The sequence below is a fragment of the Triturus cristatus genome, chromosome 8 (assembly GCF_964204655.1).
Source record: "Triturus cristatus chromosome 8, aTriCri1.1, whole genome shotgun sequence".
Taxonomy (NCBI): Eukaryota; Metazoa; Chordata; class Amphibia; order Caudata; family Salamandridae; genus Triturus; species Triturus cristatus.
Window position 1 is genome coordinate 352,238,232 of NC_140591.1, and position 72,089 is coordinate 352,310,320.

Consider the following 72,089-nt stretch of genomic DNA (forward strand, 5'->3'; position numbering starts at 1 on the left):
AGCCATCGGGTAAGGAGGAATACAACAAATCTCTTACCATTCCCAGGGTAAGAATAAGTCAGATCATAGTTTGCGAATGTTGACTGACTGCCATGTGGTGGAGATCTCTGACTCATAAATGGGTTTTTGCCTGCCAGGAACCCCTATGTCAATTTGTGGCATGTACAAAAAGGTGCATTTGGTCATAAAGTTAACGTCATAAATTACAATCAAACTTATAGGGGCATATTATCAACAAACGGCGTTAAAATTATCGCCAGTTTAGCGGCAGTTAAAGCAGCGATAATGGGCTTGATAATATGTCCTTGAGAATTCCCATAGAAGCCCATGTTCTGGTGTCAACATGGGCTTCTATGGGAATTCTCTGTGGCATATTATCAAGCCCATTATCGCCGCTTTAGCAGCAGTTTTCTGCCGCTAAAGCGGCGATAATTTTAATGCAGTGCTTGATAATATGCCCCATAATTCTTTATCGGGGCAACAGTCGCTGGAGACCTTATCCCGGAGTCTGAATCACAAAGGAATCTTAGAAGTATTCATGGAAATCTGTGAATCTAGCAGATTCCCAGGCATAACCCTGGAAACTTTTGAGAATTCCAAAAACCCTGATACTAACTGCAAACATGGAAAGATTCTTATGGGATTAAGTCTACAAATTTTCTTGTGAATCGGATTGTGAAGAGATTTTTGTGGATCTATTTATACATGACCTCCAATATTTAGTGGATTCCCTTCCCTTTGCGTCAATATTTTCATAATATAAATAACTCGCAGTACCTCAATTCAGGATTAGAAAATCTTCGTATTTGGCTGCAGGAAGGTGCACAGTATTAGAAACATCATCGGTTACCATTAATTTATTCTGTACTTTCGTGATGGCTGGTGGTTTTCCTTCCTGCTTTACTCTCCTTAAATTAAATTTAATTCTGTTCACTTAAATGACAAGTAACACAGTTTATGAGAAACATGTTAATACATCTATTTCTTCCTTAGCAAAAATTGCCAGGAACACGGACTTATACACAAAATAGGAAATACACCGTAATCGTTTCGAGAAAATGTATAAGAATTTAAACTCAAATGTGACTCCACTTGACTGACAGCATCTTTTGTATCGCCTACTGAGAGCGGCAGAACACCACAATGAATTAATGATAGCACAATCGTGGATGTACGTTGAATAATTCACATCTCGGTATGATTGGAATAGCACCCCCCACAATGTGTAATTAGTTAATCTTTTTAAAGCTATCTGTCTTATCAACCTTTGAATTCGAAATACAATTAAAGTGACTTTTTGTCAGTTAGTGATGGGCTTTACTGGATAATTAATGTTACTAATATTACACTGTTATCGAAATAGGGAAGGTTTATTCAGTGGAAGTGTTGTGGGAGAGGTTCTCTCCATAAGCAAGAGTGTGAGTTGCACAAATTACTCTTGGAAGTCCAAGCTTTTGTTTGACTAAATATGAAACTATGGGGCATCTTTTATAGACTGGTTATGATAGGGGAGGGGCAAAAAACTACTTATGAAAAAACATCTGGGTCTCCACCATGTTAATGTTCCTGCCTTAATCCCCCTTGCTAAATATTATGGTAAAGGTGTGGAAGGGAAAAGGTGTGCAGTAATTGGGTTAACTCTGCATTTACATACTTTGACTGTGTATATAGTTACATGCATTGTCTGTGTGTGTATGTATATATATATTTATATATATAACTGACGCCCACAAAAGATTCTTAGCACGTGGGTATTCTGAACAGATTATCACCAAAGCTATAACCCGAGTAAATGGTATACCTAGAGAACAACTTTTGACAGGCAAGATGTGTAAAGAACAGAGCCACACCACTGTCACCCCTGATGCCAGTGAGAGTGGGATAGTTGACATTCGCTTAGTCATCACATACAGCAAAGAAGAAAGAGCCATTAGATCTATCATCAATAGACAATGGCGCATTATTTTGACTGCTCCCATTCTAGGCCCAATAGTCTCTAAGCGGCCTACCATCACATACCATCGTGCATACTCCATGAGGGATACGCTGGTCGAAAGCAGTCCTGAGGTCATTGTGATATCCAATTGGCTTACCAACATAAAAGGTTTTTTTAAGTGGAGCACCTGTAGGGCTTGTCGTTTTGGCATTAATACCACCCAAGTCACCGCCACTTTCCGTTCTGAACCCATCATGATCAATAGTAAATACACACATGCAGAACAGAATTTGCAGTCTATGTATTACAATGCAGTTGTGGCCTCAGGTATGTGGGTAGTACCAAACTTCAAGTCCACATGAGAATCTTGCAACTTCTGCGGGCTATTGTCAATAATGACCATTCATACCCAGTGGCACGGCAGTTTAAGGAGGTTCACAACAACAACCTCAAACACCTTAAATACTTTGTCATTGACAGTGTACCTATACTTAGACGCGGAGGTAACCGTGAGAAAATATTAAGAGAGTTAGAGACACATTACATTGTGGACCTTAGTACCAAGCACCTTCTGGTCTTGATATAAGTGAGGATTTATAATTATTTGTAAGTGTTCATCAGATATACTATTCTGTTAGTATGGATCTATGTGTATATGATTTCAACTTCTTGTCTCAATTTCTTTGTTGAATACTGTATCCACAGTCAATGCATTTAAGCATCAATATATGTATGAATTCCTATATTCTTTCTATTTATATCAGTCTCTGTGCTTTAGTTACATTATGGCCCTATTATTGATATAGGCGTTATTTGTTCCAGCTGAAACATCATGACATCCATTCATGAACTTGATGTTTGCATCACCCTTTCCACTTAGCACTTTATGCTTGTTTTTAGAATGAGTTTGTTTATACATTCTTACAGGAGCACTTTTTTCACTAGATTATGCACTTGCTCACCACTTTTGGCATAGTATAATCATTTTTGCACTGATTTTCAACCCCAGGTAGGCTCTCTATGTTGACACGCATTGTCGTTTTGCGCACAACATAGTTAATATTTTTAACAATGTTCCAGGACTACCGGCATTGATTAAGTATATAATTATGGTGTTGTCATACATTTTCATAATTTTTTTGAGGTTATAGACATACCTCTCACCCACATGATCATGATCATTATGTCATATTACTGTGTGCGCTATGTGGTTCAGAACCCACAATACAGTTACATTGGATACTGTTGCTGTCTTGTCTCTATATCTATGTTAATGCACATCATTGAAGGTATTTTCCTTATGTATTTAGATTTTCTTAGCTTGAAATAAATGGACTATGCAGATATATATGAAATAAATGAAATACCAGCATTTGTAAAGCGCACAGCTACCTCTGGAGAGGTGTCTTGTGCTGGGGGCCGCCGGTAAGGTTAAGCGAGCTATTGCCCAGAGTCACAAGGTGCTGGGCTAACCTTCACTGGCGCCGGGGATCGAACTGTGAGCCCCTTTGTTCTGGAGTCAGCCACCCTGGCCGCTGCACCACACCTCTTCCATATAATATAGATATTCTCTTTACCATACTGGATTTACCCAGAAAATTCACTGCAATAAGCATCATAATGGCTTTTGATGTTATATAGACTCATGCTGCTAGTCTGTCTATAATGTCTATTATTCACCTGTGTGTCAGAAACATGTGACTACCTTGGGCCAGGTCTAAATGCACTCTGTGTTGAAGAAATGTAAAAAATGTAAAAAGAACTAATTTTGATAAAAGACGTGACTTTCACGTAGTGCGTTATGTGATCAAGGCCGCAGGTCGGCAGCCGAAACGCGTCTTATTGACTATACTTGAAATAAGCCACACATCAACTGGAGTCTGTACCCGTGTTGTTTTTCTGAATGTGAGAACTTGGGAATTCTTTGGATGTATGTATATATATATATATATATATATATATATATATATATATATATATATATATATATATATATATATATATATATTATCTACTGGCGGTCGCCAGTAGATAGTTATAGTTAGGACCACGTTTCCATAGGAAATCCGCAACATTCTATTTGGAATAACTTTGGCGCCGGTCTACGAATCCTGGCGAAATTTTCAAAATAGGTGGGGCGCTATGCTCCGCTCCTACCCTGAAAGTCTCGGGGGGATTCCTCAAGCGGGGGCTGAGATAAAAGGGGGGTCCCAAAACGCGTTTTTCCCATGCATTTTTCCATAGGACCTTTAGACACAGCTACAGCCCGAACGGCTGAACAGAGTTCCTTGAAATTTGGCAGAGAGGTAGTCTACAGGTCAAGGAAGTGCCTTTTGTAGGTTTGGTGTAAATCTGTTCAGTAGATTCTGAGAAAATAGCCTTTAAATCAATATATATATCTGAGCCAGCTTACGGTGCGCTTACCGTGCGCTTACCGTACGCGTACGGTGACGTGCGCGAGCGCGATTCTGATTGGCCGTTAGATCTTAGTAAACATTCGAATCGGTCGAAACCAGGAAGCGGCGGCCGCCATTTTCTCTCTCGCACTCTGACAGGGGGTTGAAAAACAAAGGGCAAAAACATGTAAAGGGGCTGTTTAGACAGCTCCCAAGCACCTAGCCATGTTGAGGGAGTCCCCAACGATCCCCCAAGTGAAAAAAGGCAATTTTAATTTTTTAGAAAATTTCGCCGATTACGCTTACCGTACGCGTACGGTAATAAATAATAAAAAAAAAAAAAAATATCCACACTCTCCCCACCCCATGTGCAAATGGTGCCAGAAGGGCATCATTTGGGCATGGCATATTACAGCTAAATCAAAACATATATTTTACCTGTCACAACGATGCTCATCATATGTCCTCCATGTGCGCACGGTGCGCGAAGCGCATCGTGCGTTCATGGCCCATCTAGCGTAACGTGGGCACGCGGTGCGGGAAGCGCACCGCGTGCTCACTGTGCGCTCACTGTGCGCGCACGGTGCGCGAAGCGCACCGTGCACGCATGGAACGAACTGCGTTAAGTGGGCGCGCACGCCACGAATGGCGTAAAGTAACTTAGCATTTAAAAAAACGTACAAATTCACTGAAAAAACCATAGGTTTCACACACGTTATAGTTAGGAATTAGCATTTAAAAAACCTTGCAAATTCACTGAAAAAACCATAGGTTTCACACATGTTATAGTTAGCTGGACATTTTACTGCTAAAAAACCAATGAAATTCCCCCGTTATAGTTACTGTAGGCAACTATAACTCACGCGACCGTAATCCTCTGCTGATGACATATGTGTCTTTATGAAAAAAAAATATTTGTAATATATGTATAGCTAAAATTTAATGGAAGAAGACATGGGCAAATAAGTGTCTAAATACAGTATTAGCATCAGCAGAGGATTGCGGTCGCGTGAGTTATAGTTGCCTACAGTAACTATAACGGGGGAATTTCATTGGTTTTTTATCAGTAAAATGTCCAGCTAACTATAACATGTGTGAAACCTATGGTTTTTTCAGTGAATATATATATATATATATATATATATATATATATATATATATATATGTACACACAGTCAAAGTATGTGATGCAAAGTTAACCCGATTATATTCACTGAAGAAAACAAAGGTTTCAGGGACATTATAGTTAGGCTCAGTTTTCACATGCACAAAACCCGAGAAATTCAGAGGTTATAGTTACCTGAGCTCACTATAACTTGTGGCCCCACAATGCACTGCTTATGACCTCACATATTACATCACTCATGACATGGTCAGTTACATCACTTATGACATCACTGCAGAGTTTTCATCTGTTTCCCAAAACACAAATATGCTTGCAGGTTAACAGATTAAAACATTGCTTTTGCAAGCAGGAAGCTGCTATTTCAAGCAGGAGCCGGGAGCCAACTGGGACGCTGGGGCCCAAAGGCTCCCCGCAGTCCATAATTGGAGACATAAATATAGATTTATCTAATTTTCCACAGAATCCATTGTCTGCCTATAATCAGCAGATTCAAACAAAAAATGTTGTTTCTAGCTCAAACTGTTCAAAAGTTACTAAAAATGCAGCACCATGTGTTGCTGTGCAATGAAACGCCCTTTGCACAGCAGAACTTGTCACCATTTTATAGCTTATTGCTATATTTGGGTATTAAAATGCTACTAATGATGTGCAGTCAATGCCCAAAAGAGTATTACATAGTGTAAAAATGATTAAATTATTAATATTTAAGTAATGCTATTACAAAAGGTGCCACATTATGGTGCATATTTTGCCTTTTCTTGCCACATAATTTACTCTGACCTGCTGAAAATTTGGCCCTCTCCTGCCACATAATTCCAGTGGCCCTGATTCAAAATTTACCCAACGAGGTAGAAATGTTACTAGTGAGCCTATAGGACTTATTGTGTCACCCTCTTCGGTATCCCTTTAGACATATCTCAGGCCCGCCACTGCAGCATGTGAGTGAAGTTTGTTTAAACTAAAATAAACCTTTTGCCAGGCCTAAACCTTCCTTTTTACTGCATATAAGTCACTCCTAGAGGAGGCCCTAAACAGCCAATAGGGCATTGGGCAGTGTATGTAAAAAGTTGGACATGCACTTCTAACTTTTACATGACCTGGTAGTGAAAAACTCTTAAATTTGTTTTTCACTACTGCACATTTAATAAGTGATAGCTTTCAATTGGGATCAGGTAGGAATGTCAAGTTTGGTGTCTAAACAATTGTAATTCAAAGCCCTCTTTAATGGATATGTCGGATTTTAAGCCACAATTCTGAAAATGCCACTTTTAGAAAGATGTGGCATAGATCAGGGTTGGGCCCTTAACAAGAGGAACAGAAGACTAGGTCACAAGAATATGAATATGAATAAGAATACAAGAGATCATTTGACTAAAAGGGTTTGTGTTGTGCTCATGCAGTAGACTGAGGTGTCCTATATATGTTAAAACAGTTGAATATTAAAGCCCTTATCCGTATTCCCTTTTAGAAATTTGGCGTTTTTCTTTTCCTAAGAATTTGGTGCCTGCAGCCAGTATCCTGGATCATATGACTAGGTGTAGCTGGCAGTTGGTCTTTGTGTATTACTTCCAGACAGTGAGAGAAAGGGGAGCAGGTGGCAGCAGGAAGGGCCATCTCTGAATTTATAGGGGGGAGGAGCTGTCACTTACCACACTTGCACTTCACAAAGCCTTTGCCTGAGCACACTCACGAAGGGTTTGACACTAGTCTTTTGTGCCCCCAGGCAAGGAGCAGGAAATTATAAGCACCTCTGGGGTGAAAACCTCCAGAGCCTTCTCCTACTCCAAAGCTGGCACCAGGTATAAATATTGGACCCTAAGACCAAAATCTTCAGTACACCTCTAGACTTGTGAAATACTCCGAAGGACTTCTGTGCTGCTCTGCCAGAAATGCTACTACTTTGTTGCCCTGCTCTCTGAGTGAAAAAGATTAGGCCTGCATTTTAAACTCAGGATCAAAAGAGTGACTCCAAGGGCTAGTTCACTGACCCCCTGATCAGAGCATCAGGGACAAAAAAGGATTCAACTACCTCGAACACAGCACCTGGACACTATCTGCTATGAGCCTTACTCCCCAGGTGGTGCCACCCCAGTCCTGGCCCTTGGAAGTGGGCCTGAATTTGCTCTGACAGCCCAACTGTGGTCCTGTGAGTAGAACCTAGGCAGCGCGATACATCTCCTTGCAGGCACATCAGAACTGCTGCTGCGTGAAGCATCCCCAACGCAGGACCTCCCATTGCAGCCCAGAGTTTCCTCAGAACTGCTGCTGTGTGACACATACTTGGCACAGGCCTATGCATCAAACGTCCCTCATTGACAACATCCTCAACGACAAGGCAGTAGCTCACACTGCAGCCCCGCAGCTTCCTCAGAACCACCAATGAGCAACTCATCCTCACACAAGACTTAGCCTCGCAAGCTCCTCATTGGCGGCATCCTTGATGACCCTCGCAGCTCACAGCTTCCTCTGAACTGCTGCTGTGCGGTGCATCTTCAAAGAGGGATCTCACAATGCTCTGCAAACCAGGATTTAAGGTACTTTGTTCAACTGGCCTAACATGGTCCCTGTATCCAGCTCACGCTCCATCACTGTCTGCCTAAACTTGTAACTGTGTCCTAGTCTGGCACAATCATATAACCACTGTTGGCTGTTTGTGCTTCTAGGCACTATTTTCACCATCTCCTAGGTCCCAGCTCCACTTACTGTGTCCCCGGAAGCCCACTCTTGGCACACAGTTGCCCTGCCCACAGGAGCATGGGCAGAGACTTGTTTGCTACCAACTGGAGCTGCAAAAATGCTCCTGCCGGGTGGGAGCAGACATTTGTTTCCCTGCCCACACTCTTGCTGTCAGGAAAACAGATTTCTCCCTCCCACTGGGACAGAAGACAATGCCTGCTCCCGCTGAGCACATGCAGGGGGCCACATGGGCCTATGGCCTCCCCTGATGTCTCCCAGATACTTAGTAGTGGGTGGCCAAGGTGGGCACCAGGGCACTCACCTCTGTTCCTGAGGAATGGGTTTCCTGGGGATGTTTGGGCACAGGGAGGGGAGCCTTGTGGCCCCTCACATTTTTAAAAGCATTGTCCCCAGGGAATATGGGCTCTGGGCTCTTAAGAGGTTCATGAGGGGGCTGCATGCCACTCCCTTTATTTAAAATATTGGCCCGAGGGATGAGCTCCCTGGGGCCCATAGGGGCGAGGGAAGGGGGGTTGTGTGCCCCTTCCCCTTTATAATAAAAGAAGACCCTGAAGGATGGGGTCCCCAGAGTTGCTATTTGCTCAGGGATGGGCCATGTGCCCCTTTCCACATAAAGGCCTTAGAGGTGGGGTCCCCTGGGCCCCTTGTGGCTCGGGGAGGGTCTGCACACTCCCTCCCCTTAATTTAAAAAATGTCCCCAGAGGATGGAGTCCCCGGGTCCCCTTAGTGGTTCAGGAGGGGGAGGCTGCACGCTGCCTCTCTGTAATAACGAAACAAAGGCCCCCAGAGATGGGGTCCCTTGTAGCCAAATTGGCTTGTGGAGAGGGGGCTGTGCGCCCACCTCTCATTATAAAACAAATGCCCCGGGGGATGGGGTCCCCGGGACCCCTAAGTGGATCTGGGGGAGGTCCGCAGGCTACCCTCCCGAGCTGCTTCTGTTCCTGGCACTGATTTTGCTACTGCTGACTAGGGTTTGCAAAGGCAGTGCCAGGGGGTCACAAGGGGAATGCCATGGGTCGCATCCCTAAATTACGTCCATGCAAAAGCCTGCTAACTAATCCCAATAGATTAATTAAATGGTACGTTAATTGAAGGCCAACAGCCAAAGCCTGCAGCCAATATCAATAGGTCCATCTTTGCCCAGGTGCATTTTACACCAGAAAGTTTTAGCCAGAGGGGGAAGGACTGTGTAATTAGCAGGTAGTCTGCAAATGTGAGCAATGGCAGACTGCTGCACAGCAACGCTGGCCTCTCCAAAGGATAGTAGTGAGAATTAAAAACCGCATTGACGAGCTATGCAAAATGGGTTCGGTAATGGGAAATAATTGTGCCACACAATATAAATGGATTTCATCTTTGCCTACAAGTTTTAAACACTGAGGGGATTGGGGGGTAGCAAAGGGGGATAATAAAAAGGCTGTTCCACAATATAATTCGGGCTGATTGCTTGTCAAGAAAGACCACTTTATATTACCTCGCACTAACGGGTATATTAAGAAGGGCTTTATCTCCGCTTTTTTGGCTTTAAAAGCCAAAGAAGCGGAGATAAAAATATCGCCCTATCAACAACAGGGTGCTAACATGCAAAATCGCATGTTAGCACCCTTTTTCACTACGCTTCCCTTTGCCTCTCTAATGAGATGCAAAAGTGGGTGTTCCAGAGCAAAATAATAGGAGAAATGTCGCTAAGCAACATTTCTCCTATTATCAAGCTTCACGCTAACCCTGTTAGAGACAAAAAAAGCAGCGCTAACCACAGTTAACGCTGTTTTTTTACGTCTGCTAATTTTCAGATTAGCCATGTAATCCAATGGGAGGTGGATTACATGGCTAAGTCCACCATGGACTATCAACAAGGATATCCCTATCCTTGTAGTTTTATCACTGCATTACCAGCGATAACCTCCCAAAATGCACCTATCGCTGGATTTTTTATCGCCTAGGCGGTTAGCGTTGTGTATTATCCAGCGATAGCGGGCGTTAAAAAAATTAACGCTAAGCGCCCTTAGCGTTAATTTTCCCTGTTCCTTGTTAATATGCCCCAGCATGAGCATGCATAAACACATCATTTGTGTTAGAAGGGTTCAAGTTTCCTTTTAGCGCTACGCACCTGAACTCAGTTGTAAGAGTGACAGGAAGCTTCATAACTAAAGTTGAGTTTGCCGTGGGAATATTTTTAATATTGCTTACATTCGGTTATTTTATCGTTTCTGTCTTGCAGACAAAATAGCAAAATGTCACGGTATACTTGTATAATTACTTTGCACCTTTGCTACTACAAAAGAGCTATAGACTACACATTAATACCACAGTCAGAAGTAAAAACAGCTCCCAACATAAAGGAATGAATAGCAAAAGTACTTTCAAGAAGTGAAAAATAAGGAGATGCAACCAAGGAGATCGCTAATTTAGCGTTTGGAATTGGAGAATCATCTAAAACCATTTGCTCAAGTCTTAAAATTTCACATTTAATTTTCCCAGTATGTTTTCGGGCAGTAGCTACACCTAACATAATCCTTTCGCATGAACAGCTGGTGGCTAATCAACTAAAATTATTTCGAAATCTAGTGATGTCAGAGAAATTAGAGTGAACTGTTGATAACTTTAGACATCGGACTATTGTAAATCAACATTCCCCACATAGAAGCCTTTTAAGTAATTAAAAACGTTCTAGTCACATTTGTGATACACTGACTTTTTTGAGGCTTTGACTATCTTAATACTCAATAAGAAGTATTTTATTTTTGAAAAGGATTTTTACTGACAGATCAAGGAACCACTATGGGAGTTTTGTTTGCTTCAAAATCTAGGAATACTTTATGTGGACAGTTTTTCAAACATCAATTCCTCTGTCTCGACAGCAGTCCTCTTCTTTCAACATTACAAGTTGGTTTCATTACATTGATGATGTTTTTATGACCTGATCAAGTACAAATCAAATGCTTGATACTTTCCTTGTTCATCTCAACCAAGCTGACAATCTTTTTTTCACTCACTCAGTCAATAATCTTATGATAAATTACTTTGACCTGACCACTCAGGTCATTGAAAGTAGATCATCTACTTTCTTAAATAGATAAACCTACAGAGTGTAATCCCTATTAATGTACCAAAGCTTTCATATGCAAACTCAAAGAGATAACCTCTCCTAAGGTCAATTCTTCAGGATTCACAGAAATTTTACATGCAAATAAGAGTTTTTTTAGGGGAGCTGAAGTGTTGGGCCTCAAACTTGTAATGAGCTATTCCAAATGGCTTACAAGGCACATGAAATATCAGAATTATCTCACATGCATGAATTTCGCTGATGTACGACTTACTTAAAAATGTTAAGTCTTTTTACGAATTCACTGTAATACTCATGCCTAACTGTGTTGTATCTGTTCATGCACAAAGAAGGGATCTGTATCAATTGCTTAATCGTATAATGAATCATTATATGTGTAGTCTTCCCCTCTCCCCCTCAATGTACCCTGCCTCGCTCACTGTTTATTTATTTATTTTACCACTGTCTATCTCCGGTTACAAAATTTAATAAAAGACATTGAACTTTTAAAAAAAAGGGCATGTTATTGCCCGCGAGATACATTACTCACAACAAAAATAAAAGAGGAGAACAAACTGTTGTGTATGTCCACATTCCATCCAGCTTCCAAAAAGATTGTGAAGTGCATTAAAAAGCATTGGCACGTTCTGTCCACAGAGGCTAAATTAAGTTTCCTGAGCCCACTTAGGTGGTCGAACACAGTGGTATGTCAGAGACTATTTGGTACTGGCTTATAGACCATCCACAACTAATCATCCCATCATTGCCTGAAGAGGATTACCACTAGCATTAGGACAACACACAAGTGGTAATTGTGCATCTTGTGACATTTAACAGCAAATTCATGGTTCTCAGTCATGTTCAGTGAAATTCTATTCAAATTGAACAACCAACAATTGCATATACTGTATTTTGTGTCCTGGCCAACTAGTACATATAGTTAAAAAAACACAAAAAGTACGCCCCACAATTTCACAACACTGAAGCAGGAGTCGCGGCAAGATATTAGCCAGATGTACGACCCTTTTTTGCGGCCGCAAACGGGAGAACCTCCCATTTGCGGCCGCAGAAGGGTAATAGCATGTACAAATGCTATTTTGCGAGTCACTGACACGCAAAACAGCATTTGCGACTCTCGCCATTTGGAAGGGGCGTCCCTTCCTAATAGCGAGTCAACATGCTATGTACCAGTGTTTTGCAACCGCATTTGCGGCCGCAAACCACTCGCAGTGTACCACCTACTTGAAGTAGGTGGTAAACCACTCGCAAAGGGGAAGGGGTCCCCAGAGGACCCCTTCCCCTATGTACACCATTGCCTGCCATTCAAAAATGAAATTGAAAAGTTGCATTTTTCTTTTTTAAATGCATCCCGTTTTCCTTTAAGGATGGGCTCGTAAATTGCAAGAGGCTCATTAATATTAATGAGCCTCGCAATTTGCGACCGCATTGGGAATCGCAAAACAGTGTAATAACACTGTTGTACATTTCATTTAGCACCTCGCAATTTGCGACTCACTATGAGTCACAAATTGCGAGGCGCTAAATGAAAGGGTCATACCTCTGGCCCTAGATACTCTGACGGTTACTGATTAAATCCAAACAGGACAGGGGCAAATGATTTGACCTAGAAAGTGATCGATGTGACCCAGGGACTGTCTAGAATTGGAAAAGTCATCCCAATTCTGAATTAAAAGAATGCCTTTGCATGGACATGTTAGACTCATTATCACACGGATTCAACAAAATAGATTAACTTAACGGCATGACTTTTCTGAGAATTAACTGGAGTATTTCTCCTGCTATGAATGCCATCTATTTGCATTGAATACATCATATTTCAATGTTTTTCTATACATACTTTTTGTTTCAAAATAAGTTTTTTTTTACTTTTACTTTTGTTCATTTGTGCATTATCCGTCATCCGCACATAACCATTACCATAGTCGGACCATTGCCAACAATTTTGTTTTGTTTTTGTCTTTTGCTTTGAAGGCTGCTATGCTCATTGACTACACAGTATATCATACTTTTTTAATAACCTGGATATGGAGTGCATTTACTTCTGAAGAGCTCAACTCCTACGAGAATGCTTTGTGTATTTTAGTGTTATTCAATTTACCTAGTTTGAAGATTCGACTTTTACACTGATTCAAAATTACTATTGGTACGCCTACCTTTCTTTTTTAATTCTAGAGTTATATAGTTTAATGTTGTCAGCCACTCAATCGGCTTCTGTCTCTCTTTGTTTACTAACATGAGGACCCCTATGCTCTGATAAGTAAGTTTCCATGCCCCTGGGACACACTTTGTCATCAATTTTTCACCGTTTTTTGAACTATTACTATTATATAATTAAATACGGTTGTCTGCATCTTTTTTCAGCTTTCTGAGATGCTTAAAAATTTGACTTAGTTGTTGATGATTCGCAGACTGTTCTAAATGAGTTAAAATGCTTACACTATACTAGTGGTTTTCTATACCATGATTGGGCTCATTCACAATGATACATCCCCCCACTCCTCCTCACCCCGCTCAATAAATTTAACCACCACTTTTATAAACATTATTTTGGGCCACATAATGATCTTAAAGTGGTTTTCACTCAGTGTTTGGTTGTTGTTTGACGTGCTTTGTGCACTGTCATCCTCACATTTTTATCATGTTTCTTAATAATTGTTGACATAATATATGTGTTTATGGTTCATTTAATCAAATTGTGTATTGTGGGTCTTTTTTCAAGTTTACCTTAAGTAGGTTATATAAGGATGATCCACTTGCTGTTTCGGTTTAATGATATAGTCAGGTTCTTCTGTTCTAGGGTTTACCTTTACATTATTATGTGATCTGACAACATAGCAATGTTATACATTACTGCAAAAGTACTGTTTTATATTCAGTGCTGTTTGCATGGTTGTGCCTTTGATTCAGTAATACTGAAAGTGTATCAGTGTGGGTGCCATTTGGTTGTGGTAGTTGAACAGCTTACTAAGTATATTTTGTGTCTGGAGCCTCGGTACCAATATAGTGCTCTGTCTAAGAATAGGATTTCAGGAAAGTCCAGGGATCTTCCTGGATTTAAAAGACCCAAACAAACAGCTTAGGCCCATGTGCAGCAATTTGTAGGTGTTGGAGAGTGGATTATTAGTAGTGGTAAATATTTATCGACCACCGGCAATAAGGCCACTAAAACAATATAGGGATCTGAATAGGTCTTATTCCCATGGTTAACTCTTGGTAGCTTGGCAGCGAGCAGACAGGCTTAACTTCAATTACAGGTATGTAAAACATTTAAAAACACCAATTCAGTGAATAATTAAGGCACAACACACAATGAAAATCCAACACCAATGTATAAAAAGAGGAAATATTTTTATCTTTAAACTGACAGCACAACAAAAACAATCCAATGTAGGGAACCGGAGATATGGATTTTCAAAGATTTAGCACTATATAGCACATTGAAACCTATAGCTCCTATTGGGACATCTGGTTGCACTAGACCAGGACAAAGTCAAAGTTTCAGGCCGACCACAATGGAGCCCTGCACGGGTACCCCTCGCGGTAGGTCTCGGTCAAAGTTTTTACCTTCTGGCTTAGAAACTTTTCGGTAGCTTTTCTTCCCGAGGCCCCTTGAAGTTTTCAGCCAGTCCGGGTCCGGTGAGGGTTCACCGGATTGCCTTGCGACGAGCTCCCGGTCAAACCCATAGAAGTCAGACATCCTGAGCCTTCCAGTGGGATGAACCAGAGATCCAGGCCGGCACGTGGTTGAAGCTGGTCAGCGTGACTCTCGCGGTTGGTCCCAGTCACCTTTGCTACGTCCGGACTTAGAAACCTTTGTGGAGATTTTTCTCTCGGGGTCCCTCGATGCTCTTCACCATGCCGGATTTGGTGAGGGTTCGCCGGCTTGGGTTTCCACCAACTACCGGTCAAAGTCTGGAAGTCGAACTACCAGAGTTTCTCAGCGGGACGAACCTGGATGGCAGGCTGGCTCGCGGTCAAGGGTCTCCAGTCCACTTATATAGCTTTTTTTCAAAGTTGCTCCAAACTTCTGGAACTTCTTTCTGAAGTTCCATTGAGGTTCCCAAAGTGTCCAAAACTTACTCCAAGGGTCTGGAAGCTCCAAAATGGTCCTTGAAAGTTTGGGACTTCAATTACCACAATCCACTTGGACAAACCCCTTATAAGTCCACTGGTAGTACTCCTGGCTGGGGATTCTTGGTGGTGATGGTCCAGGTGAGCTCTGTTAACCTGTAGCTTGCAGGGAGTCAACTTGTTAGTCCTTTAGAAGCAGGTTTGGTCCACAGGGCTGTAGTTCGAGATTGTGCAGCAGGCACAGTCAGTCAAAGTGCAGGGCCTGGTTGGTGCAAATCAAACTTCGCAGCATGGACTCTCCTTCTTTCTTTAATTTCAAGCAGCAGATCTGAGAGGCACTGCCCACCTTAGATACTTATTCAGTGTTCTCTGGGATCACACAGGAGAGCACGTCTGTCCAATGAGGTGCAGGCTAACACCCCAGAGCATGACCGTTTGGTCCAAAGTGTGGCACAATAGTCTCCCAGAAAGCACTGTTTCTCCAAAAATTCAATAAGTTCCAGCAGAGAGGCAAGGGCTGACTAAACCAACCTCCAGGATGGCTCATCTCTATAGTCTCCCTCCCCTTGCATCTGCACTTTCCTTCTTTAAGCCTACCATTTGACTGGGTTCAAAGAGTAGGGGTGTAAATGAAACTGGTTTCTCCTGCTTGTCTCCTCCTTTTAGTGAAGATTATTGTTTACGACCCCTTCCCCTCCACCTGTCTCTGGCATTCCTGGTAAGCAGAACCCTCTCCTCCTAGAATGACTCTTTAACTTCAGGGGCTACTTATCACCTTTTCAAAGCAGTTTGGCTAATCCACTTAAATCTGACCAATCAGGGCAGATTGCTGGAAGACTGAATTTTGGTTTATAGACAAGAAATTCTTATAACTTCTTGTCTGTACATTTTAGAATAAGTCCAACAGTACCATATTGTTAGATTCATCAATACCATTCTACTGAGCCCTTGAATGATATTTCTCGGCTATCCCCGACGTTAGTTATTAATTAATATCTTCTTGCTATGCTAAGCTATGTGGCTGGGGATCTGCAATGGGGAAAGGTATTTGGGTACTTTCTCCGACACCAGGGTTTATAATAAATATTTTATAAGGATCCTGCCTAAATCTACAAGACCCCACACCCCTCGAAAACCTTGAGGAGACTTTAGGGGTTGTGAATATGTACAAATATTGCAGATCCCCATTCCACAGTGCTCGTAGCACAAGAGTCTATTTTGGGAAGCACTTTACTACAATGTGGAAAGTGAAATGTGCATCTTCACTAAACCCAAGGTATGTAATAGCTATTTTATAAGGGTTCTCCTTATAACTACTTCACCCCCCACCACTGGGACACCTAGGGGAGACCCTGGGGGCACACAGTATTGTAGTTTATTCTCCTTTTTTAGTGCCCCAAACACCAGAGTCGAGTTTTGGCACAATGTACATGTTAAAAGCAGTCCTGCAGCACAGGGCTGCTTTTAAACTGGCCTCAGGCCTCAGCAGTTCACACTTGCAAGTGCAGAAAGGGCTGCTGGCCTCTAAACTGACATGCCCTATAATATACCAGAGACTTAAATGTGGTTTTGATCCCCCTTCCCATTATGTACTAGGTCCTTATAGGCGAAGTCATGCCAATTGTAGGAGTACTCTAACCCATAGTGTACCCTAGTGTATGTAGGTGTTTTCACTGTATTCTAAGTGTGTTTTCAGCATAGCACTGGCCCTGGGCCTGGTTAGGCGGAGCCAAGGGGCAGTCAGAGGCAGCTACCACCAGTCAGCAAACAATGGGGGGTGCCCAGGGCACAAGGATGACTTTGCAACAGTAGGCTAGACATCCTGTAAGAGGGCTTTATAAATGTGAACGTGCTTGTATCTAAGAGTGACTTAGAGCTTCTTGTGCCCTTATCTTTGATGGATCTTTGCTGGTGTTGCCACAGTCTAGTCTTCTTCTCTTAAGGGTCATTTGTGAAGTTCTCTTATTCCAGTCAGTCAAATCTTTATTTTGGTATGTAGCCATAAAAACAAATATAAACATCACACTGATACATAAAATAGAAATAAATATACAATCATTGTATAAAGATAAAATACATGAAATGAATCTGCAAAAATTTCCAGTTCATTAAAAACAGTTATAAAATCGGACAGGGTTCATGACAGACCTATGAAGAACTTAATGGATATCCCTGCTCATTGATGTGTTCGGATTTGTAGCAATGATAAAATTCTTTGACAGTATTGACTGTACATCACTACCTTATTTTTCTATAGAGAGGTGCTCAGTTTGTGTCTGACCCTCCACATAGGAACCAGAAACCAACAGACTACAAAGACAGTAAATTGTCTTTTATCAGATTTCATAATTCTTAATGCCTCTTTGTACTCCCTAACACCCAATTTATGACACAAAGGTAGTATCTATTTCTTCCTACTGTTGATGTAAGCTGGGCTAAAAAATGACGTGCCACTTCACTACCTCAGGATCACATACCCATTTAAAAGTAAAGAAGCGGAAGGTCAGCGGAGCAGCAGCGTCCCGTAGTGAAATTGCAAGAAAAGTCTCCTAGCCACTACAGGTTCAATCTCATACTGGAACGCTTCTTCCGCAATGTCGTCCTTTAGTGCAAGGAAGGCATCTGTTAGAGTACCTATATTAGACTATCCATGTGTAATTCCCATTTTATGTTGACAATAATTAGACCTAATGGATAACTTTGAGGTCACACTCCACTGGAGTGTCCTATAGACTCTCATTCCCAATCTTTTCTACTGTCATTTTTACATACGTAATCCAGGGTATATTGCATGACCCTGGAGTGTGTAGTCCTTCTTCTAGACCCTGACTCTTGAAGCACAGTTGGGGAGTGGCCAAAATTCTTCTCAATATAGGATAGGCCTCACTCCTATCATATACAAGATTGAATTGAGCCCCAGATCTGACCTGAGAGAGAGCAAAGTTGTACTAACAGGTAGACCGGTCAGTAGGTGCATAAACTGGTTCTTAATTGTCACAAGGGCAGACTCATTCCTATGGCCCCACAGCTCTGCACCATACAGAGCTTTGGATAAATTTGGATTGCCGGGGAGATGGGACAGATTTAAGTGCCTTGATGCATTTTTGCTATTCTCCTGGTTAATTGCTACATTTTGAGCCAATGCTGAGCTATATGAGTATGTCATTTAAGTAGTTCTGTTAGTGTGATCCCGAGATAATCAATAGTGTGCACTCGTTCCAATGGGATCCCTTTTAACATAGGATTGGATCTGGTGGAGTGACAAAGGTTGAGAGCCATATACTTAGTTTTTCCTGTGTTGATCTCCAGGCCCCTCTGCTTGCAGATGCTTTCAAACAAAAGGACAGAATCCTTAACATTTGTCAAGTTCGATGCGTCACTCTCACCTTGTTCCAAATGTGCAACTAAGTCAGTAATATACAATGTGAATATTGTAGGGGCGAGGACACAACCCTGTCTTACCCCTCTGTTGACAGAAAATGGATCAGACAGTTCACCCATTTGCCTGCATCTGACTTGAGCATAGTTATCATGCAATCTAATAATAATATCCAATATATACTTTCGGACCCACAATTCAGCTAGTACCTGCCAAAGAGAGCATCTTGGCACTAAATCAAGTGCAAATCTACAAATCTAAAATTCCACATCAAGGTGACCACCGCCTAAGGAGACTGTTTTCCAGAATAATAGCTGGAGTTGAAACACCTGATCAATAGTACTGGCGCATTTGCTAAAACAAGCTTGTAGACAGGTTAAGACCTCATTTGAGGTTGATCATTCTTGTAACCTATCAAGAATCACTCTACTAAACAACTTTTGAGAGCTATCTATAAGACTTATGGGTATGTCTTTGATCAGAAGTGCTCCAGAACCCTTTTTAATAATAGGGATTATTTCTGCCCTTGGCCAGGTAGAGGGGATGGGTTCCCCTTTCATAATGTCATTAATAATCAATGTGAAGTAAATACTCCAGATATCTAGTTCATTTACAAATAAGTCCCCAGGATCTTGTGTAGCCCTGGTGCTTTATTGGGAATTATTCTTAATGACATTGCTTGTTTCCAGAGATGATATACGGGAGCTATCTGGATGATCAATCCGTTCACTGGATCCCTGACAATTCACCCCTATGATGCTGCCTTAGTACAAGTGGCCCTACCTGATCGCTTTGGGAGTCCTGTTGTTCTTGCGGCTGGGAGTACAGGCCAGAAATTGGGCAATCCAGTCTGTGGCTGATATGTTATTTTTGATAAGTCAAAAGCCATCTCTACCTCGAGTGGACACAATGTTCCAGTAGAAACAATGGTCCTTATTCCCAGCAGCAACCAGCAGGCCTTCCCATCTCCCAAACTCCCATTCTCTTTTTGCCTGGATAATGGTGTTTGTTAAAAAGCACCTCTGATAGCTTGAATCCGTGATCTATTTTGCTACTTCATAGCATCAGCAGGTGCTACCCTGGCACCTCTACATTGTTTATAATATCAAGAGGGGGGACTTTTTCTCCCTATTACCCTCTCAGTCGCCACATAAAAGTGGTTCCTTATTCTTAGGCACATTAGATTGTGTGTATCACATACCTTGTTCAGGATGGCCTGTTGGTCCAGTGACGGATCCAGCAGTAGCATTCCCCCAATAACATCAGGCCACCAGCTTGTATACCTCCCCAACTGACTCCTTAAATTGCATCATAGCACTGCATTTAAATCTGCACCGATTATTAGTCGTTCTAAGACTCCTATCAAATGGCTCACACAGTTGTTACAGCTGGAGTGAACTGGTGTCCAAATGGTGAGAGCAAGAGCATTATGATCACTGTCTTGCCGGGGTGTTGTGATCATATTGATCTAGCAGGACCACACCCTTACATCAAGCAATATGTAGTCTATTAAACTGCTACTGTGTATGCGATTAAATGTATGATTTCCATCTCTATCAGAAATTGTTCTACCATTGCAGGCTCGTGTACCCTGATTAACACTGAGCGCATTTAATTGAAAGGCCAAGGGTGACCATTTCTTGATAGGAGGAATTGTTAATCCCTGACGTGACCGTACCCTGTCTTCCTCAATTGTGAGAGCCTCGCCATTAGAATTAAGGGTGGGCGTAGTTCGCGAAGTAGCACTTCGCGAAGCTACGCAAAGTGAAGTTCGCACTACGCGAGCTACGCGTAGCACTTCGCGAACTGCGAAGTAACATGTTCGCACTGTGCAAGATGTTGTTTTCAATGATTGCACAGTGCGGACAAGCAACCGGCACTGTGCAATCATTGAAAATGGCATCTTGCACAGTGCGAGCTGTAGTTTTCTGCTGCTCGAGTAGATTTTTCCTCGAGCTGCAGCTTTCTCAACGCGAACTGGTAGTTTCTCATCGCGAGCGGTCGCGAGCATACGCGACCCCTCGCAATGAGAAACCTGACCTTCTCGCGTTGGGAATCTCGCCGGGAGGTTTATTTTCCATGCTCGCGATCGCGAACAAGGAAAAAGTCTCGCCAGGATGTCATTTTGCTTGCTCGCGGTCGCCAACTTGACGTTGAGGACCGCGAGCAAGCAAAAAATGACCGCAGCACTACGCAACACTACGCTACGCGTGTTCGCACTGTGCTACGTGCAGTTCGCGTAGCGCGAAGTAGCGCGAACTTCGCAAACTACGCGAGCGTAGCGTAGTGCTTCGCCCAGGCCTAATTAGAATACAGTGGTACATATTGAAAGTAGAAGGGTGCCGAAACGTGTTTGGTGGAAAGGTGAGGCTAATTCATAGTATGTCAGGGGAGCCCATCTAGATCTTCTTAATTGCACATGTTACAGTGGTTTAAACCCAGACCGTTAAACCCCCCAGAAGGCCTGCCCTTCCCAATAGTAACTGTTTCCTGGCTGAAATTCACAAAGCCTGTACAATAGAGGGGCTTCCTTGATCATATCTCTTGCAAGAGACAAAAATCATGTTTATCAATAAATTGACGCCATTCCGGACAGGTTCATTTTGAGGCTAACCCAGCTCAGTTCCATGATAGTAACTTGGTGGCAGAGCCTGCATTACTGGCTACAGATACCCCATCATTAGCTAAGGGGGAGGAGAAACCACTGTTCACTATTACTTCAGGTGAAATGGGAAGAATGGAACGATTTCTAATATGTTTAGCCACTATGGTAACAGCAGGACCAACACAGGACTTTACTGGTAATGCTAAATTGGATGCTGACCTACCCCAAGAAAAATTAGAAATATTCTTTTCTTGGCATGGTTGGCAGGAAATTAGTTTTAGAAGTCCTTAATTTGGTTAATTATTGATTGAAGACCGCTTCACACCTGCTCATAGGTGTCGGAAACTGGTTACTGTAAACATACCATATTCTATAGTCACTATGGGAAGAGTTAGCCTGCTGCCTCCTCCCACAGCCCCTTTCAGTAGAACCAACAGTGCTAATCCCCATTGTACTAATATTTAGGGCAGGAGCCTGGGTGCCATTAGCAAGTCAGGCCACACCTTCTAAGATTTCAAAATGGTTTGAGGTCGGAACTTTAAAAATACCGGGATTGCACAGATGGAGTTTATGAGATCAAACACTGGAGGATAACAACCCCTTAATGGCTGCTGTTTTAGGGCTCTCTGGGACTGGAGCATGGTTTATAGAAATAACCTAATAGCAATAAAACGATATCACTTCTGGCTGCCGGTTTGCTCAGCTGCCCAAAGAGCAGGCTCCGCAGCAGTAAGGGGGATCTAAAGATAACAACGACACAATCACCATGTCTATCCACCAGCCCGACCCAATCCCACCAGCCTTGTGAGTCAATAAAATATTGCTTGCTGTGCCTTGCAAGCCAGTTCAGAGTTTTATTAAAAAAAAGTTCTTAATGCATTTCTCTCAAATCCATACTTAAAGGAGGGGCTCCTGTTAATATTTTGGGGCAAGAGTTCAGAGGGAGATTCACCACGGGTCGGCTGAGATTTCGAGAGGATCCATTACCTCCAGACTTTTCCAAAGTAGGGTCTTCAACAGAATGTGACCTCTCAGAGTGGCGCAAAATTGTCCCTGGTGGAAGGAGGGGAAGTAGGGAAGACAAGTAAGGATGATCCCGCTCAAGATTCTGGATATTGAAGTTAGGATGGAGACTCTTCAATAAGGGCCTTATAGCTGCCATGGGCCTTAATGTGCTTGAAGACTTAACGTGGCCAATCTCCTGGCCCTGGCTTGGCTTGGTAGCCAAATGTGGTGCTGGTGCAATCGGGACCTGCAGCCACTTATTAGTGGTTAGTTCATGCTCATTTGCCTTCAGATGGACAATAAAGGGTGAAAACTCTGCTAAAAAAAAGTTCCTTGACTGTAGTGGTGCACTCCTCCACAAGTTGTAATATCCAGGAAGGTTTGAGCGCAGGTGTGCCCTCCATAGGCAACAATGGCAGCTGCGCCTGACTATGGGGCAAGAGAGTAGAGATTTTTTTCAGACCGGTGCCTAGGGCGTTTAGCATTCAGAGTTACCCGAGGACTTTCAATTACAGTTGGCGCAATATCAAACACGGGTCTGCAGCTTACAAAGGAAGAGGTAGCAGGTGATAAATGCTGGCATGGTAATTGTTGAAGAGGCTGTGTTTGTACCAGAGACCACGGCAGAATTGAGGGAAAATATCCTTTTTGTTAATTCGATTTTGGTACTAACAACCCCCATAGTCCTCTGTATCATCATGTCAATTGAGATGCTTTTCGCAGGAGGAGTGAAAGTAGGTAGACCTCCTACAACTTTCCTTTTGCCCATTATCGCAGTCAGTCACATAATAATATAAAGTTAGAAGGAATAGGGAAGAAAGAGTACCTCCAAAAACGAGGTCCAAAGAGGGGTAGCCCAGCCTCCTCCGGGTTCGCACGGGCTTGCGTCCCACGCAGCGGACAGAGTGTCAGTGCTATAAGCACATTGGGGAGGCCCACCGTTGCCTTCACTGGTTATGCGCCGCCTGGCACTCTTAATTATGGGACGTGGAGTCCCCACACGCACACACAGCAAGGTCTCTTAATTATCTGCAGCTGTCGAATGGCAAAGGTAGGCATGAATGATAGTGCCACCTGCAGTGGTGGTTCATTGTTATGAGCGCAAGGGCATTGACTTCTGCTGCTGCGAGCCACTATCTCCAAGTCTCCTCTTGACTATTTAAATTTCCCCCGTACCGTACGTATACCTCCATCAGCCGCAGTCGGTAGTAGGAGTAACTGCAGGGCGGTGACGTGGGGAGGGAGAGGAGCAGGGTGGGGGGTAGTAAACTGTGGATTACGGAGGTTTACAGGTAAGTTAACATATAAATTAATAAAACGAATTTCGTTGCGTGCACTGCATCGCATTTGGGGATGCAGTGCCCGCAACGAAATGCGTTTTATTAATTTATATGTTAACTTACCTGTAAACCTCCGTAATTCATAGTTTACTACCCCCCACCCTGCCCCTCCCCCTCCCCACGTCACCGCCCTGCAGTTACTCCTACTACCGACCGCGGCTGACCTCCATTCATTTCAATTCTTTATGGGTGGGGCTATGGGGCCCAGGAGCTTCCAGTGGGTGGGATGTGCAGCTGAGGCTGAAACTGGGCTGTGCATATCAGAATGTCCGGTATTGTTGCTTTGGCCAGCCTGACATTCGCTGTTAAGGCTTCTACATTGAAGGCTACCATGGAGGTGTGTCAGCAAAAACACAGCCCCATCAGTCTTCAATGGAGCATTGTGCTCAGATGCCCAAACCAGTCCTAGCACTGCTCTTATACTGCTGAGTATTACAAGCAGAATAAGAGCAGTGCTTGGATTGGCTGGGGAGCTTGGGCTACTGCTACGGTAGAAGCAAGTACTCAGTATGGGATATGGCCACAGAAGTACATGTATATCCAGGGATTGGGGCAGCTGTTCAAGATGCCGAGCAGCATTAAAGATGGTGACGACTGCCCCTGAAAAGAGACAAAAACCTGCTGCTAGAGGACGAAAAGTGCTTGCGTCCAATAAGAGGCACGCTTTCTGGTAACAAAGGCGTAGTGACCGGCTGGTCACTGTTCTAGTGTTCCGATTTGTATGATTGTGCCAGCCACTTCCCGAGGGCTGGCTTAGACTACCACCCCACACCCATCCATCACAGGTGCCACAGGACATGAGACCCTGCTCATAAAAAGGGGCAGGTGCACGTGCCCTGAGCCAGTTTTAGATACCCGAACACTGTGTCTGCGTGTTACTTAGTACTGTATGGGGGACTAGGGCCCCAACCCTTTAGAAAAGGCACCAGGAGAGTGTAATTTGCCATGATTTGCTGGAAGCGCAATTTGGATTTCACTTATTTTTGTGAAAGGAGGCTTGAGGCACGCTTTGTTGAGGCAACTATTAAGTAAGGGGATGGATTGGATTGCATTCTTGTGTAATACAATGTGGCTGAAACTTAATTTCAGTAGGGGGAGGCAATTAACTGATGTGTTCTGCTGTTCAAAGTATTGCAACGTCCTAACCTCATGGTGAAATGAATCCAGCTGAATTTGCGCCAGAGGCACTCAGTCAAAAACCGTTTTTAGCAATACAGACACATTTATCACTGAAAGTTGTCATTTCGCAGGCTCTTTGTGCATAGTACTATCGTTACTCCTGTACTCTTTTGGTAATAACTGTGATGCGTTTCAGCTGAGGTATTAATTTAGGAAACATTATCAGGAAATATATCCTGAATTGCACATGACAGTCCCCTTTTGTCATTTCAGATGTGAGTGCATCTATATATTTGTTTGCGAAAAAGACAGCTCTATTCATGTGTTGCCTGATGGACTAGGATTTAACCGCTGGTCAGCATGAGGCAAGAATCTTCATTATGTATAAAGAGGGTCTAAGACTTTGCTGACAAATTCATAAATAAGTGACTGATAGACTTTAGGTGTAAAATCTTTGAATGCATCTTTTGGAGCACAGTATAATTTCCCCTCTAAAACTGCATCTGTTTTCCACTGAGATAAGATTGTATTGAGGCTGCTTTTAACTATTGCTATCTGCAGCCCGATTAAGATCGCCATAAAAATGTAACTGTTTTATAGGTGCTCACATGGAAACGAAATTGTGCCCAGCACACTTGAAGTAGCCCAGCAAGGCATGTGCATGTTTTGGCAATGCAGACTATGCCTGCTATACAAAGCACCTGGTACAATGGGCCGTGTTGTTACTGATGCCTTCAGCCACCTCCGCTAGGGGGACTTTTCGTCATCGCTGTAACTTACCCACTCGGCAGAGCTGAGAGAGGGTCGGCGCTGGACCCTGCGCAAGAGCTGGGAGAAACGCGGCTATTGCAGCGTCTAAACCATGCAGATATTCCAAGCACACACACCTGCCATTGCCACCATTTGGTGAGCATGCCTGTAGAGCGTAGATGTCAGGTGCACACACGCGCATCCTTCCCTATCTATACTAGTCGGGCTCACTTCACTTGCAAAGTCAAACTTGCCCCTAACTTTTACGCTCACCACTTTGAAAAGTCACCAGCCGCCACTGGTCACATGATCCAGGCCTATGAGTGGTGTTGTTGCCTGGATCTAAAATGGTAGTTTCTTGTTCTGAATGACCATGTGCTGTACATATCCTTTCGAATTACTGTTGGTGATGCAGTTTCTAGTACTTTATCACTCTCTCCTGGGGCTCTACTGTGGTTCCCTGATTATCTGTGGCTTCCTGGGAGGGACATGGTGCAGGCACCAGTGGGAGGATTTCAATAAACTGAGTATGGGGATTAGGCAGCTGTATGAGAACAACCCCAAAGGTGTCTGGTATCAATTCTGTTTATTAGGAGAGATGTCAATTAATGAGGCAGGGGCTTATATGAAAACACTCAGGGAAGCGGGGCAACATTAAAGGCCTCCACCCTTCATCTTGCCCAAGGCCATAGGTGTTGTTTAATAATTAGTACACCTGCCTTGGGTGGAGGTAATGTGTTCCCCAGTGCTTCCTTCGTCTTGCCCCTGGACAAGGGTAAAAGGGAATGATTGCTTTGTCCACCTTGCATTGGACAAGCATGATGGTAGGTTTTACAGAAACTCCCTTCTTCCTGCTCAAGGGTGAGGCGGGCTTAAACCAAATGCAGACACTGATATTTCACTAATTGTTAAAAATATTTTACCTGTTTAAGAAAAAACCTATTTTAAGGTACCTGCCCCAAAATAATATGGAGTGTAAAAATGTATAACTCATGGGGTTCTCATGACAGTGACAAAGGATTCAGCTTTCAGCCTCATGGGTTATGATGTTTACCAGCACCCCTCAATGGCAATTTCGGATTACATGGTATTGTGTGTGCGTGCGTGCGTGTGAGTGTGTGTGTGTGTGTGTGTGTGTGTGTGTGTGTGTGTGCCCACATATAGAAAGAGGGATGTGCTTTGTAATGATCTAAAAACAAGGCCTTGTGAGTATCCTTTCTACTGTAATCTATTTCTAGGGCGGAATCTGCGAGACGATAACCACTGTTTTCTCACTTTGTTTACAAAGCACTGTATTAATAAAATATAATTTGACTTTACACTGTCATAATTGTGTGAATCTGTGGTTATTACTACACTGATTCCAAATAACCTGTGCTATTGGGCCGCATTTAGTTGTTACCCCTTTATTAACTTTGCCTCCTAACCAATTTGCAACATGCTTTTGAATAACAACGTGCACAATTCAGACTGTGACGGTGTCAGGTTTGGTGCTGATTGGTATTAGCTAATTTAGAATACAATTTCTGAACAAGGTGATTTTTAGAATTAATAGAGAACTCTCATAGAAAATGTTGAATGCCAGAAAAAGAGAAAACTGTCTGATAGATCACATTTCACCGGCATGTAACACATGAAGTGCTATATACCTATATGGACACAGTAACCAGGCGCTATAGAACTACAGTACCATACACCTACAATGCACCCTGGCATGGGCAAAGTCCTTAATCCGCCCTTACCACAAGTCTGCTCTATTTGGAATATGATGGACAAGGAAATGGACTATACGGCATTATTTGGCATGAAGCGCTATATGCCTAGATAGAGAGACAAGTCAGGCACTGTAGTCTTACTTGGAGCCACTTGTGAGGAACTATGCACCAACATGACGTCCAGCATTACCCAAGGCCATGAATGAATGAATGAAAAAGATTTGTAAAGTTCAACAAATGCCAAAAGGCGTCAAGGCGCTGGCAGCAGTTATTCTTCGGAAGGGAGAGATATAAGAAGGAGCTGACTGACAGCCATTAGAAAGTGAACAGCCGGGTCTTTACGGTCTTACGAAATAAGGCATGAGATTGGAGACTGGAAGTTGATGGAGAAGCGATTTCCACAACATGGATGCCGCCACTGAATAAGCTCTGCCTCCTGCACTTGCTGATACATCAAGTCGATGCTGCTTTGAGTGGGATGTTTGTATGTGGGTAGTACGAGGCAGTGTTTGACACACATGGTGCTATACTCCTTGATAAAGACAAAAAAACAGGCTCTATATGCCTACATAAACCCGCAAGAAAAGACTGTACACTTATACGGAGTCAACTTGGGCAATGCTCTCATCGCACCAAGTCTTCTAATCTGTGCTGTGTGGAATGTGATGTTTGTAAACTTACTGCATTAAGGACTATATGACACCAGAAGCAATATATACCTAAATGGAGACAAAACAAAGCACTATAAGCCTGTATGGAATCACTAGCAGGAAGTATATGGAGTCCAACTAGAATACGTGGAATATGATGTTCGTGAACATGCAGTATAAATTACTGTATGGCACAGAAGGCATGATACACCTGGGTAGAGGAAAAAGGAACTATATGCCTACTTGGAGCAACAATCAAGACTCCAGTACATCTACAGGAATACTGGAATGGCCATTTTCTCGAATCCCATTATAAAACATAAAAATAAATTTAAGCCAGATCCGTTTTCGCACCAGGAATTCAAATGCTGCAAAACAGAATCAGTACATTTAAGACCTAGGACTAATTTTTCAGCAGTAGTCTGTATCACTTGAAGCTTCCTACTTAAATATTTGGGTAGGCATACGTAAACAAAATTCATATAATCCGGTGGGAAGGCAATGATATTCGCACTATAGTTTTTATACATTCAGGGAAAAAAAGGCAATCTCTTCCTTAAAATGTGTAGAGTTTTAAAAAAAAAAAGGCGAGGCTATCCTAATAATTTGTGATTTCGGTTTACGGCGGTAATTGGAAAAAAATGAAGCCTAAAATTCCAACTTTCACAGCTGACATCAGCAAATCCCCAATAACGATTGGCCAACATGACTGTGGCCAAATGTTATGGAAATTGCAACCACCAGCATCTCCTTTCTTTTGTAGTTCATTCTCCCTCATCCAAATGCCAAATGCAAGAAAGAAATTGTTGGTGGGTCGAAACTTGTGTTATCTGCCGACCGAAAGATGAGATATCTATCATCAGCATATCCATTAAATAAAATGTAAAAAAACACAGAAAAGCAGAGCCAATGGAGGCACATTAAAATGGAGAAATAATTTGTAGGAGTCTTGACATACTCCCTAAGAAACGTATATTTTAGTATGCGTGCGATGGCCCAGAGACCTGTCTGAGTTCTGTCCTGCAGAAATAAATTCTCGGCTCTAGGCACTGCTTTCTGCACCTATCGCCACTAACCTTCGTATGAATATTGCGTTGGAGACTGGCAATGGCTGCTAATCGATCTAATAAAGCAGGATCAACTTGCCAAGAGGTATTTCTAAACCATCTAAAGGTGTAGAAGTCATGGTTGCCAAGCACTATTGAGGGTCTAAATCCTCTATGTGGGGGGCCAAGAATGTTATATCTCTCCAGAAAGTAAGAAACATAAGTGTTGACTTTAGGCGTGAGCTGCAGAAGGGAGAGGTGCTTATAATTAAGCAACATTTGTTGGACTGTACTGGCTTCCTTAAGAAGAATTACAATTGCTTCTTCCCATGTCTTTAAGACTTGACCCAATGTTAAAGAAAGATTGAATGGTTTAGACCCTTGACTACTGAGATAAGAATTAGCAAATTTGAAAGTGGTCATCATAGTAGGATCTTGAGAAGGGCTGGAATCAGTAATTAAGAATTTCCATTAGTTTTGTAAAGTGTAACATCACAATTAAAAAGATATACATCTAAAAAAATGTAAATGAGGAACTCTGGATGCAAGATGTAATAATGAGAAGGATTACGAATGTTTAAATCGTTATAATACTAAGGAGGCCCTCTATGCCAAACACTCAGAAATCAAGAGCTAAGTACAAAGTGCACCGTAACAAATGAGATGCTATACATATAAAATAGAGTCCATGATGGACCAGGAATATGCACGTTGGACGCTATATGCCAAATATGCGTTAAAAAAAAGAATGTTTGTGAACATATACATATGGTACAATTTAGTGGTGGCCTGTAATGTGCTATTTCCCGGTAGACAGGTATATAATTTGACCACACAAGATCCACCCTAGAAGGTCAAAATTTCGGTGCACTAGGGGGCTGATATGAACACATTTTCCATGGGTGTGTTTATGTCCCAGTTCACCACAGTTTGTAAGCGCAAATCCATTGCTTTTGTGAATTTAAAAAGTAAATTTTCACTCATAAGTCAAACCCTTTGTCTTGTGTGTTGGACTTAGAAATCCACATGGCTTTGTGAATCGGCCTGAAGAGTGTGCAGTTACAAAAGATGTTGCGAAATCTGTTGACGCCAATACCACATACTTCCCACACTCTAGGTGCTTGATAAGTTCAAGTAAGCAACAAGCACGCAGGCCATTTAAACCAGAGTCAGGGCAGAGTACAGGCCAGGCCCCAACGATCTCTGCCAGAATTTTATCATCCCTGTGTTGGCTTGCCAAACATAGTGCCGAGAAGTCCTAGTGCTGTGCGCAACCCAGGGAGGTAAGTGGGCGACAGGTGGTTTAGTAGAAGAGGGCTCGAACCAGTAGCCAGGCCACCGAAAACAACTGTGTGCTAGTTGATAAGAATGTCCTACCGAGATTGTCTGCTGTTCACAATAGCCTAAGCCCTAACGAAAATAAAAAAAACAGGAAGGCACTTGACTGCACTTCATCTTTTTCATTTTGTACCAAAACATGCGTGGGTTTACTTTATTTTGCGACTTTGCAGAATTATTTTTCGATTTCGGCATGAAAACAAAGTAGGATGTGGAACCTGTGGGCGGTGCATGGGTTGTCCCATCTGCCTGCAAACATTTCACATTGCTCTGAGTTGTATACATATACTACCACCACTTTACTAGAATTCATATTCGGAGTTGTGTTTCTAAAGAGCTGGTTGGTAATTTAATATTAGTGAAAATTGTTAAATTGCGCCAGGCCAATTAAAGACGGGAAAACGTACACTGTAATTTACAAACAGATGCTCTATTAACTAATCGCTTCCTGAAATACGGTCGTGTAAAATCCAATTGCTGCAGAAAAATACCATTAATATAATTAAATAAAAATCACGCAATACCAATGTTTCTTCCGGGCCTGTTCCTGGTGGGTATGCTTGTGTGTAGGACGTTTAAATGTAAACTTGTCTTTGAATAGCGTTACCTACATCAAAACAGTATTTTTCAACTCGCTCTGTATATGCAAGAGTTTGGCGATGCCTTGAAATTGACAGGAACAACGGATATCTTTTAAGAGCTGAAACATTATAAGACAAAATGATACAACCAAAGAAAATACTGCAGTTCCTGAGTAATGGTTGGCTGAATAATCATTATTCTCTCTCTCCCTCTCTCTCTCTCTCTCTCTCTCTCTCTCTCTCTCTCTCTATATATATATATATATATATATATATGTATCCCAAAACAAAACCTAAGAAGGAGGAAACCTGAGCCCTCAGCGGTTACCAGACATATAATTTATTCTTCAAACAGATGCGTTTCGGCATAGATATAAAAATATATAAATATCAGTGGCGGCCTGCCGAGGGAGTGCTGCGGGGCGGGGGCTAGTAAACTCCGGCATATGGAGGTACGGAGTTAAGTAAATAGATACAACAATTTACACTACGCGGGCTGCACCGCTAACTCGGCGAAGCAGCGCGCGCAATATCTCTTGTTGTATTTATTTACTTAACTCCGTACCTCCGTATGCAGGAGTTTACAACCCCCCACCCTGCCCCTCCCCTGCCCCGCCCCACCGCCCGCAGCACTCCCTTGGCAAGCTGCCGCTGATATATACAGAGGCCGGAGCATTGCTGGTACAGCTGCTGCTGATTTTCATGTGACCAAGGGATTGGTAGCTCCGGCCCGCCTCGGACTGCAGAGAAGGGATACGGCTGTTGCCAGGAGCAGCTCGTTATTATACGAGGAGCCGGGAATCATTGTATCTCGACTCGCGGCCCACCCGGTTCCTGTAAGAGAGGCTGCAACGCTAGTGGGGACTCGAGGAAGTCAAAGGACATCATTCCTTAACTGGGCAAGCCATCGTAACAGTACTCACCTTTTCCCCGTGGACATTGACACTCACGTTGTTTTCCCCATGCATTGCCTTTCCCACAACAGGTGAACTCTGGGTACGGTAGTCATGATCTACAGACTACAGCAGGCGTGCAAGTTAAAAACTGTGGGGCGGCGCTCTCCATACAGTGGGAGAGCGGTTGGAGATTCGAAGGTGGGGATGGATATGCTCAGCCTATGGAGGCATCTGACGAGGCGATTGGTCGCCGAAATGCATCATGCCCAGTGTCCAATAAAAGGCTTCCAGAAGTATTCCTCCGTGTGGCCTCTTGCTTCTCTGCATCGGAGGGGTTTTTTGTTGGATGTTTGTACACGCTGCCAGTGGCGTGTTTAAGAGGCCCCGTTCCATTCAGAGGCCGGAGCATTGCTGGTACAGCTGCTGCTGATTTTCATGTGACCAAGGGATTGGTAGCTCCGGCCCGCCTCGGACTGTAGAGAAGGGTTAGGGCTGTTGCCAGGAGCAGCTCGTTATTATACGAGGAGCCGGGAATCATTGTATCTCGACTCGCGGCCCCCCCGGTTCCTGTAAGAGAAGCTGGAACGCTAGTGGGGACTCGAGGAAGTCAAAGGACATCATTCCTTAACTGGGCAAGCCATCGTAACAGTACTCACCTTTTCCCCGTGGACATTGACACTCACGTTGTTTTCCCCATGCATTGCCTTTCCCACAACAGGTGAACTCTGGGTACGGTAGTCATGATCTACAGACTACAGCAGGCGTGCAAGTTAAAAACTGTGGGGCGGCGCTCTCCATACAGTGGGAGAGCGGTTGGAGATTCGAAGGTGGGGATGGATATGCTCAGCCTATGGAGGCATCTGACGAGGCGATTGGTCGCCGAAATGCATCATGCCCAGTGTCCAATAAAAGGCTTCTAGAAGTATTCCTCCGTGTGGCCTCTTGCTTCTCTGCATCGGAGTGGTTTTTTGTTGGATATATATATATATATATATATATTCACTGAAAAAACCATAGGTTTCAGGGGCGTTATAGTTAGCTGGACTTTTCACTCGTACAAAACTATTGAAATTCCCCCGTTATAGTTAGTTCAGCTAACTATAACTTGCGCGCCCGCAATGCACTGCTGATGACGTCACATATTACATCACTCATGACATGGTCAGTGACATCACTCATGACATCACTGATGACATCTCAAATGACATCACTGATGACATCACTGATGACATCATCCTTGTGATAGAGTGGCAGACCTCCTCTCCCCCTAATATAACCTTTGATACACACATTCAAAAATAGAAACTAAAATTTTCAAAACAATGGACATACCAATATCAGTTACAACAACCTATTCAGTAATTCTAAGATCCACATACACATCCACTCATTCACCAACAGTCCTATACAGTCACTCATACATGTACTCACTCATCATAAGTACTCATACACCTATACATCCTGTTACACAACGCCACTCATCCATAGAGTTACTCACACACATAGTCACTCATGCTAATAAAGAATCAAACATCCATTTACTTGCATATACAGTTATACACACACCACCACACTTACTTCTACAGAAACTTACACATACTTAGTCTTTTAAACAATCACTTGTAGAAACACCTACTTATTCATACAGGAACTCTTTCAATCTCTCACTCTCACATATACTCACTTATATACACCAATAGTCACATATACTAGTTTAAAACATATGTAGTTACTCATAAAGACACTATTGAGACAGTCATTCACTCACCAACACACCCATACACACACTCATCCACCCATACAGTCCTGCACACATGCTGTCTTCAACACATACAAACAGTGAGTCACTCATTCATGCACCTATGCACTACGTAATACCCCCCACCCAACCATGCAGACACTCAGACTGATACTCAAAAAAACAACTAATAACCTATATAGACACCCATGTAGCTACTCACCAACCCATGCAGCCACTTATACACAAAGTGAGAGACTGATACAGATATTTACATATTTAAACATTACTCACTAAGCCATGTAATCAGTCAGTTATACAATCTATTTTTCAAAAACAAATCATCCATTTAGACACTTATATACCCATTTATTCTTCCATCGACCTTGAGATATACATATATAAAACATATGTAATTTTCAGAAAAACACACAGGATGATGTCATCAGTGATGTCATCAGTGATGTCATTTGAGATGTCATCAGTGATGGCATCAGTGATGTCATGAGTGATGTCACTGACCATGTCATGAGTGATGTAATATGTGACGTCATCAGCAGTGCATTGCGGGCGCGCGAGTTATAGTTAGCTGAACTAACTATAACGGGGGAATTTCAATAGTTTTGTACGAGTGAAAAGTCCAGCTAACTATAACGCCCCTGAAACCTATGGTTTTTTCAGTGAATTTCTAAGGTTTTTTAAATGCTAATTCCTAACTATAACGTGCCTGAAACCTATGGTTTTTTTCTGTGAATTTCAAAGGTTTTTTAAATGCTAAATTCTAACTATGGCTACAGAGATAGGACATGTGAAGAAAGAAGAAAAAACGCACAGAAAGAAAAAAAGAAATGCAGAAAGAAGCACCAGAAGTCCTCAAAGACGAAGAAAAGTGCAGGAAGAAGGATAAAGTGCAGAAAGAACAAACAGAAGAACAGAAAGAAGCCTTGTTGCAAAATCATCCTGTACCCTCAACTTTTTCAGACGGATACTGGTGTTAACTGAGTCTGACTAACCAGTCCTAGAGCCAGTGCTATGTTAAAAGACACTCAGAATACAGTGAAAACACCTACATACACTAGGTAACACTATGCGTTGGGATCCCCCTGTGATCAGCATGACCTCCTCTGTAAGCCCCTAGTATATAATAGGGCAGGTGATTAAAACTACCTCTTAAAATGCACCACAGGGCGTGTTTGCACATGTCACCTCAGGCCCCGTCCCCTCACTTCCCCACTGTGTAAACACGCCCTGTGGCCGTTTTAAGTTGGGAGATTAAGTCCCCTTGAATCCTGAGGGTCCCTAGGGTCCAACTAGACCACTAGGTACCTCCAGTAAGCGCCACAGAGCTGCGTTGCAGAGAGATGATAAAAGGGGCACGGCCTAGACCACCTCTCTGTAACGCAGCGCAGTGGCGCTTACTGGAAGCACCTGGTGGGCTAGTTGGCCCCCAGGGGCACTCAGGATTGAAGGGGAATTATTTCCCCAACTTACAACGCGCCACAGGGCGTGTTTGCACACGTTAACTCAGGCCCCGTCCCCTCCCTTCACCACTGTGTAAACACGCCCTGTGGCCATTTTTAGTTGGGAGATTAAGTTCATTTGAATCCTGAGCGTCCCTGGGGTCCAACTAGCCCACTAGGTACCTCCAGTAAGCGCCACAGAGCTGCATTGCAGAGAGGTGTAAAAAGGGGCACGGCCTGCACCACCTCTCTGCAACGCAGAGCAGTGGCGCTTACTGGAAGCCCCTGGTGGGCTAGTTGGCCCCCAGGGTCCCTCAGGATTGAAAGGGAATTATTTCCCCAACTTAAAACGTGCCACAGGGCGTGTTTGCACACGTCACCTCAGGCCCCGTCCCCTCCCTTCACCACTGTGTAAACGCGCCCTGTGGCCGTTCTAAGTTGAGAGATTAAGTCCCCTTGAATCCTAAGGGTCCCTAGGGTCAAACTAGCCCACTAAGTACCTCCAGTAAGCGCCACAGAGCTGCGTTGCATAGAGGTGTAAAAAGGGTCGTGGTCTCAGAACACCTGTCTGCCACGCAGCTCCCTGGCGCATACTGGAGATACCTGTTGGGCTAGTTAGCCCTCAGGGACCCTCATTATTGAAGGGGAAATAATTCCCCAACTTACAACTGGCCAGGGGGTGCATTTGCAGAGTGCTGCTATGAGGGGGCGTGGCCTCCGGTGCGATGCCAGTCTTTTATTTATTTTTTTAAGAAGGATGGCTGTGTGGCCCCCCTTCTTTTTCTAATTTACTGGCCCTGGGGACCCCATCCCCCAGGGCCTGCACCCTAATTTTTTTCTTCGAAAAACAAAATTTGGTCCTCCAAGGCCTTAATCGGCCCCGGGGACCCCAACCCCCGGGTCAAGGCCTTTTTTTTTTTTATTCTTTAGGAGGGGGCTGCATTGCCCCCCTCCTCAGGCCACTTATGGCCCCGGGGCCGGCCTTTGTTTTTTATTATTTAAAAAAAAAATATATTTTTAGAAACACTTAGGACATGCTGGACAAACCGTATGTACCTATCACCATGATGATTTGCGTGATAATCATTAAAAGGCAACTATGCATAGAATGAATCCACATGAAATGTATTTACACCGCTAGTGAAGCTCTGACGTGTCTGACGCCCTACCGTGCCTAATCCCGGCGCCCCCGCCGGTGGGTACTCTCCAAGTAGACACCCTTGTCGTTTATTTATACAAACATGGGTAGCTATTGACGGGCACATTTAATATACACGCACACCAAGCCATTCAAAGGGGATTCCACAAAAATTCGACCAAACTATGCAAGAAACCCCCCTCACGGTTAATAAAACACACATCCACCGCCGGATGTGTAATACTTTTTATTTTACTCTCTGGAAAGGAGGCAAACCTCACTTGAGAGCCACAGTGTGCTCCTGGCTGAGCCCAATGCTGTGTTACACCCACCAGTGCCCGCCGAGTGCCTCACACCTCTGTGTTGTATTCCACCAGCTAGTGCGTATGCTATGACACTCTCTAGCCCATGTGCACTGTACCACCACCCTGTGAATATGTCGTGCCACACTTGCCTTCGCACGGGTTATATTGCCCCATCTAACGTGCCTTCCTCGATGCCTATGTTATAACGCACAGCGCTATGCCATACATATTACAATCTGGGATCCATATCTTTGTCACAGTGCATATGCAACGTTACACTCCCCAGCACATATTTTATATTACAATTTTAGAAACTAGTTAGGTTACACAACACTGCCCTGTGCATATTACACTCCAAGGCGCATATCGCATAGCACGAGCTAGTGCCTGTGCTATCTCGCGCTCTCCAATGAATATGTCATTGCGCACAATGTATTGCATATTATATTTCACGCTCCGGTTCATCTTATATCACACTTTTTGGTGCATAGTTTATACCATATACTATATCTAGTTTTCATTTTCAATCATGCTCTCAGGACTATGTTCTATATAACACTGCGTCCACCTACCCTTTTCACGGACATTACATTTTGCGATGGGGGGTGGAGGGTCAGGGGGTGTTTCTGCCAAGTGAGCCCGGAGTCACAGTCACAAACGTCCTCTTCTTCCTGAATAAAAGTGAGATTATTAAAGATTAAAGATTGGCTCCTGAGGCGGAAAGCCGGGAGCAGGGCTATTCACTTTTTAAAACCTGTACCTGTAATACTGTGTTTTTATCTCACTTACCTGCATCACTTGGCTTTCTCAAACAGCGCTACTCGCTGCAACGATCCCCGCCATTCCCGAGGGAGAGGCGAGACACGCCCCCTCGGCTGGACACGCCCCCCGCCATACCTACAAATAGAGCGCGCCGCTCTACAGCGTCGCATTAAAGATTGGCTCCTGAGGCGGAAAGCCGGGAGCAGGGCTATTCACTTTTTAAAACCTGTACCTGTAATACTGTGTTTTTATCTCACTTACCTGCATCACTTGGCTTTCTCAAACAGCGCTACTCGCTGCAACGATCCCCGCCATTCCCGAGGGAGAGGCGAGACACGCCCCCTCGGCTGGACACGCCCCCCGCCATACCTACAAATAGAGCGCGCCGCTCTACAGCGTCGCATTAAAGATTGGCTCCTGAGGCGGAAAGCCGGGAGCAGGGCTATTCACTTTTTAAAACCTGTACCTGTAATACTGTGTTTTTATCTCACTTACCTGCATCACTTGGCTTTCTCAAACAGCGCTACTCGCTGCAACGATCCCCGCCATTCCCGAGGGAGAGGCGAGACACACCCCCTCGGCTGGACACGCCCCCCGCCATACCTACAAATAGAGCGCGCCGCTCTACAGCGTCGCATTAAAGATTGGCTCCTGAGGCGGAAAGCCGGGAGCAGGGCTATTCACTTTTTAAAACCTGTACCTGTAATACTGTGTTTTTATCTCACTTACCTGCATCACTTGGCTTTCTCAAACAGCGCTACTCGCTGCAACGATCCCCGCCATTCCCGAGGGAGAGGCGAGACACGCCCCCTCGGCTGGACACGCCCCCGCCATACCTACAAATAGAGCGCGCCGCTCTACAGCGTCGCATTAAAGATTGGCTCCTGAGGCGTAAAGCCGGGAGCAGGGCTATTCACTTTTTAAAACCTGTACCTGTAATACTGTGTTTTTATCTCACTTACCTGCATCACTTGGCTTTCTCAAACAGCGCTACTCGCTGCAACGATCCCCGCCATTCCCGAGGGAGAGGCGAGACACGCCCCCTCGGCTGGACACGCCCCCCGCCATACCTACAAATAGAGCGCGCCGCTCTACAGCGTCGCATTAAAGATTGGCTCCTGAGGCGGAAAGCCGGGAGCAGGGCTATTCACTTTTTAAAACCTGTACCTGTAATACTGTGTTTTTATCTCACTTACCTGCATCACTTGGCTTTCTCAAACAGCGCTACTCGCTGCAACGATCCCCGCCATTCCCGAGGGAGAGGCGAGACACGCCCCCTCGGCTGGACACGCCCCCGCCATACCTACAAATAGAGCGCGCCGCTCTACAGCGTCGCATTAAAGATTGGCTCCTGAGGCGGAAAGCCGGGAGCAGGGCTATTCACTTTTTAAAACCTGTACCTGTAATACTGTGTTTTTATCTCACTTACCTGCATTACTTGGCTTTCTCAAACAGCGCTACTCGCTGCAACGATCCCCGCCATTCCGGAGGGAGAGGCGAGACACGCCCCCTCGGCTGGACACGCCCCTCCAACCTCCTGACCCGCCAACATAAAGCATGTGTCTTGCCAGGAAGCGCAGCGGACGTGCGCAGCGGGCGCGACTTTTGCGCGCCGAAGGCGCGCCTAAGGCAAGCCCGTCTGCGCCCGTCCGCGACCGACCGGGACCAGGGGCCATATCCCCTGTAGGTTCCAGCGCACCTGAGGTAACCACCATTCGCTACAACCGTAGCGATTTACTTGCCCTGCATAAACCTATCGAAACAACAAACTGCATCCAAACCGGCCCAGGCATATCCTACGGACCCATCTCATGCCGTTCATGTCAATGGACCAGCCTGGGTCAACTCTTAACGGATCCTCACATAATCCCTACTAACCCCCAGCATGAATTAAAATGTCTATATTTTAATGCCAGATCACTACCCAAGCATGCATTAGACATATGGGACATTTTATCCTCAAAAACGCCAGATTTAGTTTTTGTCACAGAAACGTGGCTATCCGATGTCAGTGCTCCAGACCTAGCCAACGCCCTCCCCCCCAACTATAAAATAATAACACAAAACAGACAAAGTAAGAAGAAAGGAGGCGGAGTCGCCGTAATTTTCAGGGACCACCTAACTTGTCTAACGGATACAACTAATGCGGATCCTGAACATGAGCTATTACCATTTAAAATTCTCGCCGAGAATTATGTTATGTTAGCGGGCGCAGTTGTCTATAATCCACCAGGACAACAAATCAAACTCAGCGCTAAACTCCTGAATCAAGTACTCCCTTTGTGCTTAAAGCACAAAAACTACCTGATTATTGGAGACTTCAATGTCCACTACGAAAACCCTAACGCTCCTGGAGTCGCACAGCTCAAATATGACATGGAAATCCTCCAACTGAAACAATTAGTCGATGGCCCTACGCACATAGCTGGGCACACCCTGGATCTCTTTTTTACGAACATCGAATCGACCACCCTTAAGGAAACTCTCCCTCTGTCATGGACCGACCATTTCATGCTTTCATTTTCATTTGAACTTCCTGGCAAACCCGTTAAGACCAGATCCACCCCCCTCACCTCCAAGAGAGCTTGGAAATTAATCAATAACTCCAACTTCCAAAATCATTTTCACGAGACAGACGTCTCCCTACCAGACAATGAACCTATCGGTAATAATGTCATCCGGATAGAAACCAGAATTCACCAAATATTGGACAAAATAGCACCCTTACGAGAAGTTAGAAAAAAAACAACCATTAACGAAAAATGGTACACCCCCGCCCTCAAGAGTCTTAAAAGGGAATGCCAAAAAACAGAACATCAATGGAGACAAGCGAAAGACCCTCTAACCAGAGCCAACTATACTGCCAAAAGGAAACAATATATCCTTGCCATCCGAGAGGCAAAAAAGGCATTTTTTGTGCAACGAATCAACGAAAACCATAACTCTGCAAAAGAGTTATTTAAAATCGTGAAAGAGCTCAGCAACCCATCCTGCACCTCGCAAACTCTCACCCCTTCCACAGAAGCATGCGAACGGATTAGCACCTTCTTCTCCGATAAAATTAATAAAATTTATTCAACCTTCACCCCTTCCCATCCCGTCCCCCCTTGTGATGACGTATGCCCATCTGCATCCGACTATGACAACGATCGCCTAGACTTGGGCAACTCCCCTCGTCTATCCAACTTCCAACCACTCTCTGAAGAAGAAGTGTTAACAGTCCTTAGAGCAATAAAATCTGGCTCTCCCGCAGATCCCTGCCCGCACTTTGTATTCTCTGAAATTGCACCGACTCTATGCCCACTCATCACCAAATTATTCAATCAGTCCCTCGCCTCCGCGTCCTTTCCAGACTGCTGGAAGCACGCATCTGTAACCCCCCTTTTGAAGAAAGCTGGTTCCGATATTCTCAACCCTGAGAACTATAGGCCTATTTCACAACTCCCCTACCTCTCCAAAGCATTGGAAAAAATGGTTAACTCACAGTTATCCAAATATCTGGAGGACAACTCGCTCTTGGACCCCACCCAAACCGGATTCAGATCCAACAACAGCACCGAGGCCACGCTGCTGGCAGTGTCGGACAGTGTCAGATGCATCACCGACCAAGGGGGCTCGGTGGCTCTGATACTGCTAGACCTGTCGGCAGCGTTCGACACGGTGTCGCACAAATGCCTACTGAACATTCTTCGGAGCAAAGGAATACAAGACACTGCGTTGCAATGGATTGAATCCTTCCTGAGCAACCACACCCAAGCAGTGCACATGGGCCAATTCCATTCAGAACCCCGTCCCATTGGCTGTGGAGTCCCACAGGGGGCCTCCCTAAGCCCCACTCTCTTTAATGCCTACGTATCATCTCTGGCCGACATCGGAAGAAAGTGGGGCATCGGCATCTGCTCATATGCCGACGATCCGCAGCTGATGGTGACCATGGATGAAAGATCGGAAGGATCAGAAACAACCAAAAATAAACTCCACAGTTGCCTCTCCGAAATGGCAGATTGGATGCGCAACCACTGCCTCAAGCTCAATGCCGGAAAATCTGAGATCCTGCTGTTCGGAGGAGCCAAACTATCGTGGAACGATTCATGGTGGCCACCGTCACTGGGAACAGCCCCGACCCCGAAACAATACGCCAGAAATCTAGGCATTATGATGGATGACGCACTATCTATGAAAGATCATGTGCGCACACTGTGGGGTAAGGGATTTGCAATCCTGAAACTCCTCGCTAAGATTTTCACCTGGATCCCACTCGACTGTCGTCGTACGATTACCCAGGCCCTCCTAGTCAGCCGCCTGGACTATGGCAATGCTCTATTCGAAGGAATGAAAGAGCAGCTATTCTCCCGCCTACAGGTTCTGCAAAACCAGGCTGCTAAACTGGTATGCAACAAAGGCAAACGTGACTCGGCATCAGCATGCCTAAAACAACTCCATTGGCTTCCGATGCGCCAGCGTGCCACATTCAAACTACTTTGTCATGCGCACAAAGCCCTCCACAAAACAGGCCCTACAATCTTGCAAGGGAAAATTGAATTTTATACTCCAAACAGGAACTTGCGATCCATTAACTCAGCCCTAGCAAAACCTAAGCGCATCTATAGAACAAGGACAGGAGGACGGGCCTTCTCCCACCTGGCGGCCAAACGATGGAATGAACTACCGATTGACCTGAGACATACCGTAAACCTTCTTTCATTCCGAAAAAAACTCAAAACACACCTCTTTCCCAAATACTAACCCCTCCTGCATAAACTTCAGCAGCCTTTTCTTTTTTAGCGCCTTGATATCCCTTGGGATGAATGCTGCGCTCTACAAATACAAATACAAATACAAATACAAATACAAATTATGCTGCATACTTGTTCATATTTTAAGTAGTTCGCACAGACACACATTTTAAAAACAATAAAGTTCCTAATACCCACCTTCTCTGAACAGTTAGCTTGCTGCCCCATCCACCTCCTCCCTATCCTCTGCTGTCTGAATCCATGGACTAGCCTCCTCCCTCCTGCCATGCATGGTCTGATGTGCTGCCACTGCCCTCCATTTAGCATTATGTACCAGTCCACTCCTCCTGCCCTCCATTGCCCAATTCTATGGCCCATCATTGACCTCCTGCTTAGCCTCTGTGGTTAGCTTGCTGCCCCTATTCTCCTTCCCCCTGCCATCCGATGTCTTTGTGCATGCCCCTGCTCCATCCCATGGACCTGCCACTCCCATCTACTCTGAGTGTTCTGTTGAGCTGCCACTTCCCTCCCACCTGCCTAGCATTGTCAGATGACTGTAACCTGTCCCTGCCACCTCCACCCTGCCTGTCCACATGCCATGCCCCTATCCCCTTCCTCCTGTCCTCCATGGTCCATTTTACTGCCACACCCTTCTGCCCTCCCTGGTCTGTTGTGCTGCAACTGCTCCTCCTGCCTGCCCCATGCGGTCTGTTGTGAGGCCCCTTCCCCTGAACTCTCTTGTCTCTGCCCAGGTCCTGACCCTCCCTTCTATCCTCCATGGTCCTTTGTGCATGCCCCTGCACCCTCCTTCTTGCCCATCATAGCCATTGTGCTGCCACTAACCCTCCTGCTTGCCATGCATGGTCTTCTGTGCTGCCATGGCCCCTCCCACCTTCCCTGTGTGGTCAGCTAGCTTCCCCTGCCCCCTTCCCACCTTCCCTCCATGGTCTGTGTGTATGACATCATAGTCTCATTGTTGCTCTCCATGGTGTGTCTTCTTTCTAGTGCCCATACTGCCTGACCTCCATGGTCATCTTGCTGCTCCTGCCCTGCCCCCTTGCCCCAGCCCCCTTTTTCCATGTGCAGACCCCTATTCCCTCCCTCCTGGCTTGCCTGTTCCATTGTAATGCCCCTGATCCGTCCCTCCTGCCCTTTATGGTCTGTTATGCTGCAGCTGTCTCTCCTGTCTGTCCATTATGGTCAGCTAACTACCATTGCATCTTTCCCCTCTGTTCTCTGTTGTCCATGTGCATGGTCCTGTCCCCTCCCTATTGCTTTCCATGGATTGTTGTGCTGCACTCCCTGATGCCTGCCCTGTAGGGTCAGTTTGGTGCACCTCTCCATGTCCCTCCTGTCCTCTGTTATCCGAGTCCATGTCCCTACCCCAATTCCTCCTGCCTACCATGATCCAATGTACCATACTTGCAAACATTTTGAACTTGGTAAGAGGGAGATTTTGAAAAAAAACTGGGGTATTGATTTTCCCCTTTGAGTTACATTAAAAAAGAGGAGATTGTAGACAGGAGACAGATCAAGTAAAGCCCATTTGAGCTTAAAAACATTGGACGTTTCCTGGCTGAAACGGGTCTGTTGGCATGTATGGTTGTACTATCACTGCCTCTTCCTTCTGCCCACAATGGTCTATTATATTGCCACAGCCTCTCTTGCCAGTGCTGTATTGTTGGTTTGTTGCCCCTGCCCCCCTTTCCACTGCCCTCCATAGTCTGTTGTGCTGCCACTGCCCTTCCTGCCTGCCCAGTGTGGTCAATTTGTTGCCTCTGCACTCTCCTACCTGCCTTCAATTTTCAGAGTCCGTGCCCCTGGCCTCTGCCTCTCAACAGTATCCCAATGAACAACTAGATTGCTAACATTCTATATTTATTACAAAAGTGTGCAACGCCTGACGTCATCTTGATGTAATCAAAACTGTAATACCTAGAGTATTTCCTTTAGAAATTGCATATATGAGAGGGTCTTATTTGCATCAAAATTATGGTTAGTGCTCTAAAAAACTAAAATGAGGACATATTTTCTGAGTTTTCAAATAGCGACAAAGAACTTTTAAATTATTTGTAATCTTTATGTTTTTTTATCCAGTTGACCACTTGATTAAATGTTGCACCTAGGGGAGAGGATGTGGTGTTACTTCCAGAGCTGCAGACTGGGGAACCAGGTTGGAGTTTCTGCTTCAGCTCAACATTCTGTGATTCTGGTCAAATCACTTAATCTCCCCATGTCTACAACCAGAATGAATTTGATCCTGTGTGATGTAACCAACGCTCATGTAAAGCACTCCAATACCTGACAAGTCTGCACTATATAAAACTGCAAATACACAAAAAATAAGTGTTTTGCACACTTCTGTCATTGGGCTACATGTGGGCTACATCTGGGTGATATTTGTGCTGCATTTGGGCTCTTTTGTCTCTGGTGGCCATCTTGGGAGATTTATTTGTTATGAAGTTTCCTAATTTCCTCATTTACTGCAGTCTCCTCAGTAGGAAATGCTTTCAGTTTTTTACTTTGATTCCACCAAGAAGGTATTCAGATATGTCACACATTTGCCATAAACTCTGAATGTTAGCACTCCAGTTGCTCATTAGATCACTGTAGTAAAGCTACTGCTCACCACGGAAGTCTGCTGCTGGTATTACAAGTGTATGTTTCAGTCTGCATGTCAGAATATTTTTATGAAATAGAAGAGAATTTGAGAAGTCAAAATGTGCCCTAATTTTTCTTTCTGCAGAACTATTCATAATTTCTATGGGAAAATGAACCCCCTCATTTTGTTCCATTGTAAATTAAATGTTTTAAGTGTTACCACTTTATTCCAATCAAGATGGCTTCAGGTGTGCCATACGTTTGTCATAAGTAAGACTGTTAGCGCTCTAGTTGTTCGTTAGAACACTCTGGGACATTCTGTCATTGGGCTATACTTGGGCTACATCTCGGTGATATTTGGGCTACATTTGGGCTCTTTTGTCTCTGGTGGCCATCTTGGGAGATGTATTTGTTATGAAGTTTACAAATTTCCTCATTTACTGCAGTCTCCTCAGTAGGAAATACTTTCAGTTTTTTAGTTTGGTTCCATCAAGAAGGCATTCAGATGTGTCACACATTTGCCATAAATTCTGAATGTTAGCACTCTAGTTGCTCATTAGAACACTGTAGTAAAGCTACTGCTCACCAGGGAAGTCTGCTGCTGGTATTCAAAGTGCATGTTTCAATCTGCATGTCAGAATTTTTTTATGAAATAGAAGAGGATTTGAGAAGTCAAAATTTGCCCTAATTTTTCTTTCTGCACCACTAATCATAATTGCTGTGGCAAAATGAACCCCCTCAGTTTGTTCCTTTGTAAATTAAATGTTTAACTGTTACACACTCTGGGACATTCTGTCATTGGGCTATACTTGGGCTACATCTCGGTGATATTTGGGCTACATTTGGGCTCTTTTGTCTCTGGTGGCCATCTTGGGAGATTTATTTGTTATGAAGTTTACAAATTTCCTCATTTACTGCAGTCTCCTCAGTAGGAAATACTTTCAGTTTTTTAGTTTGGTTCCATCAAGAAGGCATTCAGATGTGTCACACATTTGCCATAAATTCTGAATGTTAGCACTCTAGTTGCTCATTAGATCACTGTAGTAAAGCTACTGCTCACCAGGGAAGTCTGCTGCTGGTATTCAAAGTGCATGTTTCAATCTGCATGTCAGAATTCTTTTATGAAATAGAAGAGGATTTGAGAAGTCAAAATGTGCCCCAATTTTTCTTTCTGCACCACTAATCATAATTGCTGTGGCAAAATGAACCCCCTCAGTTTGTTCCTTTGTAAATTAAATGTTTTAACTGTTACCACTTTATTCCAATCAAGATGGCTTCAGGTGTGCCATACTTTTGTCATAAGTAAGACTGTTAGCGCTCTAGTTGTTCGTTAGAACACTCTGGGACATTCTGTCATTGGGCTATACTTGGGCTACATCTCGGTGATATTTGGGCTACATTTGGGCTCTTTTGTCTCTGGTGGCCATTTTAGGAGACTTATTTGTTATGATGTTTCCTAATTTCCTCATTTACTACAGTCTCCTCAGTAGGAAAAACTTTGTTTTTTACTTTGATTCCATCAAGAAGGCATTCAGATGTGTCACACATTTGCCATAAATTCAGAATGTTAGCACTCTAGTTGCTTATTAGATCACTGTAGTAAAGCTACTGCTCACCAGGGAAGTCTGCTGCTGGTATTGAAAGTGCATGTTTCAGTCTGCATGTCAGAATGTTTTAATGAAATAGAAGAGGATTTGAGAAGTCACTCAAAATGTGCCCTCATTTTTCTTTCTGCAGCACTAATCATACTTTCTATGGCAAAATGAACCCCCTCATTGTGTTACTTTTTAAATTAAATGTTTTAAGATTTACCACTTTATTCCAACCAAGATGGCTTCAGGTGTGCCATACTTTTGTCATAAGTAGGACTGTTAGTGCTCTAGTTGTTCTTTGGAACACTCTGGGAAGCTGCAGTAGAGCACAAAGGAATCAACTGACAGTCTCTGCCCTTGTTGGATGTACATGTTTTACTGAGAATGTCAGACTTCATTCTCCCATGACTGAGAAAGATAATGTGAATTTACAGAAAATATGCTCTCAGTTTAGCTTATTGATCACCTTCCAAACCTCTGTGGGAAAAGCATGAGAAAATAGTTTTCTCTCAAACATGATTCATGATATCACAGCAGAAGGCTTTTTCACATGGTAAATTCACCTTAGAACACACCACAATTCCTAAAATGAGTATGGTACCATCAACAAATGATTTATAATGTAACTAAAGTCTTAAAATCTTCTATTAACTGCAAGGCTTTTTAATGAGGTGCTATCATGTATATTGGTACCAAGATGGCTGCCAACACTTCTTGGAAGAAGTGCTGACAGCCAATCAGATCTCACGATGAGATGTGTGGTTAGGCTCCGCCCAGATATATATATGATTTTACTTTTGATTTTCTCAGGAACTACTGAACGGATTGACACCAGATATGCAAAAGGCACATCCCTGACCTGAGGACTACCTCTTTGCCAAATTTAAAGTAATTCTGTTCAGCCGTTTGGGTTGTACCTTGGACTAAAGGTCCCTATGGAAAATTGCATGGGAAAACGCGTTTTGGGACCCCCCTTTTTTCTCAGCCCCCGCTTGACGAATCACCCCGAGACTTTCAGGGTACAAGCGGAGCGGAGCGCCCCACCTATTTTGAAAATTTCGCGAGGATTTGTCAATTGGCGCCAAAGTTATTCCAAATAGAATGTTGCGGATTTCCTATGGAAACACGGTCCTAACTATAACTATCTACTGGCGACCGCCAGTAGATAATATATATATATATATATATATATATATATTCCAAATGAAGCTTGCTCGCTTATTGAGGAGACCACACGCAGCGTTAATTTCTTGCTTCTTTATTTGGATGACAGCAACAAGACCGATAACGGACCTCACAGCATTCTTTTCGCCACTGGCGCCACACGCGTTCCGGGACAACTTCCCTTGGTCACTGGCTGGGCTCAGGTGGAAGAAGGACAGCGTGTTCCTGTCTTTGCGATGTTTTAAAAGTCTGTAGGACTGCCCCTTCGGGGGCGTGTCTTCGCTATGCTTGCTGGTAATTGCAGTTCAGGTAAGTAAAATTCTATAGTAGACGCTGCCCATTTGTTCCTACCACATTACAAACTCCGTTGGGTTGCTGAGTTGTGCGCTGCCTCCTTGCTGCTTTCCTTGTGTCAGCCAAACTTGCTAACGTTGCTCCATTGTGTGCTTGAAGATCTACAGCACACGGACCTGTACCGTCAACAGGGGGGTTTCCTCGTGGCCAGAGCAGGTCCGTGTGCTGTAGATCTTCAAGCACACAATGGAGCAACGTTAGCAAGTTTGGCTGACACAAGGAAAGCAGCAAGGAGGCAGCGCACAACTCAGCAACCCAACGGAGTTTGTAATGTGGTAGGAACAAATGGGCAGCGTCTACTATAGAATTTTACTTACCTGAACTGCAATTACCAGCAAGCATAGCGAAGACACGCCCCCGAAGGGGCAGTCCTACAGACTTTTAAAACATCGCAAAGACAGGAACACGCTGTCCTTCTTCCACCTGAGCCCAGCCAGTGACCAAGGGAAGTTGTCCCGGAACGCGTGTGGCGCCAGTGGCGAAAAGAATGCTGTGAGGTCCGTTATCGGTCTTGTTGCTGTCATCCAAATAAAGAAGCAAGAAATTAACGCTGCGTGTGGTCTCCTCAATAAGCGAGCAAGCTTCATTTGGAATGTTTTGTGGCCCGCTCTGGCCACGAGGAAACCCCCCTGTTGACGGTACAGGTCCGTGTGCTGTAGATCTTCAAGCACACAATGGAGCAACGTTAGCAAGTTTGGCTGACACAAGGAAAGCAGCAAGGAGGCAGCGCACAACTCAGCAACCCAACGGAGTTTGTAATGTGGTAGGAACAAATGGGCAGCGTCTACTATAGAATTTTACTTACCTGAACTGCAATTACCAGCAAGCATAGCGAAGACACGCCCCCAAAGGGGCAGTCCTACAGACTTTTAAAACATCGCAAAGACAGGAACACGCTGTCCTTCTTCCACCTGAGCCCAGCCAGTGACCAAGGGAAGTTGTCCCGGAACGCGTGTGGCGCCAGTGGCGAAAAGAATGCTGTGAGGTCCGTTATCGGTCTTGTTGCTGTCATCCAAATAAAGAAGCAAGAAATTAACGCTGCGTGTGGTCTCCTCAATAAGCGAGCAAGCTTCATCTGGAATATATATATATATATATATATATATATATATATATTATCAACTGGCGGTCGCCAGTAGATAGTTATAGTGAGGACCGAGTTTCCATAGGAAATCTGCAAATTCTATTTTGAATAACTTTGGCGCCGGTTGACGAATCCTCGCAAAACTAATGGGGCGCTCCGTTCAGCTCCTACCCTGAAAGTCTCGGGGTGATTCGTCAAGCGGGGGCCGAGAAAAAAGGGGGGTCCCAAAACGCGTTTTCCCCATGCATTTTTCCGTAGGACCTTTAGTCGAAGGTACAGCCCAACAGAATTACTTGAAATTTGGCAGAGGTAGTCTTCAGGTCAGGGAAGTGCCTTTTGCAGGTCTGGTGTCAATCTGTTCAGTAGTTCCTGAGAAAATAGCATTTAAAAGCATATAAATATCTATAAGCTCGCACCGTGCGAGCACCCTAACATGCGCGAGCGTAATTCTAATTGGTAGTTGCATGTTAGTCAACGTTCGAATCGGTCGAAATCAGGAAGTGTCGGCCGCCATTTTGTTTGTTTTCAGTGCGAGAGTGAAAAAGGAAGGTGGCGAAAGTGAAAATGGGGCAGGTTAGAAAGTTCCTGACCCCCTAGCCTTTGTCAGGGGGTCCCTGAAGGACCCCGAAGGCAGATTTTTTTTTTAAATTTTCTTTTTAAAAAATCACGGGGGTGCGCGCACGGTGAAACCCCCCCCCCCAAAAAAAACATTTAATACAAATTTTATTGTAAAATAAATATAGAAAAGAAATAATAATACATAAATAAATTAGCATTTAAAAAACCGTACAAATTCCCTGAAAAAACCATAGTTTTCACACACGTTATAGTTAGGAATTAGCATTTAAAAAACCTTGCAAATTCACTTAAAAAGCCATAGGTTTCACACATGTTATAGTTAGGTGGATATTTCACTCGTAAAAAACCTATGAAATTCCCCCGTTATAGTTAGTTCAGATAACTATAACTCGCGCGACCGCCACTCTATCACAAGGATGATGTCATCAGTGATGTCATGAGTGATGCCACTGACCATGTCATGAGTGATGTAATATTTGACGTCATGAGCAGTGGATTGCGGGCGCGCGAGTTAAAGTTATCTGAACTAACTATAACGGGGGAATTTTATTGGTTTTTTACGAGTGAAATATCCACCTAACTATAACATGTGTGAAACCTATGGTTTTTTAAGTGAATATATATATATATATATTCAGTGAAAAAACCATGGGTTTCACACACGTTATAGTTAGGAATTAGCATTTAAAAAACCTTGCAAATTCAGTGAAAAAAACAAAGGTTTCACACACGTTATAGTTAGCTGGACATTTCACTCATAAAAAACCAATGAAATTCCCCCGTTATAGTTAGTTAAGCTAACTATAACTCGCGCACCCACAATCCACTGCTGATGACGTCACATATAACATCACTCATGACATGGTCACTGACATCACTCATGACATCACTGATGACATCTCAAATGACATCACTGATGACATCACTGATGACATCATCCAGTGAATGTGTGTTTTTCTGAAAATTAAATATGTTTTATATATGTATATCTCAAGGTCGATGGAAGAATAAATGGGTATATAAGTGTCTAAATGGATGATTTGTTTTTGAAAAATTGATTGTTTAACTGACTGATTAAGTGTATCATAGTGAATACATGGCTTAGCGAGTAATGTTTAAATATGTAAATATCTGTATCAGTCTCTCACTTTGTGTATAAGTGGCTGCATGGGTTGGTGAATGGCTACATGGGTGTCTATATAGGTTATTAGTTGTTTTTTTGAGTATCAGTCTGAGTGTCTGCATGGTTCGGTGGGGGGTATTACGTAGTGCATAGGTGCATGAATGAGTGACTCACTGTTTGTATGTGTTGAAGACAGCATGTGTGCAGGACTGTATGGGTGGATGAGTGTGTGTATGGGTGTGTTAGTGAGTGAATGACTGTCTCAATAGTGTCTCTATGAGTAACTACATATGTTTTAAACTAGTATATGTGACTATTGGTGTATATAAGTGAGTATATGTGAAAGTGAGAGATTGGAAGACTTCCTGTATCAATAAGTATGTGTTTCTATAAGTGATTGTTTAAAAGACCAAGTATGTGTAAGTTTCCGTAGAAGTAAGTGTGGTGGTGTGTGTATAACTGTATATGAAGGTAAATGGATGTTTGATTCTTTATTACCATGAGTCACTATGTGTGTGAGTAACTATGGATGAGTGGCATTGTGTAACAGGATGTACAGGTGTATGAGTACATATGAGTGAGTACATGTATGAGTGACTGTATAGGACTGTTGGTAAATGAGTAGATGTGTATGTGGTTCTTAGAATTACAGAAGAGTTTGTTGAATCTGGTATTGGGATTTCCATTATTTTTTTATTTTGTAGTCTCTATTTTTGAATGTGTGTATCAAAGGTTATATTAGGGTGAGAGGAGGTCTGCCACTTTTTCACAAGGATGATGTCATCAGTGATGTCATCAGTGATGTCATTTGAGATGTCATCAGTGATGTCATGAGTGATGTCAGTGACCATGTCATGAGTGATGTTATATGTGACGTCATCAGCAGTGGATTGCGGGTGCGCGAGTTATAGTTAGCTTAACTAACTATAACGGGGGAATTTCATTGGTTTTTTACGAGTGAAATGTCCAGCTAACTATAACGTGTGTGAAACCTTTGGTTTTTTCACTGAATTTGCAAGGTTTTTTAAATGCTAATTCCTAACTATAACGTGTGTGAAACCCATGATTTTTTCACTGAATTTGCAAGGTTTTTTAAATGCTAATTCCTAACTATAACGTGTGTGAAACCCATGGTTTTTTCAGTGAATTTGTATGGTTTTTTAAATGCTAATTCCTAACTATAACGTGTGTGAAAACCATGGTTTTTTCAGTGAATTTGTATGGTTTTTTAAATGCTAATTCTTATATTTAACGTGTGTGATTTTTTATTTATTTTTTTTGCAAGGTTTTTTACATCTTTTTATTTTTACTTTATGTTCTCTTTAAACACTATGCTTAAATTTTAAAAATTCTGCAATATATAATTTTTTCACCTTTTTTTTTTACCAAACAGGTAAGATATATTAGTATAACATAGTGATTCTTTTTTTCCAATTCTTTTTTTTTTTTTTTTTTTTTTACGTGCGCGTACGGTAAGCTTACGGTAAGCGCACGTTTTGCTTTATGTACGTAATATTTCTACTCTTTTTGCGTATGGTTGCGCAATTTACGTAGACGTGCGTACTGCGTACGCGGCGCGTAAGCGCATACGTTACACGCGCACGTTACGCGGAAGTGTTGGGGCGTGCCTGTTATGCGCATGCGCGCGTGCGCGTGTCTTTTATACGCGCATGCGTACTTTTACCGTAAGCGCTCCGTAAGCGCTACGTAAGCGCTCCGTAAGCGTAACGTACGCGCACGGTGGGTCATGTGATCAAGAAACAACACTTTTCATTGGTTTAAAGTACTTTCAGTTCTAGAACTCTCCTACACCACACCCATTCCCCTCATTTCTGCTTGTGATCCCTTAGGAGAAGGAGCTGAGTTGTCTTTGGGATACGATGGCAGAACAGCAGTCCTCTTCTGAGAGTGAGGTTAGCAGCACCACCATCAGGCAGAGAAGGAGGAAACAAAAGAGCTCTTTTATATGGGAGTATTTTATGTTTCCTGAGGGCCAGAAAAAAGTAAATGCTGCTCTAGTGACTTGCAAGCTTTGCCAGCGTGTACTTTCTAGAGGTAATCCTAACAAGAAGTATTGCTTTGGGAATCACACTATGTTAAGACACCTTGAGGATGTACACCCTAGGACAAATGCTCGACATACTGGAGCAAACCCTTCAGTAAGTCGACCGAGCACATCCCCAGCAGCTCAGCCGAGTACATCTTCGGCAGCTCAGCTGAGCCCTTCATCTGTGGGGGGAGAATCACCTTTTTCTGGTCCTCTGGAAACTAACCATCGATTTGCGAGGGTTACAATGCGGTGCTCAAATTGCCATGGTCTAATTGTTCGTGGGGAGACCAGTGTTCCCCTAATTAACAACAGAGTAGACCAGTACATTTGTCCTACCAGCTAATATTCCCATTCTTTCTTTCCTCTGTCCCTGCATGAACACAACGGCTCTTTTAAGAGCCAACCTTACCTTTCAACTTTTTTAAATTTTTTCTTTAAAACTTTTTTTTTTTTTTTTACCGTTTTACCGTTGAAAAAAAAACACTAAAAAACAATTACCACATTACAAGGTCCTGCCATCATTTTAGGCACATAACACAGGCTGCCCCTTTCCTGGGACTGCATTTCTTACTGAACAACATCTTCACAAATTAAATCTCTGCCCACAATTCCTGTGTGCACACAGACTCATGTGTTGGTAGGCACAAAACACAGGCTGCCCCTTTCCTGGGTTATCAATTCTTACAGAACTAATGCTTTTTTCAAATGTGCTGCCATTTTCCTCTCTTTTCTTTCAAAGTGATTTCTGCTAAATGCTAACCATCACAATTAAAAAGAAGCTGTCCTTTTCTTTCAACTGCAAGTCTTACTTTTCAACAGCAACACAAATTAAATCTCTGTCAACAATTCTTCTCTGCACACAGACTCATGGTTTGATGGTAGGCACAAAACAGTATTCCTCATTGTTACCAGTACACATTAACTTATGGTGAAAACATACTCCATAATATTTTACATATTCAAAACAGTTAAATATCTCCCAAAACAGAAAATGTAAATCACAACTTTAAACAAATAATCACAATTCTTTTTTTTATATCTAAATTAACCACAAACACCCCCTCTCAAACTCATAACTCACCTTTAAAATTAGTTAGTTGTGAAAGAAATGTGGCACTCAAACAGCAGATTATCAGAGCCAGGATCTCTGTTCTGTACACCTCTCTCCTCTCTGCAGAACCAGTTAATGGCACAGTTTCCCTCTCTTTTTTTCACACATATACATGTTAATTACAAATCTCAGTGCTTCCCCCTTTTTTTCAAATGTAATCACACATTTCTATTGGTTGAAAACCAACCCTTTTCCAAAAGTACCCTTCCCCCAACTTGACTTCTGCCTGCTACCATAGCAACAGCTCATGGAACACTGCTGTGTGGAGTCAGGTCAGAAGTTCACCACACAATGTTTCATTTCCAAACAGCAAGAGTGCTTGACTTTTCTATCCTAACAGCAAATCCATAGTAATGTTCTTTGGTAACACATTTTTCTGTACCAATACAAAACATGCTTCTATAAATTTACACATACAGCCTAGTTTTTAGTGTAGAATGGTATGAAACAGCCAATGAGTTCTTTTTAATTTAAAAAAATATGTATGCCTCCATTTCCAAACTGTCTTTCATTTCTTTGTCCCATTCTACTGAAATACACCTCCTGAGTGCATCCAGATCTCCTTGGAAGATGTTCACAGTGTGGATTGTAGGGCACAGCTATGTCTTCTGGAGTGAAAAGTATGCAGAGAAAACAAGTATGGTGAGAGACCTTGCTTTGCCAAATGTAGACATTAAATGGATTGGTCAGAGAAGGTTAAAGTGGCACCAATTGATGCCATTGGTGAAATCCTTCATGCAAATCCAACACCCTGACATCATAATTGTGCACTGTGGTGGCAATGACCTAGGCACTTTGACTGGGGTAGATCTGGAAATGCTTATGAAGGATACCTTTGCACAACTGTTTTCACTTTTCCCTAAAACTGCCTTTGTGTATTCTAACATATGCCAAAGGCAAAAATGGAACTGGTCCAATCAATTTTGTCCACAGATTGACAAAGCAAGAAAGCACGTCAACAAATCTGTTTCTGCTTTCCTCCGAGACTATGGTATGGGTTCCATTTACCACAACAACTTGCGTTACAACATGCAAGACATTTATAGAGGAGATGGTGTACACTTCACTGATGAAGGGAACAGAGTCTTCCTCTTGAATCTTAGACTCTGCATCGGTACTTACTTGTAGGTACCACTAAAAAATCACTTCATAAACACAACGGCTCTTTTTAGAGCCCCCTAATATCTAAACACTTAAATCTGAATTTTATTTCTTTTTTTATTTTTTTTTTACCGTACACGTACGGTAAGCTTACCGTACGCGTACTCCGCGATTTTTTTTTAAAATTAATAAATGTATTTTTCGTATTTTTGTGTCCTTCTTTGACCCCCTTTCAAATGTTAGGGGGTCTGTAACTCTCTTCCTTGCCCCCTTTTCACGTTATCTCCCTTTTTTTTTCTGTGTGAAACACACGAAATGGCGGCCGACACTTCCTGATTTCGTCCGATTCGAATGTTTACAGTCATGTGACAACCAATCAGATTTGAGCTCGCGCACGGCACCGTACGCGTACGGTAAGCTTACCGTAAGCGCACAGAGCGCGCTTACAGATATATATATTGATTTAAATGCTATTTTCTCAGGAACTACTGAACAGATTTACACCAGACCTACAAAAGGCACATCCTTGACCTGCGGACTACCTCTCTGCCAAATTACAAGTAATTCTGTTCAGCCGTTCGGGCTGTAGCTCGGACTAAAGGTCCTATGGAAAAATGCATGGGGAAAACGCGTTTTGGGACCCCCCTTTTTTCTCAGCCCCCGCTTGACGAATCCCCCCGAGACTTTCAGGGTAGGAGCGGAGCGTAGCGCCCCATTAGTTTTGAAAAATTTGCGAGGATTCGTCAACCGGCGCCAAAGTTATTCCAAATAGAATGTTGCGGATTTCCTATGAAACACGGTCCTAACTATAACTATCTACTGGCGACCGCCAGTAGATAATATATATATATGTATATATATATATATATATATATTACCTACTGGCGGTCGCCAGTAGGTAGTTATAGTTAGGACCACGTTTCCATAGGAAACCTCAACATTCTATTTTGAATAACTTTGGCGCCGGTCGATGAATCCTCGCGAATTTCTCAAAATAGGTGGGGCGCTACGCTCCGCTCCTACCCTGAAAGTCTCGGGGGGATCCGTCAAGCGGGGGCTGAGATAAAAGGGGGGTCCCAAAACGCGTTTTTCCCATGCATTTTTCCATAGGACCTTTAGAACGAGCTACAGCCCGAACGGCTGAACAGAATTACTTGAAATTTGGCAGAGAGGTAGTCCTCAGGTCAAGGAAGTGCCTTTTGTAGGTTTGGTGTAAATCTGTTCAGTAGATTCTGAGAAAATAGCCTTTAAATCAATATATATATCTGAGCCCGCTTACGGTACGCTTACCGTACGCTTACGGTAAGCGTACGGTGGCGTGCGCGAGCGCGATTCTGATTGGCTCTTAGATCTTAGTAAACATTCGAATCGGTCGAAACCAGGAAGCGGCGGCCGCCATTTTGTGTATTTCACTCTGAAAAAAAAGAGTGAAAACAAGGAAAGGGGGCAAGGAGGAGAGTTACAGACCCCCTAACATTTGTAAGGGGGTCAAAGAAGGACAGAAAAGTACAAAGAAAACATTTATTGATTTTAAAAAAAATCACGGGGTACGCGTATGGTAAGCTTACGGTAAGCGTACGGTAAAAAAAATAAAAAAAAATAAATGAAAAGCAGATTTAAGAGTTTAGATATTAGGGGGCTCTAAAAAGAGCCGTTGTGTTTATGAAGTGATTTTTTAGTGGTACCTACAAGTAAGTACCGATGCAGAGTCTAAGGTTCAAGAGGAAGACTCTGTTCCCTTCATCATTGAAGTGCACACCATCTCCTCTATAAATGTCTTGCATGTCATAACGCAAGTTGTTGTGGTAAATGGCACCCATACCATAGTCACGGAGGAAAGCAGAAACAGATTTGTTGACGTGCTTTCTTGCTTTGTCAATCTGTGGACAGAAATGATTGGACCAGTTCCATTTTTGCCTTTGGCATATGTTGGAAAACACAAAGGCAGTTTTAGGGAAAAGTGTAAACAGTTGTGCAAAGGTGTCCTTCATAAGCATTTCCAGACCTACCCCAGTCAAAGTGCCTAGGTCATTGCCACCACAGTGCACTATTATGAGGTCAGGGTGTTGGATTTGAATGAAGGATTTCACCAATGGCATCAATTGGTGCCACTTTAACCCTCTCTGACCAATCCATTTAATGTCTACATTTGGCAAAGCAAGGTCTCTCACCATACCTGTTTTCTCTGCAAACTTTTCACTCCAGAAGACATAGCTGTGCCCTACAATCCACACTGTGAACATCTTCAAAGGAGAACTGGATGCACTCAGGAGGTGTCTTTCAGTAGAATGGCAATATGAAAAGAAAGACAGTTTGGAAATGGAGGCATACATATTTTTTTCAAAACAAAAAGAACTGATTGGCTGTTTCATACCATTCTAGAATAAAAACTAGGCTGTATGTGTAAATTAATAGAAGCATGTTTTGTATTGGTAAAAAAAAATGTGTAACCAAAGAACAGTAATATGGATTTGCTGTTAGGTTTGAAAAGTCAAGCACTCTTGCTCTGTGGAATTGAAACATTGTTTGGCGAACTTCTGACCTAACTCAACACAGCAGTGTTCCATGAGCTGTTGCTATGGTAGCAGGCAGAAGTCAAGTTGGGGGAAGGGTACTAGGCAGAAGTCAAGTTGGGGGAAGGGTAAAATAAAAACATATTGTAGAATTTTTAAAATTTAACCATAGTCTTTAAAAAAGGATAGACAATTAAAATAAAAATATGTAAAAAAAAAGAAGAAAAAAAATTAGCATTTAAAAACCGTACAAATTCACTGAAAAAACCATGGGTTTCACACACGTTATAGTTAGGAATTAGCATTTAAAAAACCTTAGAAATTCAGTGAAAAAACCATAGGTTTCACACACGTTATAGTTAGGAATTAGCATTTAAAAAACCTTAGAAATTCAGTGAAAAAACCATAGGTTTCACACACGTTATAGTTAGGAATTAGCATTTAAAAAACCTTAGAAATTCAGTGAAAAAACCATAGGTTTCACACATGTTATAGTTAGCTGGACATTTTACTCGTAAAAAACCAATGAAATTGCCCCGTTATAGTTAGTTCAGCTAACTATAACTCGCGCGCCCGCAATGCACTGCTGATGACGTCACATATTACATCACTCATGACATGGTCAGTGACATCACTCATGACATCACTGATGACATCTCAAATGACATCACTGATGACATCACTGATGACACCATCCAGTGAATGTGGGTTTTTCTGAAAATTAAATATGTTTTATATATGTATATCTCAAGGTCGATGGAAGAATAAATGGGTATATAAGTGTCTAAATGGATGATTTGTTTTTGTAAAATTGATTGTTTAACTGACTGATTAAGTGTATCATAGTGAATACATGTTTTAGTGAGTAATGTTTAAATATGTATATATCTGTATCAGTCTCTCACTTTGTGTATAAGTGGCTGCATGGGTTGGTGAGTAGCTACATGGGTGTCTATATAGGTTATTAGTTGGTTTTTTGAGTATCAGTCTGAGTGTCTGCATGGTTCGGTGGGGGGTATTACGTAGTGCACAGGTGCATGAATGAGTGACTCACTGTTTGTATGTGTTGAACAGACCATGTGTGCAGGACTGCATGGGTGGATGAGTGTGTGTATGGGTGTGTTAGTGAGTGAATGACTGTCTCAATAGTGTCTTTATGAGTAACTACATATGTTTAAAACTAGTATATGTGACTATTGGTGTATATATGTAAGTATATGCAAGGGTGAGAGATTGGAAGAGTTCCTGTATGAATAAGTATGTGTTTCTATAAGTGATTGTTTAAAAGACTAAGTATGTGTAAGTTTCCGTAGAAGTAAGTATGGTGGTGTGTGTATAACTGTATATGCAAGTAAATGTATGTTTGATTCTTTATTAGTACGAGTGACTATGTGTGTGAGTAACTCTATGGATGAATGGCATTGTGTAACAGGATGTATAGGTGTATGAGTACATATGATGAGTGAGTACATGTATGAGTGACTGTATTGGACTGTTGGTGAATGAGTGGATGTGTATGTGGATCTTAGAATTACTGAAGAGGTTGTTGTAACTGGTATTGGTATGTCCATTGTTTTGAAAATTTTTGTGTCTATTTTTGAATCTGTGTGTCAAAGGTTATATTAGGGTGAGAGGAGGTCTGCCACTCTATCACAAGGATGATGTCATCAGTGATGTCATCAGTGATGTCATTTGAGATGTCATCAGTGATGTCATGAGTGATGTCACTGACCATGTCATGAGTGATGTAATATGTGACGTCATCAGCAGTGCATTGCGGGCGCGCGAGTTATAGTTAGCTGAACTAACTATAACGGGGCAATTTCATTGGTTTTTTACGAGTAAAATGTCCAGCTAACTATAACATGTGTGAAACCTATGGTTTTTTCACTGAATTTCTAAGGTTTTTTAAATGCTAATTCCTAACTATAACGTGTGTGAAACCTATGGTTTTTTCACTGAATATATATATATATATATATATATATATAGCCGCCAGTAGATAGTTATAGTTAGGACCGAGTTCCCATAGGGAATAAGAAAATTCTATTTTGAATAACTTTGGCGCTGGTTGACTTATCTTCGTGAAAATTTCAAAACTAATGGGGCGCTCTGCTCAGCTCCAACCCTGAAAGTCTCGGGGTGATTCGTCAAGCGGGGGCTTAGAAAAAAGGGGGGTCCCAAAACGCATTTTCCCCATGCATTTTCCCATAGGACCTTTAGTCGAAGGTACAGCCCGAACGGCTGAACAGAATTACTTGAAATTTGGCAAAGAGGTAGTCCTCATGTCAGGCATGTGCCTTTTGCATATATGGTGTTAATCTGTTCAGTAGTTCCTGAGAAAATTGCAGTTAAAAGTACATAAATATCTATATGCGCGCACCGTGCGCGCACGGTGCGCGCACCAATTGTCCGCGAGCGTAATTCTGATTGGTGGTTAGATGTCAGTCAACATTCGAATCGGTCGAAATCAGGAAGTGTCGGACGCCATTTTGTGTGTGACAGTGAAAAAGAAAGGTGGAGAACGTGAAAAGGGGGCAGGGTAGAGAGTTCCTGACCCCCTAGCCTTTGTCAGGGGGTCCCTGAAGGACCCCGAAGGGTGAAAAAAACATTTTATTTTTTTTCATAAAATCGCGGGGTGCACGCACGGTGTGCGCACCCCCCAGCTGCCATTTTGAGTTTTAGAGGTAGAAGAGAGCTAAAAACACAAGTGGAGAACGTGAAAAGGGGACAGGGTAGAGAGTCCCTGACCCCCTAGGCCTTCTCAGGGGGACCATGAAAGACCCCTAAGGTCCCAAAAAAAAAAAAAAATTATAAAACATTTTAAACTGTTTATAAGTTTATAGAAGATATTAACTATGCTGTTCAACTTTATCCAAATTAAAAAAAAAAGAGCTGAGCCATTCCATATTACAGGATACAGTCAATCTATAACTATATACATAGGTAGTTTATTGTAAAATAAATATATAAAAAATATAATAATACATACATAAATTAGCATTTAAAAAACCTTACAAATTCACTTAAAAAAACCATAGGTTTCACACACGTTATAGTTAGGAATTAGCATTTAAAAAACCTTGCAAATTCACTGAAAAAACTATAGGTTTCACACATGTTATAGTTAGCTGGACATTTCACTCGTAAAAAACCATTGAAATTCCCCCATTATAGTTAGTTCAGCTAAATATAACTCGCAAGACCGCAATCCACTGCTGATGACGTCACATATTACATCACTCATGACATGTTTGGTGACATCACTCATGACATCACTGATGACATCTCAAATGACATCACTGATGACATCACTGATGACATCATCCTTGTGATAGAGTGGCGGTCGCGCGAGTTATATTTAGCTGAACTAACTATAACGGGGGAATTTCAATGGTTTTTTACGAGTGAAATGTCCGGCTAACTATAACATGTGTGAAACCTGTGTTTTTTTCAGTGAATTTGCAAGGTTTTTTAAATGCTAATTCCCAACTATAACGTGTGTGAAACCTATGGTTTTTTTAAGTGAATATATATATATATATATATATATATATATTTAAAAAACCAACGAGTTGCCTCCAAATGATGAAGCCACTTCCCAGCGTGTTTAAAATCCATTTATTCCGAGGATTGCATCAGCCTGGCTCAAGCACACAAATCAATGCCAGACGCGTTTCAGGCGTTACACCACCCTTGATCACTGGCGCAGGGACACAACAGCAAGAGCAGTCCACCTGAGCATATTTAAATACCCCGCCCCTGTGGGCGTATGCTCCAAAGTATTCTGGTTATTGTAGTATGCTCAAAAATAAAACCACAATGGGCTCTGTCAAGTCCTGCAAATGTTAATGTCACCCCAGTGGGTATGTGCAACACAGCCAGGCTTGAAAAGAATTTCATCCTCCTCAGAACGGGCACGCTGTTCCTGTAGTGCCTCTTGATCCTCAGCACTACGGACCCGCATGATGTGCAGTGGGGCTACACACAAAACCAACGAGTTGCCTCCAAATGATGAAGCCACTTCCCAGCGTGTTTAAAATCCATTTATTCCGAGGATTGCATCAGCCTGTCTCAAGCACACAAATCAATTCCAGACACCAGTGGAGAGAGGCACGAGGAAAAAACAACAGAGAGGCATTGGCCTAGCTAAAGGAACATGCTGAGATGGCATGCACAGGAGCCAGGACCTGAATGAAGCCCACACATGCCCACATTAATCCCAACAGTGCAAGTGATCGAGCAATAAACATATCACCCAATGTTTACTCGCTCCAACATGCACAGCAGCACCAGAAAAGGCTTGAGAAGTCATCCATAACCAAGTGAGCTTAAATTAGGTAAGGTGCATCAACTGGTAAACACCAGAAATGACTGGGAATAGCAAGCACCTCTGAACTCACTGACGCTCACAATGCAAATCTACAGAGCACCCTTGCAGTACACAAACACTCAGCTATACGTGTTTTCAAAACAACCATGGCAGACGATGCCTAAAATGCAAGTGGGCAGACTAAGACTCGTAGCCCAGCTGCCCCTAGATAGGAGGTTCAGCACATGGGGCCGCAGTTCGACTGTCCCTTTCCTGAACAAGCTCAAAAATGTTGGTTAATCCCCGCAATAAATTCTTTCATACAACAAGAGAAATAGGCAGTGCTATTTTCTGAAGACTGATTCTTTTTGAGCTGGGAATTACCCTAGACGCCATTTTCCTGTTGAGGATATCCTAGGAACCATGGCTCTAGCCAAGCTATCTATAAAAACTAAACCAGAGGAACAACACCCATGAAAACTTAAAGGATCCACACCATTCGAAGCAGGCAGCAGTTCCATCCAAGCAACAAAAACAAAAGCAGGTACAGAGAAAAATAGACCCAGTGCCTCTATTGTGTCACAGCACCACATCCGGCATCCAGGTGCCCAGCACAAGTAAAAACCTTCTAGATCTAAGGAAAGCCTAACCACTGTAAATGAGTTTTCTGAGGAAAATTCCTTTTGACGCATCCTGCATACACCAAAGCCCTATGAACCATATCCCAAAGACCAGAAAACTGGATAGGTGCTTCATAAGCATCCAGTTTTAATGGAGATCGATAAGTCAAAGATAAAGAAATGTTCCTCTTCTTACTGGTAAGCAAAAGAGTGAGTGGCAGTTAACCCCAACCCAAATAGAAATTCCATATATTCCAAGACCTGGAGTGTCTGAAAAGTTTCAGCGCTCCGTCCATCATCTCCTTGTGATTGCTTTGTTCGTCCTTAGCTAGCAGGGTATGCCCAGACGTGGATCTCTTGCTCACTTTGCCACTGGGTTCAAGCTAGCCTGGCTGATGAGGGCTGTTAGCTCAAAACAGGTCTAAGGATGCTTGTTTCCAGTCCAGAAAACATGGCTTGGCAGTTTGGGCTGGACTGTTCCCATGAGGCACAGGGTCAAGACTGATTTGCATATAGCTGTGTCTGAACTAGGGTGGTGAAGTGAGCTAAAAAAAGATGATGGATTCAACCCAGATCTGTGACTGGGGGTGAGTGTCTGAAAGGTTTCAGCGCTCCGTACATTATCGCCTTGTGTTTGCTATGATCTGTCCTGTATCATGTACTCTTTCATAAAAGGCATGAGCTGTCTAGTATTATCAGTTTCCTAAGATTTTATAATGCCCACTCAACATATATGTTTATAACAGATAAAAAGCACAAAACATTGCATTTCTCATTAGTAGTTCGAACTGCACTTTATGTTGGTAACTACATTGGATAAGCTGCACAGAAAAAACACAATATCCCAGATGTGTTGTTCTGCCCAGTGGTGAATAGGTTGATGCCCATGGTACCATGGCTGGCATCAGAGGACCCTCAGCAGGGCTACAGTGGGCCAACAGGTAACTGCAGAGGGCAAGGAGCTGCCACCAATATCACCCAACACAACCCATCTGTATGATGGTTGATGATGTAACAAGAGCCAAGTGAAAGTGATAGTGACTTACTCACGCCTAGCATGGCAACTGAAATGCAGATTGCGCTGTCTGTACTCGCGTTTTACTGTTACAAAAAAACAATGTATTCCAGGACAGCAGTCAGCAGTTCTTAACCTGGGTCTGTATCACCTACGCAGCGGATGCTAAAAATTAAGAATCAAACAGAACCTAGTATGGGCAAATGGTGGCCTCAATTGAAGCACTGATGTCAATAAAAGAGAGTATGCAATAGAAACAAAAAAGACATAGTGATATCCTAGAAGGTAGCATATCACTTTGCCAACCTAATTTTGAAAATATCCAACCCTCGCAATAAAATTTCAATTTTTGCATACTTTTTGTTTGTGAATGAAATTAAATATTTCAAAATTTGTGTGTATTCGGTCCATATATTTTTGTGATTTGTTTTGTGGTTTCAAATCGTAGAAATGGGTTGGTCCAGAGTTCCCAGCTTCCTGTAGTGATTCAGTGCAGGTCCACTTAAGTCAAAAGGTTGAGTACCGCTGTTGTAGGAGGTGGGCAACAATGAAGCCTCAGGTTAGCATCTTACGTTTACAATTTAATGCAAGTTCCTATTAGTACCAGGCACCAGAGTTGATCTGGGACTGTGGATCAGCTTAGCTGGCGTCGTTACGACCCATTCCCCTAGTTCTCACAGTAACTACATTTAAAGGGCCTGATCACCTAATCCTGAACGGGGAAACATGCTTATTGCTCTGGAAGTTTCTTCAGTGGTGCTGGATCAATTTTTAGGGTGGGCTGCTAGCCATCGACATCACCTGACTTAAGTGCCTTGATTGTATTTTTCATGTTGCTGATGTATATTTTGAGAATTTGTACTTTACTTTGTAAAGCAAACACATCTCTATGTATGTGTTAGAAAACCTCTGGAACACCGTGGCCCCTTCTTTTGCTTGTATCCCAGTAAGGGCATCAGTGTTATCACTAGTTAGAATTACAAAACATAAACATGCATTTAGGGAAAGGGATAGTAAACTTAGTTCTCCCTGTTCAATAAATTACAAGCACTTTGTCAAGCAAAGTTGCTCATCAGTAGAGAGTTTGTATTTGGGCGCGATATAAAGGCATTGTTGTGTATTCTCCATATGATCTCCAAGGATTTATGGGGTACTGCGACCCTCCAAGCACCCCTGCCTCCAGCACCACGTTTTCTCCACTTTCCTACCAAAGAGATTGTCTTGCTTTCCTGTGCATGCTTTCTGTAACATTACTGTTGATTTGCCACTTTTTAGGTCTCGCCTGACCCAGCGCATGCGCTGGTCTGGCGAGACTTTTTGAGAGGGCTCCAAAAAGTGCTGCCACGCCATCCTAGAGCTACATTGCATATGCGCGGGCGCGCGCGCCGCGCTTGACCGCGATTACTTTCACTTTCGCGGCCGTTTGATCGCGATCACTTTCGCGGCCCCACGGCTGCTTGGAATAGCCAACAGGTCTAGCTTTTGGGACCTTATAAGTATTTAGTTATGCAACTGTTGCATGACTAAACACTTATAAGGTCCCAAAGGCGAGACCTATTGGCTATGCCAATGCTTGTTGTTTTTGTTTAGCTGCTTTCAGTAGTCACATTCACCATGACCGCACGTGCTAAGGTTTGTGAAACCAAATACTGTAACCAGGTTGTGCTGGAAGGACTGCAATTCTACACTATCACCAGGTGTTAACAAATGAGAAGGAACCACAAACATTTTTGGTTTTTTGCATATTTATATAGCGCGAGCTCGACCCGAAGGTATTGGAGCGCTTTACATAGCACCGTATTTACATTACACATTCAAGCACGGGGAGATTAACCCCTTCCATGCGGCGCGAATTCCGCCGCGGTGCTGACCGTTTCTTGCGCGGGCGGGCTCATGACGGAACGGTTCCGTCATGAGCACAGCTCAACCGACGCTCATGACGGAACCGTTCCGTCATGAGCACCGAAGGGGTTAAGTGATTTGCCCAGAATCACAGGATGTGGACGCGACCTCGAGGCTCAAACCCTGGTTTCCTGCACCAGAGGCGGCAGCGCAGCCGACGGACCACATCCTCCATATGTTTGTCTACATTATAGAAACATTCTGTGGCTTCGTTGTGGTACTTTTGTGCTTCTCCTTTTTTATGACTATTGCTCCATTAGCCGCCACCTAGTGTCCACGAACGGTATATATATTGTTTTCATCCAGGGGCCCTGGTTTTATCTGAGTATTACGCGTGATGCCTGTTTCTCTTGTGCATCATGATTTTGTGTGCTTTTTGCTCTTTGATTTTTATATTAGCGGCACGTATATTTATATATGCAGATAATATAATGCGAAGTGTCTTTGCAAGCACCCACAATTCGGGCTGGGCATTCTTTTGTGGGGCTGTGATCATTATTGTATTGTGCCTGGGCTCATGCCTACGCCATCTCCTGTGGGCTAAGCCTGCACAGCTCGCCACCGAGTCAACAGGGTAATTGAATATCACAGCATTTTCTCTGAACTCTCACATGGAACTTCCATTTCAACACCCAGTGCTATCTGTCCCCACAGATATTTAATAATACTGACTCTGTGACTCGTGAGCTGTCATTTGTGGGCCTTGCACGACTTTTTGCAGTCCTAAACAGAAAAATAAATTGCGAGTCGAACACACAGAGATGTTGCTTTATTTAGCAGCATTTGCTTTGTAGTGGTTCAGCCACAGATTAAATGTGGTTCAGCTATCGGGTAAATAACTTCATCAAGGTATTGATTTCATCTCAAAACATGAAAATGAATATTATTTGCTGAAGAAAGTAGAATTACTTTGGCCTGTATCTTACTTTTTCTAAGCAACGATGCTTGGTTGTGTCAAAGTTTTTCACTTGTGTAATTAATTTTTTCCCTCAGAATTCTGTGCTGCCTTCCAGCTTTATGAAATGTGGCTCTGAACCGTAATTTGCTGAGCAGCATCACCTTTACTACAGGAGGAGCCAGAGGTGAGCAAAGCAGATATCCCAGTGCATGCGCATGCATAAAGTGCGGGTTTGTATTTCATAGTTATTAATATCATATATACTTTAGTTGTCAAGTAAGGTACGAGGGATAAATTCAATTTAAATTTTTATTTATTACCAGTAGTTAACAAAGAATAATGATGAAGGTATAGCAATTTTTCAATAATGTACTTTGAGATGTCGAAAGCGGCGTACTTCATTGCATAAATGTAATTTGCACGTCATGTTGGGAGAATCACTTCTCTACACGGCTCTGGGACTATGAAATATTTACGCCTTAACCGTTTCAATGAAAGTGGTGGGAGTATACATTGACACCGAAGCCCAGCGAGTACAACATGGTTTTTACCACGACCGCGTCTTTACCACGCATGCCTTTACAGTGAATTTTGTTATAAAGGCATGATTGTTAAAGGTATATGTGTGGTAAAGGTTACACCCCAGGCCCCCGCCCTGAGCCCTAAAACCCAGCCCCCGGCCCTGAAAACAGCCCTAGCCCTAAAAACACCACAGGCCCCCGCCCTGAGCCCTACAACCAGCCCCAGTCCCTAAAACTACCCCGACCACCTGCCATCAGCACTAAAACTGTCCCCCTGCCTTGAAAACGACCCCTGCCATTAAAACACCCCAGCACCCCACCCTGAGCCCTAAAACCAGGCCCCAGACCTAAAAACTACCTGACCCAGCCCTAAAAACACCCCAGCCCCCTGCCCTGAGCCCTAAAAGTGGCCCCAAGCACCAAAAACTACCCAAACCCCCCACCCTGAGCTCTAAAACCCAGCCCTGAAAAGTACCCCGACCCCAGCCCTGAAAACAGAATATTACTCACCAAGCCGCATCCCGATCCTTCTCGTTCCTTCCATTCTCGTCCAGGCAGGAAGTCCCTCCAAGTCTCCAAGACCTCCCCACCCCACCCATTTGCTCTGAATCTAGAGCGCTGACTGCCTTTATTACACATATGCCTTTCCAACTCAAATTGTTGTAAAGCCATGCATGATAAAGGAATATGCGTGGTAAAGGCAAGCGTGGTGTGGTAACTCTTGCGTTGCAATTTCACACGTGGTTCCAAACGCGTTGTTAATGCCCATTCCCTATTGGAAGCAGTCATGAAAATGACCAGTATTAATGTGTGCTGAGGCCAAAACACTGGTTTCATTTGAGTGCATGTAGTCATAATGAAGCCTAGTGAACTAAATATACAATCAAACTTCACTTTTTATAGAAATCACTTCTATCCAGAGGCGATTGTCACAATGTTGTATTCATCAAGGTAGCCACATGCTCAGGTACTTTGTGCAGAAGCTGAAAGACAACCTCTAAAGAGATGGAAGCACAGCCGGTTAAGTCTTTTCCAGATAGCTGCTTGTTCTTCCGTTTTGGCCTCTGATGGGTCTCAAAATAATCTTGGATAGTTAGGCGTTATTGTAGGTTTCAGATGCAATTCACGGGAATTACTGGTTGTCATATGGCAATGCACAAGCCCACCATTTGCCATGTGGATGACACAATCTTTCACATTCATCATATGCAGAGCCAGGCATGTCCCTTAGATTAGGCGTGCTCTTGGATACCTGACATGTCCTTTCCACATTCTTCTGACTCCACTGAAACCACTCCTCATGTTCACGGTTGCTAGATAGATCTTGAGGCTTCTCGATGTTTGGGGCTCTGCAGCAGGCGGGCCAGGCACCACAGGAGTTAAACTATCCTACTGCCTATGAGAAGATCAAGAAACCAACGTCGCCAGCTTGAATAGACAGGAAAGGAGACTGGTGAAGCGGACCTTAGCTCTTTATAGCTTCTTCGATAAGGGAGTCCGGAAATCCCTCTCATTCCAAAAGTTTGATGAGACTTAGTGAGCACAGTTTGACATTGTAAAAAGGAAAGCCATAATCCCAGTGGTGCAATTTTCAAATGATGGAGGCACCAATACTAACTTTTATGCAGCATGGGATAGATATATACCCTCTTATATTGCAATGTGATGTCCCAGTGCTAATTGTTGTGTAGCTGGTCAGGTGTTAGACAGATGGTTGTGGAGAGACACAAGATGACAGGGCAGCGCCACCATGTAACAGTCCCAGTGCCCTCTAGGCACTCCTGGCCCAAAAGATACCAACCAGCGGTAGCTGCAACTGAGATAAGTAGGACATCCCTGAGGCAAAAGCAGGAGAATGGAAGGTGACATAGAAGAGGGAATTCTAGTGACGAATATCCTACGAGGGACCCGCTGTCTCCCCCAATGCAACACCCACCTGGGCATAATGGATCAGGCACTGTGAAAGAAAAGGCTTCAGAATTGTTATTTTTAAGTATGGAAAAAGGATATTTTAGAATCATTGAGTGGAATCCAGTGAAAGATACAAGCAGAAAATATCCTAAAGCAATATTAAGAGAGTTCACAAAAGCCATAGTTAAGAACATTGTGGATTGCAAGGCAACTTCCTGTTTTCGTGACATGATTTACTGCAGGTGAAGTCATTTTTAAACAGGGAATAAAAAGTGCCTTTGTGGATTTGGAACGTTTCCTTGTTTCCCTTTGGAAGCCGCTTCTTAGAGTTGGGAATGATCTTCGATTGGGAGCAGGGATGCAGGGCTGCTCTCTAGTGAATTCCACAATTTCCTACTGAAGCCACTGCCTTTCGCCCGCCCCAAACGAAGCCTTTATCTTCGGCCACAGAAACTCAAGGTGGTATCAGGGTCGCCCAGACCAGTTGACAGAGATGGTGAGGGTAAAAACCAGTTGTGGTTGGACCTCAGAACAATAGCTTATCACTTGGGTTGCTTGTCTCCATATTCTGTTGTTCAGGGTATAATTCTCTTGGCACGAAGGTTGACATCACAGTCTTTATCACGTATGATTGTACAGTCATGCCAGCTATAAGTTAGGTGTGCTATGTCTTTGATGTTTGAGATCTTGGATTTACCATGGGTTTTGGTCACAAGGTTCTTCAGATATATGAACTGGATACCACTGCTTTAAAAACAGATACATCTAAAAACATATAGTATTGTCAGTCTTTGTGACAATACATTGCCTAGAATATCACTGTATGCATCTTGTGCCACTAGGAAAATATGCAAGTGTGTTTAAAGCCCATTTCCTACTTTGAGACTCATTGACCTGCAGGCATTGCTGCCTGGTGGCAGGACCCAGCAAAATGAGAAAACAAAACACATAAGGAGAAATTGACATTTCTCTTCAAAAGTAGCACAGTGTTGTTCATGGACATCTGTCAGAATGCGCAGAAACACTCTCTAAGATTCACTTTGAATGAAAATGACATCCCAATATATCATCTGATTGACATTCATGGTTCCGACCCTACTCTTGTTACTCATGGGGCTGGACTGAGTTGAAATACTCTGCACATTTAAGTAGAAGCATGGAAGTGATTCGGCAACTTTTCAGGCCTTCTCCTTCAGTGGAAGTCCAAAATGAGGATACAGAAAATGTAAGTTTTGGGGTTCACATAAAGTAGATGTGATCCTTACATGTCAAATTCCTGGTACCCTTTTTTTATCTTCTTGAACCTACACTCCGACCCCTGAATTTCGCATTTAAACTAGCACTGGAATTCAGAGAGGGCCTAACCCAGGGGCATATTATCAAGAAACGGCGTTAAAATTATCGCTGCTTTAGCGGCAGAAAACTGCCGCTAAAAGCGGCGATATTGGGCTTGATAATATGCCCTTGAGAATTCCCATAGAAGCCCATGTTCTGGTGTCAACATTGGCTTCTATGGGAATTCTCTGCGGCATATTATCAAGCCCATTATCGCCGCTTTAGCGGCAGTTTTCTGTCGCTAAAGCGGCGATAATTTTAACGCCGTGCTTGATAATATGCCCCCCAATTCTTAAGAGGTCTCATTGATGCTAGATTGTCTTCACAAAACCAAATTGGGATCATAGTAAATAGTTTGCCCTCCTACAAGACCTTTTACTAAGGACTAATGTCTTTTCTCCAAATTGTGGTTAACTTAATCCTTGTCAGTCTACTTTCTCCTCAGAACCAATATGAAAACTGATCTTTTCATACAAGCCATACACCACTAACTTGTGTCACAAAACACATTGACCAAATATTACAGAACAAATAAATATGTATTATTATGTTCGACTGTTCCTGTACAAATATCTGACTGAAATGCCCACTTTAGCATCTGCATGAAACGAGGTGGCCCACACAATTGTTTATTTTAGACCCTCATTGTAAGGAGCTGAGGAAGCCCTATTCAGCTGGGAACAAGAGTTACTGGCTGGAACAGGATTACCTATTGTGTGAGAGCATGGCTGTCCTGATTTTTTTCCCGGTGGCCATTTTGCCAGGAAAAAACTTCGCAAAATGTACACATGGAAAATGGCTTGGAATGTGGAAAAGCATTCACAAAGTGAGCCAATTCCAAGCTTCCACAATTATTCCCTATTCCTAATGGTCCACGGTGCTGCACTGGGGCACCAGTGGTATGGCACCCCATAGTATCAGATATTAGCATATCGGAAGTCTAAGGGATCTTGTTACGAGTGCCTTCTGAGCCACTGGCAACTACTCCCAAGTGTGGAACTTGATAGCGGGAATTGACCATTTATTAATTTTTTACTGATTATCAATCTTACCTATGTTATATTGGATAACACCACAGTCTCCTGTCTCTCATTTGGTGTTCTCCAAAATGTTTTCTAAAAATAGAAAGGGGAGGCACTTCTCAGTATTAGATGTGTTTTGTTCCCTTTTTGCTTAATATAAATGGCCTTGATGACAGCCTAACATCTTGTGGCAGGAATATGCCCACACTGGGAAGCGACCTATCCCAGTCCTTTTAAATACAGATGATGCCGTTCTTAGTGCAAGAATAGCAAATGAACTACAGCTTTTGTGGGATGGGTTTGCCTCCTTTATGACCCTGCTTGACATGAAGGAAAATATGTCCAAGTTTCAAGACCTATAAAAACCAAGGTCAAACACGTGTTTGGGACCTCAATTATAACTAGGGTTAAAATCGTTATATATTTAGGTATTCGCTCTCATCAAGAGCTAAAGTGGTCAAATTTACTCAGCATCAGGTCGATCAGTTTCAGAGAGCTGTCAACGCAGTCTTTAGATTTACAGCAAGACTCCGTCAGACCTGTAAAAAACGTATTTATATGTATACAGCAAAATGGTAAGCAGTGGCATAATACGGAGCTGGTGTCTGGGGACATACTAACTCTTCTTTACTTCAAAGAATTGAAGATACCTTTTAACATAAACTATTGGCAACTCCAAGGACTCCATTAAATATAATTTGTCATGCTGAAGTAGGGATGAATTACCTGGGGGACTGGCCTCTTTTATATTGGAATGGTAAGCACAATTGTCCCGTGGGACTCTTTTTCTAGTGATACCTACACACAATCAATTAGAGGTATCTTGATTGAAGCAATCTAATTAATCATAGTAATCAGTACAACATACAGGCCTCCATAGTATAACTGCAATACTTTTTTATATTTTTTGAAAATTTGTCAAAATTTGCACTGGAGGTCGAAGTTGCTGTAGATCTTGCGGATTTTGCTGTGAAAGAAATCGCATTGTCGCATAGGTCTTGTGAAGGGGTGATGAAGTTGATGGTGGCTGGGGGGATGGAAAATTCTTAAACAATGTTGAAAAGATTTTTGGAGTTGTTGGACCAGCCTGGCGGCTGTGGCAGGGCAATGGTTGCCCGTCCACCCTGATTGTAATAGGGCAGTCAGGAGATCGCCACGCCTCCCCGAGTCTGGCGGTGCATGTACCACCAGGCTCATAATCGGCCCCATAGTATTTTTTATTTTTTTATTGAACTTATTGCTGCTCTTTTAACCTACGCGAATACACAAATGTTAATTTTTGCGTTGTACTTTTGTAATGAATCTGCAATACAGACTTACCTACCTATCTGCCTTGCAGTGGCATCTCTTGAGGGTGATGAATGAATTTGAGCTAATACTCGGTAACTGCTCACAAAGACCTGATCTACCATGACTCATCCTGAA